This window comes from Cnephaeus nilssonii (genome assembly GCF_951640355.1).
Source record: "Cnephaeus nilssonii genome assembly, chromosome: 8".
In the NCBI taxonomy this organism is placed as follows: domain Eukaryota; kingdom Metazoa; phylum Chordata; class Mammalia; order Chiroptera; family Vespertilionidae; genus Cnephaeus; species Cnephaeus nilssonii.
The window spans coordinates 325,794-395,759 of record NC_137079.1 but is presented as its reverse complement, the minus strand read 5'-3'; the positions used below and the strand labels follow the sequence as shown (position 1 = coordinate 395,759).

Genomic DNA, 69,966 nt, shown 5'->3' with positions numbered 1-69,966 from the left:
CAGCAAGCCCCTTCCCTCCCCACAGTCCCCGCGACCTCTGTCCCACTTTCTCTTCCTACAGAATGGCCTATTCTGGGTGCCTCACATGCATGGAATCATGAAATGTCTGTCATTTTGTGTCTGGCTAATTTCACTTCCCGTACTGTTTTCCAGGCCCATCGAGTTTTGTAGCAAATGCTCGCTCTTCAGGAGGCATACTCTTTCAGTGCATGCATATGCTCCTTGTTAAAGAATCTCTTCGCCTGTTCACGGTGCCTGGGCTGCTGCCACCAGACGTTTCTAGGCTATTGTGAACGATGCTGCTGTGGGCATCGGCGGACAAGTATTGGTTTGATTTCCTGCTTTCAAATCTTTAAAATACATGGTGATTCCATTTCCGTTTCTGAGGAGCCACCAAGCTGTCTGCCACAGCAACTGCACATTCACCTTCCCCGTGGCCACACAGACTTCTGATGTCTCCACGGCCTCGCCACCTCTGGTTCTTTCCTGTTGTTTTTAATAGTCACCCTGCTGGGTCTTGGGCGATTCCTCACTGTGGCTTTGATTTGCATTTCCCTAACGATAGGTGATGTTTAGCATCTTTTCAGGAGCTCTTTGGCCATTTGTATGTCTTCTTTGGAGAAATGTCCAGTTGGGTCTCTTGCCCATTTTTGGATTGGGTTGGTTTATTTTGCTGAGCTGTAGGCGCTCCATATGTCCTGGATATCAATCCTTGATCAGATACATAACTTGCAAGTGTCTTCTCCGATGCTGGCTTCCCCTCCCCCCTCGGTAGTATTCGTGTTGCACGGAAGCTTCACATTGGGATGAAGTCCAGGGTGTGGTTTTTCTTGTGTGGCCTGTGCATTTGGGGTCACTGCCAACTCCAATGTCGTGACGACTTCCCCCTCGGTTTTCTTGTAAGAGTTTTATCATTTTAGCTCCAAAGTGTAGGTGTTTGAACCATTTTGCGTTAATTGTTCTCTGTTGTGTCAGAGAAGGGCTCGGTGTCATTCTTTTGCTGGTGAGTACCCAGTTTTCCTGGCCTTTCCCCATGGGGAAAAGACGACCGGCCAGACACCGGCAGTTTGCTCCTGGGCTGTCTGTTCCATGCCGATGGTCCGTGCGTCTGTCCTTACGCCCAGCCGCTCTTCATTACTGTAGCTTTGCAGCCAGGAAATGTGCGTCCTCCAGCTCTGTTCTTCTTCAAGGTTATTTGGTTATTCAGGGTCCCTTCAGATTCCATATGGATTTTAGGATGGACTTTTCTATTTCTGTAAAACAAAAATAACAGACAAAACAACCCGTTGTCTATGGAGAGGAATTGCACTCCATATAGGTCGCTTGGGTGTTAGCAATAGTAAGTCTTCCAAACCATGAGCGTGGGCTCTCTCCCCAAGTTTCTTTAATTTCTGGCAGCGACTTTTTTGTAGTTTTCAATGTGCAAGTCTTTTGTCTCCTTGGCTAATTTCATTCCTAAGATTTTTGTTGTTATTGTTTGTTTGTTTTAATATATTTTTATTGATTCCAGAGAGGACGAGAGAAGGAGAGATAGAAACATCAGTGATGGGAGAGAATCATTGATTGGCTGCCTCCTGATGCCCCACACTGGAGATCGAACCTGCAACCTGGGCATGTGCCCTTGACTGGGAATCGAACCACGACTTCCTGGTTCATAGGTCAAGGCTCAACCACTGAGCCACACCAGCTGGGCTGTTTTTTTAATTCATCAATGAAACTGTTTAAATGTCCACGTTGGGCATCCTGGCTGGTGTAGAGAAATGCGTGCTGAGCTGGTGTCCCGCACCCTCGCTTCATTATCGGCTCAGTGTCGGTTGTTGACCCTTTCGTGTAATCCTGTCAGCGTTCCTTCATGGGTTCTGATGCTCTGTCATAAGGGACAGAGTTCGTCATGTCTTCTGGGTGTATTTTGTTTTTATTTGTGTTAATTGTCCTTCCCCTAAAACCTGCAGTAGTGCTAATGGGACCACCGGCTTTCTGAGGTCGGTGTTTGCATTTCACAGCCCCGCAGTCTCACTTCTGAGCTGTCACTCTACTTCAGGGGCTCTTGCCGCCCTCTCGGAGGCTTCCCTCTGCAACACGTGTTGTCCTGTCAGGTGGCCAGGCCCCGGGTGAGTCAGGAGATGGAAACACGCGTGGACACTGGCTGTGCTGGCCATTTCCACGCTTTTATCTCCCTCCCCGCAGGCTTGCCATCACTTACTGTTTAATCTTCAGGGGGCTCCTTCTGTGTCTCTTTAGAAACCCTAATCCGAGAGAGAGGGGGGCGCTAACAGTGTCGAGTGAACTGGAAAGTCGGTCTGACCAGTCTCCTTCCTGGCCCGCAAGCTCCCGCGGGTAAGACCTGTCTCCCTTCTCCAGTGGTGCCTGGTGCAGTCCCGGTGGGGCATGGTAAGGTCAAATACTTGTTAAACTAGATGATACTGGGCAAAGAAGGATGAGTGAGAAAATACTGAGAAAAAAAAGGATTTAACCTAAAATATGTGTAGGGAGTCTGAACGTGAGAGTGTTGTGAGAATAATACATCTTTTGCTGAAAACATGAGATTAATGGTGAAAACCCTGTGGACACACCAGGGCTCTGAAAGATTTAAGAGGAACGGTTTGGCAGAGTAATATTAACTAATAAATACAGCTCTTGGCAGAGAAGACAAATCTGAGAGTGATATACGATTCAGTAAACAATAGAAATTGGCATGGATCTACAAAAGAGAAAAAACAATCATTTTTTTAAAAAATCTGGACTTTAAGTTTTGATAAGAAAAGCTGTACTAGCCCGGCCGGCATAGCTCAGTGGTTGAGCATCGACCTCCGAACCAGGAGGTCACAGTTCAATTCCCGGTCAGGGCATATGCCCAGGTTGCAGGCTCAATCCCCCGTATCGGGTGTGCAGGAGGCAGCCGGATCAGTGATTCTCTCTCATCACTGATGCTTCTCTCTCCCTCCCTCCCTCCCTCCCTCCCTCTCCCTTCCTCTCTGACATCAATAAAAACATGTTAAAAAGAAGAGAAGCTGCACTAGAGGGTGGGGTAGGAAGCAGACGGCGAGGGGAGCTTGTCCTCCCTCTGAACACCTCGGAGGGGGCGTGGGAGGTGGAGGCACCCAATGAGGCATCAGAGACACAGGAGCCGGGTAACAATCAGGCCACAGGTCCAGGCAAGTGACACCTGTGCGGGGTCATTGGTGCCCAGGGAGGGAGTGACGTTGCACAGGATGCTGCCGACACCCTTGGCAGATGGCGAGGGGGACCCCGCGGGTCCCCCAGTGGACAGAGCGCTGACGGATGCTCAGGCGCCGAGGCTGCAGCTCATCCGGACGGTCTGGCTGCCACGTTGGTGTTTTCTTTACAGAAATGCGGGGAGCGGGGAGGACCGCTCCCAAAGGACGCACCTCTCAGCAGAAAAAGATGAGCGTCCGCAGGCCATGGATCAGACGAGAGATTAGAGAATGGCAGGGCCGACTCCAAGTCTCACTTCAGAAAACGTGAAGCCCTTCATTAGAAAACACTGTGAGACATAATGTCAATACTTTTCACTATTTGTTTTAAAGCATGAAAGGCCATGAACACGGAATAGTACGCACCGTCACCGTTTCTGAGTGTCACTGGGTTACAGACGTAAGGATGGATAACGGGGAGTGACGAGGGGGTGAGCGCTGGTGACACCAGTCAGACAGAGACCCACTCATGAGGGAGCTGGGAAACTCTCTCAGCCTCGTGGCCTGAACCTGCACGTTGTCTATAAATCAGTACGTTAACTTGATACCAAGTCTTTCAATGTGTCGCCGTCCTACTGGATGAACTACCAGAACACCGCAGTGAGGTGCAGACATCGGCGTGCTCACCACACAGTCTGTTTTATCTGCCAGGGAGACAAGCACACTTACTCTGCATGAGAAGATCGCTGACTGTCATCGGGTATGTGTTAGTCATGGCATGCGGCTATTTCACACACCCTAACGACCAGCGGTAAAAACAAATGCCCACTCACCACGCCAGACTAAAGAGAACATTGGTGGTTTCACAGCCTAAGAAAGGTATACGCTATTGCAGCTACACAGTAGTCATTTTTCCAGACATGTCAGCCTTTTTTTTTTTTTAATATATTTTATTGATTTTTTTACAGAGAGGAAGGGAGAGGGAGAGAGAGCTAGAAACATCAATGAGAGAGAAACATCAATCAGCTGCCTCCTGCACACTCCCCACTGGGGGTGTGCCCACAACCAAGGTACACGCCCCTGACCGGAATCGAACCTGGGACCCTTGAGTCCGCAGGCCGACGCTCTGTCCACTGAGCCAAACCAGTCAGGGCTGGACATGTCAGCTTTTAAAGTCTTACTTTTTCAGATGTTTTTCTCATTCTAAACTAATAGCCGCGTTCAGATGTAATCGTGTGGGTAAACGCGTGCTCTTCTCCTTAAGGCTCCCGCTCCCCCAGCGACTGGGTTCCAGGCCCACAGATCTGCCCCCGCTCCCTGTGGGCACCCCTCCTGGCCTCCCTCCTCCATCGCCGGGTCTTTGCTCGGGGGCCACACCTGTAGCAGTGCCTGGGAAAGTCCTTCTTGGTCCACTTGAATTCCTGAGTCAGTCAGTCCAGCTCCCCACCCAGAGGCTGCGCCCCTCGGGACAGCGGGCAGGGCCGCGTGGCGGGACACACAGGCAGGGGCTGCCTTGGCTGCGTCAGGGCTTCCTTGTAAAACCTCGAACAATCCGGGAGTGCAGCTGACCCTCCGCTGGCCCTGCTTCCTCCCTCAGGGACACTGGCAGCAGTGGTTTCTGGAGATCTGCGAGCGGAAACAGACTGTTTTCGGGAGCGGATGGCGGAGCGTGTGCCACCAGCACCTGTGTGTTCTCACCTGGTGTCTGGAGAGCGAGGACAGGTGTGGCTCTACCTGCCTCTTCCGGACGCTGCTCCGCGTCTCCCTGTGCTCACGCGTTTACGTCCCCATCTGCTGCTCGGGCTGATGCAGGGAGGCTGACGGATCCGGCCACCTGCCTGCTCTAGTCAAGACTGCCTGCTGCCCCCGTGGCTGGGCATGCCGGCCCCGGTCAGTCCAGGCACCAGCCCCCCGCTCCCCCTCTGCTCTCCTTCTAGGAGCTCCCAGGACCTTAGATCTTGTCCAAAGCCGCTTGCATGTCCCATGAGACCCAGCTGTCCTCTGGTTCTCGGCCATTTCCTTCCCAACTCGGCTCCCATCATCTCCACCCCTTCCTTTCTCTGCCAGAATCTTCAAACGGCCACAGGGACCCCTGGAAATAAGTAACAGGGTGGCCACAAGGAGTCTTAAGGGACCCGATTTTCAGATGCTTAATTTTCCTAGAACTGATCTGCCCAGGAGACTCCTGGGTCTGGACCCACGTTGCATTTGTCAATGACCCCTCCCACTGGCCCCCTCCCAAGTCATACTACATCACACTGCACTGAGGACAGGTGTGATACCAGGACAGGTGTGATACCGGGAGGTCAAGTGTGATGCCAGGACAGGTGTGACAGCCCGGAGGACAGGTGTGACAGCCCAGAGGACAGGTGTGACGCCAGGAGGACAGGTGTGATGCCCGGAGGACAGGTGTGACACCTGGAGGACAGGTGTGACAATCTGGAGGACAGGTGTGATGCCCGGAGGACAGGTGTGACGCCAGGAGGACAGGTGTGACAACCAGGACAGGTTTGACACCAGGACAGGTGTGACACCAGGAGGACAGGTGTCATACCAGGAGGACAGGTGTGATACCGGGAGGTCAGGTGTGACGCCCGGAGGACAGGTGTGATACCGGGACAGGTGTGACGCCTGGAGGACAGGTGTGACAATCCGGAGGACAGGTGTGACACCAGGAGGACAGGTGTGACGCCTGGAGGACAGGTGTGACAGCCCGGAGGACAGGTGTGATACCGGGAGGACAGGTGTGACACCAGGACAGGTGTGACGCCCGGAGGACAGGTGTGACACCAGGAGGACAGGTGTGACAACCAGGAGGACAGGTGTGACGCCAGGAGGACAGGTGTGACACCAGGAGGACAGGTGTCATACCAGGAGGACAGGTGTGACAATCCGGAGGACAGTTGTGACAACCTGGAGGACAGGTGTGATACCAGGAGGTCAGGTGTGACGCCCGGAGGACAGGTGTGACAATCCGGAGGACAGGTGTGACAATCCGGAGGACAGGTGTGATACCGGGAGGTCAGGTGTGACAATCCGGAGGATACCAAGAGACAACTAGACAATTTATTTTAATTAAGGCACTATTAAGACAGGCATTTCAAGGAAAACTTAACTTTTATTTACAGTCATCACATACCAGATTTTGTGATATATATGGATTCAATCATGTTGCTAACAATAGAAAGAGCTCAATCCAGAAGAAATTCCCACTATGAGAACCTTGATGAAAGAGTCTGGTCAGTAAAAGACTGTGAAGGAAAAAGGATGCTCCATTGAGATACATTCTATGGGATGAAATGTTTCCAAAAGGAAAAAGAAGCAATCAATGTAAAATTCTAATTGGTAAAAATCTTGAGTATTTTTTAATGGATGATTGTGGATACTAAATCACCATGGTATTTAGAACCCAAGGGGTCCATTTAAAAGATCTGTCCCCACTTTATTGGAAAATGTCATGTACAACTTATCAGAACTTACCCCTTTTAATTTTAGATGTTAACTTAAAAATGTGTGTGGGAAGCACACGGCATTCTTTTAGGAGGTGTCTAGATTAAAAAACAGAGCTGTGTGGCCCATTGCAGTGCCCACGTGGGGCCTTCCAAGTACACACTGCCCTCAGGTACATGCCACGTTCAAGTACACGCCTCTCTCAGGTACATGCTGCCTTCAGGTACACGCCTCCCTCGGGTACACACTGCCTTCAGGTACATGCCTCTCTTGGGTACACACTGCCTTAAGGTACACACTGCCTTCAAGTACACGTCACCCTCGGGTACACACTGCCTTCAGGTACACAGTGACTTCAGGTACACGCCTCTCTCTGGTACACACTGCCTTCAGGTACACTCCTCCCTCGGGTACACACTGCCTTCAGGTACACTCCTCCCTCGGGTACACACTGCCTTCAGGTACACACTGCCTTCAAGTACACGCCACCCTCGGGTACACACTGCCTTCAGGTACACGCCAGCCTCGGTACACAGTGACTTCAGGTACACGCCTCCCTTGGGTACACACTGCCTTCAGGTACACACTGCCTTCAAGTACACGCCACCCTCGGGTACACACTGCCTTCAGGTACACGCCAGCCTCGGTACACAGTGACTTCAGGTACACACCTCTCTCGGGTACACGCTGCCTTCAGGTACACGCCTCCCTTGGGTACACACTGACTTCAGGTACACGCCTCCCTCGGGTGCACACTGCCTTCAGGTACACACCTCTCAGGTACACGCTGCCTTCAAGTACACACTGCCTTCAAGTACACGCCTCCCTCGGTACACACTGCCTTCAGGTACACACCTCCCTCGGGTACACACTGCCTTCAGGTACACACCTCTCTCAGGTACACGCTGCCTTCAGGTACACACTGCCTTCAAGTACACGCCACCCTCGGGTACACACTGCCTTCAGGTACATGCCAGCCTCGGTACACAGTGACTTCAGGTACACACCTCCCTCGGGTACACACTGCCTTCAGGTACACGCCAGCCTCGGTACACAGTGACTTCAGGTACACGCCTCCCTCGGGTACACACTGCCTTCAGGTACACGCCAGCCTCGGTACACAGTGACTTCAGGTACACGCCTCCCTCGGTACACACTGCCCTCAGGTACACGCCTCTCTCAGGTACACACTGCCTTCAGGTACACACCTCCCTCGGGTACACACTGCCTTCAGGTACACGCCTCTCTCAGGTACACACTGCCTTCAGGTACACTGCCTTCAGGTACACGCCTCCCTCGGGTACACACTGCCTTCAGGTACACGCCTCTCTCGGGTACACACTGCCTTCAGGTACACACCTCTCTCGGGTACACACTGCCTTCAGGTACACGCCTCCCTCGGGTACACACTGCCTTCAGGTACACGCCTCCCTCGGGTACACACTGCCTTCAGGTACACGCCTCTCTCCGGTACACGCTGCCGCTGTCCTCACCTGACCCCCTTCCCCTCCCTCCTCACCTCTATGGCCAGCTGGGCTCACTCCACTCTCAGAGGCAGACATCTCAAATGTCAACTGAGGAGACTGTGTTACCACGTGGTGCGCTGTGCCAGGAAGTCCCCTTCCCACCAAGGCCCCCGGAACCCGGTGCCACCAGGAGAGCCCAGGTGGAGCCCGCCTTTCCGGTCACACCGTGAGGGCGGGCTGGCGAGGCGTTCTGTTTTCCTTTTCCTTACTCCTCAGGCAGGATTGCTTTTCAGAGAAGCGGGGGGGGGGGGGAACATGATGTGAGTCACAAACCTGCTGTCCCCTGCACATGCCTTTGACTGGGAATCGAACCCATGACCCCTTGGTGTGTGTGACGCTTCCTGCTGGCGACACAGCTGTGCAGACACTGGCTCCCTGGGCGATCTCAGCACCTGGTGTGGCCCCCAAAGTCGCCATCGACCACCCCGTTCCCATCCGGTGCAGGTGCCCGGCCACCACCCTGCCCCATCAGCACCTCCCAGGGAAATGCCCCGGCGTAAAGCTGCCCCCAGGCTTCCGCTAAGAAAAAGGTGTTTCACTTAAAGCCTCCGGCCTTCTTCCGAAGGGCGACCATCCCGGCAGCGCTGCCGTCCCGGGCGGAGCCTCCAGGCCGCCTCCGGACCCGCTTTCGCATCCACAGGCCGCAGCCTGCCCGCTGGGCTCCCGCGAAGGGCACACGAGGATGTCCGCCCCGGGCACGGCCCGCTGCAAAGCCCGTCAAGGCCCACCCACCCCCGACGCGGCTCCTCATTAACGTCAAGACCGTCCGAGGGCCGGACCCGGGGGAAGCGGAGCGAGGCGGACGGAGCGGTCGGTCTGGTGACCAGCGTGGGGAGACGCCTGCTCGCACGGTCGCGGGCCTCCCTGCTGCGAAGAGAAGGAAGGGCCTGACTCTGAGCCCCCCGGGGGCGCCAAGGGGACGGCAGGGCCCTGTGCACCTGCGGGCGGGGGGGGGGGAGGCACCTGGAGGGGCCCGGGCGTCCACTGCGCTTCTCGGCCCGGGTGACTCCTCCGACCCCATCTCAGGGTCCGTCCCCAGGGCCCGGCGGACACCGGTGCGCGATCCTCCCACCTGGGGCGGCGTCCGCCGCGCATCCAGGGACAGTGCGAACCTGTCCGCTCCCAGCAGGGCGCGGCTGGGTGGCGGGCGCATCGCCGGGCCCACGGTCCGGCCGGCACCACCTTCACGCCGCGCTGCACGCCCGCCGCCACCGCCCCCCTCAGCCGGGCGGGGCTCGGGAGCATGCGCAGAGGCCGGAGACCGCGGTCCCCCGCAGGCAGGTGCACCTCAACCGTCAGCCGCCCTTGGCCAATCGGGAGTCGTGTTGTTGCCGAGGCCTCCCGCTCCGACGGGACTGTGGAAACGGGCAGCCAATCAGGAGTCTTGTTGTAGACGCGGAGCCCCGCCCCCGACAGGGCGCAGGGTGCCGGGCTAGGGTCATGGGGGGTGAGCGCGCCTGAGCTCCCAGCCCGCAGGGCCCGCGTCCGCTCGCCCCGCACCCGCCCTCCCGCCCGCCCTCCGGCGGCGGCGCAGCCCATGCGGCTGGGGGCGGAGGCCCGAGCGGACGCGGCTGGGCGTCTCCGGTGCGGCGGGCGGCCCGGGGCGGTGCGGGGGCGGCGGCGGGGCCGGGTGCGGCCCGGTGATTGGCCGCGGGCGGCGGCTGCGGGGCGGCCGGGCGGCCGGGCGGGAGGGGCCGCGGCGCAGTCGGCCCTCAGCCGCCGCGATGCTGCTGTCGCTGGTGCTGCACATGTACTCGCTGCGCTCCGTGCTGCCGGCCGCCGTGATGCTGGGCTCGGCGCCCACCTACCTGCTGGCCTGGGGCGCCTGGCGGCTGCTGTCGGCCTGCCTGCCCTCCCGCGTCTACCAGGCGGTGGACGACCGGCTCTACTGCGTCTACCAGAGCATGGTGCTCTTCTTCTTCGAGAACTACACGGGCGTGCAGGTGAGCTCGGCCCGCCGGGCCCAGGAGCGTTACTCCCGCCCGGGCTCCTCTCCGCGGCGGGGCCGGTTCGGGGGTCTCCCTTCGGGGTCTCACTGTGGGGTTTGGCCGGGGAGGCCCCGAGGTCACCAGGAAGCCGTGGCCCCTCCGAGCCGCCGCTGGGACCCGCCGTCCCCCTCCCCCCTCCTGGTCCCCCACCCCTCGTGGTGCACCGCGAAGGGGGTGCGGATGAACGTGGAAGTGGGGCGATAGGCTGAGTTTGGGGCGTTTGGTGTGAGAAGGGGGTGCTGTTTAAACTCCCGGGAAACAGGTTGCTACTGTTTGGACCAGAAGCGCAACTTTGTGTGCCTTGGGCCGCCGCGGGGAAGGCGGGGGAGATGGACACCCTGGTTCCCGCAGACCTGGCCTCCCCCGCCCAGTGTTGCCAACGTCGTCTCGGCTTCAGTGCGTGGCTGCCCTTTTTTTCTGTCTGGTTACTTTCTTTCTGTTTGTTGCTTTCTCTATAGAGATTGGGCTTGTAGATTAAATTTGTACAACAAACAAAAGTAGAAGGGCCTCTTTATTTAGTTCTTTGAAGTCTCATACAAAGGTAACAATTGTGAATTTTTATTTTATCTCCCAATGTGCAAAAAGAGTTTGATTCTTGGTTATTACTTACATTCAGTTACTCCCTTTTTTTTTTTTTTTTCTCTTTTCTTGGTTTGGCCTGGAGGGGAGGGGAGGGGATGGTTTTGACTTTTTGCCTTTGAGAGCCTCAGTGTCCACGCTGTTGTCAGTCACCCAGCTACTGTTTAGACTGCTTGAACGGCTGTGGATTCCCTGAGGACTTGAGTTTGCCCCAATTGTAGGTTGTTTTTTTTGGGGGGAAGGGCATTAGGAGGAGCCAGGGTCTCCATTTAAACCAGCATCTTGGTTTGCTAGGAGAGAAAGATCACTCTTCCAGAAAACTAGTTCCTGATAGTTGACTTTTAAAGGGGCCTGATGTAAAATTTTCACTGGAGCGCCCCTGTGCGCTTCACATTTACCTGAATGTGTGGTTTTTAAGAATTGAATTTCACATCAAATGACAGCTGGCCTGGACTCAGAGCATAGGACAAAGTCAATTACCTTTTAGAAAAATAATTCTGCCTGTACCTGGTTATTTTATTTTTGTTCAAAGAATGGAATATGTTCCATGCAATATAATGTACAATGTACATTGAAGTACTTTTTGTTTAGCAAGTTTCTTATTTTTAAAACGCAATTGTGATCTCTCTCCCATTTTTTTTTGGGGGGGGAGGCAACCAAAATTTTTGATGGCCTTGAAAAAAAAGTAAAAATAAAAATAAAAAGCAATGGTAAAATTTCACAGTGATTCTGAAATTGAGTATTTTACCCCATGCCTTGTTTAGTATAGACCTCCAATTTATTTTGGAGTTCTTAGCACATGGGTTTTTTTTTTTATTTAAATTTTGAATTATACTTCATGGCCATCAGACATCCTTTTATAAATGTGGGTCCCTTGATGAAGTTTTGTAGGAATCCTAGAACTCACTGCCCACTGGCCATGAAATGCAGGTTATGGACATTTAATAAAAATATAGGCCTGAGAGTTTTCTTGTCCATGCATTATTTTTTGGCAAGGAGTTATTTGTTGGTTAATAACAGAGAGCATGATATATTTTGGGGGGGAGGGGTCTTTTTGCCTGGAATCTGGGGTTCCTGGATAGAAAAGGCTCTCTTCCAATATTTCTAATTGTTTCTTTTAAGATTAAATCAATAGAGGGAAAATAGCTGTTTTTAAATATAAACCCAAAGGAAAAGGATAATGAGAATGGACATTCTGTCGCCTTATTTTTTACCTAATAGTTTTCCTCAGTGACTTTGTCATTGCAAAGTTTCTATTAAAATTTTAGCTTGCGCTCTGGCCCGTGTGGCTCAGTTGGCTGGAGATTGTCCCATGCACTGAAAGGTTGCCAGTTCGATTCCTGGCCAGGGCACATGCCCATATTGCAGGCTCATCGCCCAGGGGGGCGGGTCCAGGAGGCAGCTGATCAGTGTTTCCCTCTCACATTGATGTTTCTCTCTCTTCCTCTGTCTCTAAAAAGCAATAAAAAAATCTTTTTAAAAATTTTAGCTTGTTTTGCTAAGGGACTTTATTTTTTTACTTGAATTGTTCATCAGCTTTCATTGCAAGGCCAGTGATGATCCTCTTGTTTGTTCTGTATAAAAGAATGTTAACTCATTCTTTTTTAAGTTTTTGAATGAAAAGAAGTTCACCATTAAATTATATACATTACAGAAGTATTTTCAAATTAGATTCTTTAAAAATAGCATTTTAATGCTTTTAAATTATGAGTATAAAAAATAAATGCTTTGTAATAGTTGTGACAGTATTTTTTTATGCATGGAATTTGCTCTTTGCTTGTTTTTTAAAATATGTTTTCATTGATTATCTTAGAGAAAGGAAATGAGAAGGATAGAGAGATAGAAACATCTATCTGCTGCCTCCTGCACACCCCGTACTGGGTGTGCAATCGGGCATGTGCCCTGACTGGGGAATAAACCGGTGACCTCTTGGTTCATGGTTGACACTCAACCACTGAGCCACTCCGGCCAGGCAGCGTGGGGAATTCTTAAAGCTGAAAACAAGTGGGTCCATGGAGTTCATGATGTGTGCTTGGCAGGTAAACCTTCTCCCAGTGGAACTTGGCAGTCCACGGGACTTTAGACAGACAGGTTCTGTTCCTTCCTAATTTCACTACTGTATTTTCACATGCACGCATCTTTGAGACAGGAAAACATTCCAATCACGATTGCTAAAATTGCTGTTTCTGATTTATCTTTTTAGGTTCTCCTAATACTGAAACTCAACTGGATACCTTCATCATTTATTGCTTTGGGATTTTAAAAGTTTTATGTATCTCTCTTTTTATAAAATATATTTCTTTTTATTAATTTCAGAGAGGAAGGGAGGAGAGAGAGATAGACATCAATGATGAGAGAGAATCATTGATCGGCTGCCTCCTGCATGCCCCCTGCTGGGGATCGACCCCACAACCCAGGCATGTGCCCTTGGCTGGAATCAGACCTGGGACCCCTCAGTCTGCAGGCTAATCTATCCCCTGAGCCAAGCCAGCTAGGGCTGTATCTCTTGATTTGAGATCCACTGACAATTAGAACACACCTTTTTACTATTTGAGGGAGCTCTGATTTAAGTGAGTAATTATATTAAGTTCCTGTGATTGCCATAAGAAAGCAGCTCCAATGTAGTGGCTTAAAACAGTGGAAACTTACCTTCTCACAGTTTTGGAGCCAGGTGTCGAAATCGAGGTGTGTGGGCCTCACTCCCCAGAGGCTCTAAGGAGGATCCCGTCTCTTCCAGCTCCTTCTGCTGCTGGCATCCCCTGGCTGGCAGCCACATCCTCCCGTCTCTGCCTCGTGGTCATATGGCCGCCTCCTCTCTCTGCCTCAACTCTCCTCTGCCTCGTTTGTAAGGACACTTGTCATGAGGCCTAGGACCGTCCCCCCCCCCCCCCCCCCAGATAATCCAGAATGATCTCCCCAGCTCCCCTGATGGTATCGGTTGGAATTTACTTTAACATGTATTTTATTCTAATGGCTCTGTTTGCTAATTCTCTCTTCCCCAAATGCTAACTAACATAATACATTATAACAGTAGAATTTCAAATTTAATATAAATAAATTAGTTTTTCTACTGACCTACTTAGAGTGTAAAATAGTGGTAGGGATTCTGTGTACATAATCTGCCTCTCTCGTAAATTGGTCTACTTTTGTGGAGCTGAATACACTGAGAGTTGAGTCTTCTTTAAAAAAAAAAATCTTTATTGATTTCAGAGAGGAAGGGAGAGGGAGAGAGAGATAGCAACGTCAACGATGAGAGAGAATCATCAATCAGCTGCCTCCTGCATGCCCCACACTGGGGCTGGCGTCTGCAACCCGGGCCTGTGCCCTGACGGGAATCCAACCGTGACCTCCTGGTACATAGGTGCACACTCAATCATCGAGCCACTGGCTGGACATTTAATAAAAATATAGGCCTGACTCTTCTTAAATGGAATTAGAAGTTAATTTTCTCTTTAATATTTCCTAATTATTACTATGCGTTTTTTTGTTTGTTTGTTTGTTTTTTATAGCAAGGGTGGAGATTTATTGACGAACAAGGACAGACTCCCACATGGGGAAGGGGAAAGAGTCCCCATTACTATGGTTTCTTAAGCAGAGGTTGATATTAATAGACATTCAAAACTAAGTAATCACGTCTCACTAAAGACCCCTAGAACCCATTCTCCTTTCATTCATTCCTTCAATACTGGAGTGGGCACCTTGTTCCAGGGCCTCGCTGGACACTGCCTGATGCAGGGGTGACCAGCGTGGAAGGCCCTGCCCTTACAGAGCTCAGTCTAGGGGGCCAGGACATGGCAGGAAAAGGGCTGTGTTCTGTGCTCGGTGAGCCCCAGAGGTTGGAGGTGGGCCTGGGGGGCTTCCAAAAGCCAGTGCTGTTGGCCTGGAGCCCGAGAAGGAGCCAGTTGGGAAGGTCTGTGGTTGTCCTGGGCTCGGAGTTAGGGAGGGCAGATGCGCAGAGAGGGCAGAGCATCCGGGGCCTGTGAGAGGCAGCAGCAGGGCGCTGTGATTGGACAGGCGAGTGGAGTCCGAGTGCGACCTCGCTGTGCACTGTTCTGTTACGAAGGTCACGTCACTCTGCAAGGCAGCACCGTTCTTCCCACTTCGCAGATGCGAGAATCGAGGCACAAGCAGTTCACGATTTAGTGGTCAAGCCAGGATAGGGTCCAAGGCAGTCCAGCTTCGGGCCCAGTTTTCTGAGGATGCTGTGCGAGGTGGTGAGGTTACATTGGTTGCACTTATACTTGGAGGAAGGTGGACAGTCAAAATAGGAGGCAGCACGGAAATTGGGTGGAGGGTGTGCTTGTTCGCTCTGTGACAGACGGAGACCCTGCGTGGGCCATTCGAGCAGCTGCGGCCGTGGTGGAGAGCCGCGTGGACTCCCTTCCACAGGAGGACGTGCAGGTGTGTCCAGGAGAGACTGGCACCTGCGTGAGCACGCAGCCTCCTCAGGCCTGCCCTGGCCCCGGCTCTCCCCGCGTCGGTTTCACGCTACAACAGGCAGCTTTGGGCTGCTGTCTCTCTCTACTTCTTCAACTCGACACCCGGTCTTCCTTATCTGTCCTGGTCTCACCCCATCTCAATGTCAGGGTCACTTATACGTAACATTAGCATGTGTACTATCAGCACTCACATATCTTAATGTCCGTTTCCCTTCTACAAGATGGCAAGCCCTTGGAGGTGGCAGTGAAGGGGAGAACGGTTTGATTTGATGTTCTTTGTAGCCAAGGCCGCCCGGCCTGCAGGGAGTCTGGCCTTGCCAGTGGAGAGGCAGGGACTGCCCTTGCAGGATGGGGCCGACTGGCCTTGCTAGTGGACGGGCTTGGTCTAGCAGGGTCTACAGGTGCGCTGAGTCTGAGCGCATTCTTTACTAGGTAAGGCCGGGGAGGCGGACTCCGCCCTCAGAATCAGGTCAGAGGCCTTGTGAAGGGAGGTTCTGGGACAGCCTGGGACAGAGAACCCTTGTTTGCGTGCCAGGAGACACCGCGCTTGCTGTGGTTTGAACCTACGCAGTTCTCTCGGCTCGTTTCCTCTCTCTCTGTGGGAACTAGCAGTGAGCACCAAGGAAGCGAGCGTGGCGGGGGCGTTTCGGGGCTGTGGGTGTGTGCGAGTGGTTTTGGAAGGCAGCTCGACTCTGCTCCGGGTGGGAATCCAGGCGCATAAAGAAATGACGGGTGATACCTGGAAAGAGACCGTGCTGAGTGCTCACACATGCTAGGCACGAGCGTTTCCGCTTGACAAAATAGTCTCGCCCTCAGACAACACACTTCAGCAGCGCAGATGGAAGTCAGTTTAGAAGCAAAACTGTCTGGTGAGATAAGTTTCCGAATAAGCCGCTGCGCGTGCTTACCTGGGAGGGGTTGCTATGGCGGCAGGTGGGCCATCAGGCAACTGGTACCTGGGGTGCCGGCTCCCTGTGCTCTCAGGCCCCCTCTGCTCCTGTTCTCCATTGCATTTTTGTACAAGTTTTTTTTTATGTAAGTTGTTAATTTTTATCTCACCAGTTTCTTATCTCTTTTGGGGAGTAAAAAAAAAAAAAAAATCATATAAGCTTCTAATACATGTGAAGCCTTCTCATTGACATTTTTTATCCGGAGTTTTTGCAGAGGATAGTTTGTAACATTTGAAGGAGTTTGGGATCCCCGGGTGAGAAACCTGTGTGGTCCCTAGTTCCCTGCCCCACTGCGTGTCAGCTTGAGCAGGTCAGCTTCCCAGCTCCCGGCCCACGCTCATCCTGAGCTCAAGTACTCAGGTCTCGTGGTCGAGACACGCTGAGAGGGTGCAGGGGAGCCTGCCAGCTCCCTGATGGCCCATGTGGATGCCCAGGAAAACGCCGTGAAGAGGGCAATGCCGAGGACAGAGGGGCGCGTGGTCAGACCTCTGAGCTGGGAGGTCCCCTAGGTGCTGCGTGGTGGCTGCTTTTGCACATGGGTATTGGACCAGTGGCCATGTTTGCATCTTGTTGCAGAGGGATCATCACTTTCCTCATCAGTGGAATGTTTCAAACAGGGCAGAAAAAGACCACAGATTTTGTGTGCATTACGGTAGGAGACTTGTACTGGGTAACTAGAGACCTATTTCATTGGCATAAAAGCACATTGAAAAATGCATTTCAAATGATCCTATCTAATGAAAGAGTAATATGCAAATTGACCGTCACTCCACCACACAAGATGGCCACCCTCATGTGGACACAAGATGGCTGGCAAGGGAAGGCAGTTGTAGGTGATAAGGCCAGCAGGGAAGGGCAGTTGGGAGGAACCAGGCCTGCAGGGGAGGAAAGTTGGGGGGGGGGGGACCCAGGCCTATAGGAGAGGGCAGTTGGGGGGGATCCAGGCCTGCAGGGGAGGAAAGTTGGGGGGGACCCAGGCTGGCAGGGGAGGGCAGTTAGGGGCAGTTGGGCTGGCAGGGGAGTGGTTAGGGGGTGATCAGGCTGGCAGGCAGAAGCGGTTAGGGGCGATCAGGCAGGCAGGCAGGCGAGCAGTTGGAAGCCAGCAGTCCTGGATTGTGAGAGGGATGTCCAACTGTCAGTTTGGGATCGGGCCTAAATGGGCAGTCTGACATCCCTTGTGGGGTCCCAGATTGAAGAGGGTGCAGGCTGGGCCGAGGGACACACCCTTTCCACCCCCCCCCCCCCCCCGTGCACGAATTTCATGCACTGGGCCTCTGGTTATAAATGAACATGGAGTATACATTATATATGCAATCTTATTCAAACTGAAATTCTTTGTGGCTGCATGTCTACCTAATCAGAGACCTTTTTCAGCAAGGTAGACTAGAGAGCTATTGTTCTTATTCATTAATCACTTTCCCCAGTTTTGAATTTAAAAAATCGCTTTATTGGGTAATAGAGCCGTCATATTGTCTGGGTGGTTTCGATGTTCCAGGCAGCGGGTCTCATCTGTCTCACCACGCCTGTGAGTGGTCCTGGCAGTGCGTGCGTTCCCGGGCAGGAGCCGGTGTGGAGGGTGGGCCCTTGCTCAAGCTCCTAGTGAGGGATGGTCGAGGTTTCAAGGGGAGCCGCTGGCAGACAAGGCCCCAGGCCCACCAGTCGGCTGGCACCGGCACTGACCACATGGAGGCCAGGCCCTGCGACTTGACCTTCCTGTGTGGCAGCCTCTGAAGCTGCGGCTTCCCTTCTGGAATGAAAAGTGATTCCACTGAGCGAGCGCATCAGGCAGTCTGCGGGCCAGTGGGTGTTTCTCACCCTTGCTCTGCACTCTGAGTTGTTCCACGAGCGGTTTTGAGTAAGCAGTTTGTGTTCAATAAAAGTGGTCGTCTCACACAGTCAGGCCCAGCAGTCCCCCCACCACCCCACCCCGCTCCGGCAGACGCTTCCCCCTGACCCTAGTGCAGGCAGTGCTGCTCAGGGCGCCCCAGCAGGCGCCGACCTCCTGACCTCCTGCACCAGGCAGCTCCCAGCTGCAGAGCAGGCTCTTTCCCCATGCTCCTGCCAGCCAGGGTACGAGGGACAGACGCCCAGATGGCCACACCACAGCCTGCTTCATGCTCCTTCCTCCTCACCCTGAGGCAGGTGCCTGTGGAAAAGGAAACAAGTTTCAGTGGAGTGTTGGGAGCTGTGCCTGTGACTGGTGCAGTGCAGGGAGGAGACCCTTTCCTTCACCCTCGGGCTTACACGGGGCCTGCCCAGTGCATGGACAGGAGCCAGGTGCGCAGCAGGGCAGCCCTGCGCATTTCCCTGCTGTGAACATTGGGACGTGCCCTGGGCCTCCCAGGAAGGAGGTGGGAACCAAAAGGTCTGACACGCAGAGGTGTCGAAGGCCTCATCTTTTCATGAACATTCACCTTCATCTCATCTGAAAATCGCACGTCCCGGTACTGCTGTTCTGTGTGCACGGCTCTTAAAACAGCGCGCACTGCGCTTCCGTAGCGCGTGCTGTCTCCTTCCACGCACTGCACGCACCTGCCTCCTCCGCGAGGGAGGCGCTGGGAAGCAAGGTCCTGTGAGCCGTGTCAGTGCATGTCCAGCCGGTACGTGCTTGCTGTAGTTTGCTCACAAGAAATCATTGTGCTTCTTTCACTTTATGACCATTAACCTGGCCTACTCTTGAAACACATGCCATGTATGCCCTCTGAGACTCCGAGGAAAAATCTGGTTTGTGTGCATCGTGATTGGAAATAATCATGACATGTGTTCGTCAGTTTTTTGGCATTGTCCTATTTTGTATGTTATATAAGTACATGCTTTAAAATATCAAAGTAATTTTTCTTTTTGTTTTATCTTGTAGATATTGCTATATGGAGATTTGCCAAAAAACAAAGAAAATATAATATATTTAGCAAATCATCAATGCACAGGTTTGTATTTCATTTGCGTGAATCTTAGGTTTTTCTACAGAAAATACGTGGGCATTCAGAGCAATGTTGTTGTATATTTAAATGAAAATTTTTTGTTAAAACATGAATTTGGAATGCAGATGTTATGTGACCTTGTATTTGTGATTTCACCATGAATTCCCCTCATCTTGCCTCTTCCCTGCGATGAGTGTAAATGAGCCGTTTCCTCTCTCCCACTTCTTTGAACAGCACTCTGCGTGTCTGTGCCTTCTTCCCCTGTAGCTAATGTGTCTGGAAGGGCTGGTGGGTCGCGGTGAGTGTGCATTTATATTTTGACGGTTGGGCTGCAGAAAGGGGTTCAGTGTGTGAGGCACATGTCCTCAGCACGACGTTCGTGTCTGCCGTGCGCGGTTCCTTCTGCCTCTCGAGTGCAGGTTTACCCACAGCTTGCTCCTCCGACAGAGGCCTCCGAAGACGGGGTCTCAGGGAAGCACAGCGCAGACTTTCAGTTAGGCACTCTTAAGCTTTAATTCTGCCATAGTTGTGGATTCACAAGAATTATAAAAAATAGTGCTGAGGATTGCATGACCTCCTTCCCAAGCTCCCCAGGGATGACTTCTTAGAAATGGTGTACAGCACCAAAAGCAACACATGCACAGGGCTACAGCCCGTCGGCCTCCACATAGCTCCGTTCAGAAACGGCCCTCTTCCCTTCAAACCCGCGACTGCTTTCGAGGCACCTTCCTAAATTTCACCTTTCTCTAAAAGCGCAGTGCTCGGGAGCTGAGGGCGAAAGGCAAGCTGACACTGACGATGCCTCAACAGGAAGGCCTGTGTGCGGCTGCCCTCGCCTCCCCCTGCCCACTGCGACTCCACGACTTAGTGCTTTCATTCCTGTCTCTGCCATACACACGGCAAAGAGAGCGAAAGAAGTTGAAATGTATTGGCCTCAATTTAGCTTATTAGTGATTACACTCGGTTTTATAGGATGAGTTGACGCTACCAAGTGTTGACAGGAGATTTTGTGTTTTGTATATGTTTTTATTGATGTCTGGAAGGGAGAGGGAGAGAGAGAGAGAGAGACACACACATCAATGAGGAGAGAGAGTCATGGATTGGCTGCCTCCTGCACGCCCCACACTGGGGATGGAGCCCGCAACCTGGGCATGTGCTCTGACCGGGAATCGAACTGTGACCTCCTGGTTCATAGGTCGATGCTCAGCCACAGAGCCATGCCGGCCTGGCAACAGGAGTTTTAATGCCTCTGTGTGTTTTGTGAACGTTATCAACGTGACTGGCTGAGATTATTTGGTTTCATTACATTTGACTTAAGTGCCCACCCCTGTGGTCTGCTTCTAACTCTGGCCTAGAAAGGCACCTTGCTGTCCTGTATTCTGACTATTTCTCCCGACAAAAGTGGGCTCTTTACTACTAACAGTCTCTCTTCCTGGCCTGTTGCTGATGCCTATTTCTACCAGAGCTCCATGAGCCAAATAGAACGGATTGTGGGGTCTAGGGCAGACATGATGCCCAGATTCCCTCAGATTGAGCTAGTGGTGATGGTGATGGTGATGGTGATGCTGGTGGTGATGCTGGTGGTGATGCTGGTGGTGATGCTGGTGATGGTGGTGGTGGTGGTGATGCTGGTGGTGATGGTGGTGATGATAATTGTGGTGATGGTGGTGATGATAATTATGGTGACGGTGGTGATGGTGGTGATGATAATTATGGTGATGGTGGTGATGATAATTGTGGTGATGGTGGTGATGGTGGTGATGATAATTATGGTGACGGTGGTGATGGTGGTGATGATAATTATGGTGATGGTGGTGGTGGTGCTGACCACAAGCTCAGTGCTGGGTCTGAGCCAGGCAAGTGCGTCCTGTGTAGCAGCACTGGACTCTGCAGCGCTCGTGTGAAATAGGAACTGTTGTTAAATCGGAATGTACATGAGGAAACCCTGCTTTTTAAACAGACATATATATTTTTTGTTGATTTTTAGAGAGTGAGGAAGAGAGAGAGAAACACTGGTGCCCAGACCGGGAATCAGTCCAGCCTCCTTTTGGTGTGCGGGACAACACCCGACCATCTGAGCCACACCAGCTACAGCCAGGAACCCTTGCTTTCCTTGCGGCCTCTCCTCGCTGGCCCGGGGTCAGGGAAACAGTGGTGCAGCTGACTGGCTCACATAGAAGAAGTCGCGTGTGGCCACATTTCTGATGCCTTGATTACATGATGTCAGAGCTCCAAGTGCACATGACTGTAGAGGCGACGTGTTACCTCTCATAACTCGGCTTTGCCTAGTGCCTCCTGCCTGACCCTCATGGAGAATAAACAAACACAGTGAAAAAGGAAGTTGAGGAGCAGAATTGATGGCACAGCCCTGGTCGGTGTGGCTCAGTTAATTGGAGCGTCCCGTGCACCGAAGAGTCGTGGGTTCGATTCCCGGTCAGTGCACACACCCAGGGTGCAGGTTTGATCCCGGCGTGGAGTGAGTACTGAGGCAACCAATCGATGTTCCTCTCCCAAATCTGCTCTCTAAAAACCAATAAAAACATATCCCCCAATAACGGTTAAAAAATAAAAAATAGATGGCATGAAGCTGATGTCTTGTGACTACTTAAGTTCTTAAATTTCTCCACTACAATTTTCAAAAGATGAAGCGCATAACCCAGAACAGTTCTTTGCAAACATGACCTAAGTTTAAAATTGTACACTTTCTCTCAAAAGTGTTTGGAAGGTGCATCCTGGACCATAATATAACCACGCAGGTTTCAGTATAAAAAGGCACTGTAACGACTTCCCCAGACTTTGGAAATAGTTGTTGCGGGAAAAGATGCCAAGTCTTGTCTTCGGCCTGCACCCTGATGTGCTCCAGGTTGCACCCTCACTCAGTCCTCACGGCTCACTCCGTGGTGCACATGGAGGCACAGCTAGAACAAGCGAGGTGTTTGTTCCCGAGACACGATTAGGATAAAAGTGTTTGTCAGTGACTGCTTCCTGGGTGCGATGAGAGGAAGGGGACAGGAATTATGCACTGTGGAGAGGTGACACTGGAGAGAGCAGCGTAGGTGTCCCACGGACGCAGAGCCGGGGTCACTGCGGGGAAAGCCTTGGCATGGTCACACTGAAAGGGAACTATAATCAGACTTACACAGGTAATTGTAATTCTTCACTCACTGTGGAAGAGTTACTTGCAAATGTTAAAGAAAGATTAAAACGAGAGATTTATAGCCCTAGCCAGCTTGGCTCAGTGGATAGAGCATCGGCCTGTGGACTGAAGGGTCCCTGGTTGGATTCCGGTCAAGGGCACATGCCCAGGTTGTGGGCTAGATCCCTAGTAGAAGGCATGCAGGAGGCAGCCAATCAATGATTCTCTCTCATAGTTGATGTTTCTGTCTCTCTCCCTCTCCCTTCCTCTCTGAAATCAATAAAAAAAAAAAAAATTTTAAAAGAGAGAGAGAGAGAGAGATTTATAATAATTGATACAATTGTTTTCCAAAAAGACAACTTCAGTGTCCCAGCTGGCTGAGTGCTACCTGGGCTGTTCTGTCTGGAAGGGCCGTGGCCTGTGGCCTGCACAGTGGAGAGGTCACCCTGTAACTGGGGAAGGCCCTTTGGCTAGAACTTTCTGGTAACTCCTTGACTGACGCGCTTCTATTTCCTACAGCTTTTTGCTTTGTATTTGTTAAAACATGCCCCCTCTCGTTCGCTTCTTTGTGCACTTTCCCGGGACCCGATTCCTCTCGCAGAGCTCACCAGTTCTTTCCAGCCCGTTCGTGCACGCCAACAGTCCCCTCGCGTTTGCTGATCGTTTCAGTTTCAGGAGACAGGGCGGTTTGTAGCCTGTACTTTCAAGTCCAGCCCTGGGGTCTTGACCTTCACACTTGCCCTCTTCTGTCATTTCCTTTCCTCTGAGTCCATTTCCCACCTCTGCCCACTGCTCGTCCCTCGTCCCTCATCACTCGTCCCTGCCCCAGGCGAGTCCTTGCTCAGGATTTCTGTGAAAGATCAATTAACAGTTTCTTTCTTCCTGCAAATTTTTGTTGGTATAAACTCACTCAAGCCTCTTACTTTTGCTGTCACCCTTTGGTGGGACACCTACGCTGAACTCTCCAGTGTCACATACCACGTCTGTTAGTGAGAGCTGTCGGCAGCCTGGGCGTGTGTCTTGGGTTTTGCGCAGCTGCCGGCACAGCTGCACGCTGCTGAGGTCCTTGGTTTGGACGCTCCTGTAACCCAGTGTTTGCCTACAGCTCACTGGCACGGTGACCCTGCCTTTGTTGGCCGTATTAGCATATACAGAATTCCCACTGGCACTGGGCAGTTTCACTGAACCGTGTTTTTGCTTATCATTTTGTCATGTTTTCTAGACTCAGAATTAGAGAAGCTTACTTTATCCCTGCTTTTGGATTGCTATGGTGGTTTGTAACCTTTGCATTTTGTTCATGAAATAAAAGCCTTTCAAGAAATGCAAAACAAAACAAAAACTCTAACTCTAGCCGTTTGTCTCAGTGGATAGAGCGTTGGCCCACAGACTGAAGGGTCCTGAGTTCGATTCCGGTCAAGTGCATGTACTTCAGTGGGCTTGCCTCTCCATCGAGGCAACCAATCGATGTGTCTCTCCCTCTCTGTCTTTCCTCCTCCCTTCCACTCTCTAAAAATCAATAGAAAAATATCCTCGGGTGAGAATTAACAAAAATACAAAAAACAAAAAGCCCTAAACAACAAAAATTAGAAAATACAGAATTTATATATTTTTAAATATCTCCTGTTGATTTAAAGTAATATTAGAATTCAAATCTAACATTTTCTAAACAAATTCCTTAGAGAATGTGCTGAGGGGCGCTCCGGCTGTGTGTGTGTGTGGAGTGGGGGGGGGGGGGGTGCTGGCGCCCGTGACTGGCGCACTGATGGCCTGTCTCCGCAGTGGACTGGATCGTGGCGGACATCCTGGCCATCCGGCAGGGCGCCCTGGGGCACGTGCGCTACGTGCTGAAAGACGGCCTGAAGTGGCTCCCCTTGTACGGCTGTTACTTCTCTCAGGTAACGCTGCTTCCGTGCTTTTTAAAAGTGTATATGTAGCTTATAAAAATGTAGACTTAAAAATTAAATATACACTTAATATAAATGTACAGGTTGGGGGGTTATTTTTATGAGTTTAATAGCTTTTACTAAATTGAAATAATTTTATTTCAGATTTTCAATGGTGTGTATTTATATACATGTCTGATTACCTAGATAGTTTTATTAAATAGCAAAAATGCAAATGTACAGAAATCAGACAAATAGGGAAATTTAACATCATAGAATTTGATAGACAATTACCTTAAGAAACCAATAATAAAGGTGATTATGGCCCAGCCAGTGTGGGTCAGTGGTTGAGCGACAACCCATGAACCAAAGAATACTTACGAATAGATTCTGTAATGTTTTGGAATTCTAAAGGAATCAAAAGTCAAAGAACCTTTCAAAATAAAAAGACAACTGACACCCACTGTTCCCAATCTCAGTTTCCTTCATTTCCATTTTACTAGGATCCTTTCTCTTCCCTTCCTTGACCTTCTCAACCCAAGACAGGCTGTATTCGCAAGAAATAAAAATAAAAATCACAGTTTTATGAAATAGTTGAAGACCAGCCTTAAACATCCAGAGCCCTGGAAGGATGCTTAGCTGGGGCTTGGTAGGGTTCTGCCATGTAGTAGTGACCTGGGAATGTTTGCCCAGAGTACCTGGTGGTCTGGGTCCTGTTTTGAGAGCATGCAGATCCCGTGATAACGTGAGAAGCCGTTAGTCCATGCCCTTTACCAGCGCAGATCATCCTGAGCACGGTGGGCTTGTCCTCAGGTCTAAGCTGGTGGGGCTTCGGCCAGAGGCACTCTGTAGCCTGCGTCTGCCTGGCCAGCTGCAGAGGGACATGCCTGCTCTGTTCCCTGGAGAGGCCTGCGTGGCGTGGGCGTGCTCTCCGTGCCCAGGCTTGGCGGTGCCGTGCTGTGCTAGGGTCTGCCCTGCTGAGGGTCTGCCAGGACAGGTGCTGCCGCAGCTCCAGCAAAACATGCCGGGCACTTCCCCGCCCAGCGCTGTGTTCTGGGGGCATCAGGCCCCACTCCTGCTGTCCCACGGCCCACCCAGGCCTCCCTAGCAGCCGCCTTTCTAGGCGGGTGTTCCTCCCTCCTTGCCCTCCCTCAGGCTGTTCCTCAGCCTCACATCAGTGCCGGGGGCCCAGGATAGGCGTCACCAGGCCACCCTCCGCTGCCGCTTCCTCTCTCTCCATCCTGCCTTTCCTTTGGGCTCTTTCTGAAAACACCACGTTCTCTTATGCCCTTCTTGTGTCACACGTCCCTTCCCCTGCTCTGTCAGTGTCTTAGAGAAAGAGGCCTGGTCTTCGCTTCAGTATCTCGGGATGTTTTGAATTAAAATAGACTTCATTAAGCAAGTTCAGTGACAGGGAGGACACTGCGTGAAGAACAGACACGACATCGCTGGAGGCTGGGGAAGTTTCTCATTGTGCTGTGTGCCGGCCGTGGCTTTGGCCTCTAACAGGATGGGCTCTCGGCAGTCCTGTGTGTCTGGGTGAATGAACAGTGGCCCTTCGAGTGTCCTCTCTGCACTCCGAAGGCCAGTGCATACGTGGAAGGAGCCGCTCCCTGATGGAAGACCCCTGTTTCCTCCTGAGGCTGCCCCTGCTTGCTTCTCTGTCATTCCTGTCACTCAGACTGGGTCAGGACAGCACGAGTCCAGCCAGTCCGCTCACTGCAGACGAGTCCGACGTAGCACAGAGGGAAGCAGCATTAGAGGAGAGGCGAGCGCCGCCCTGATGCGGAGCTGGACTACGGTTCCCACGCGGTTCTGCGCAGCCAGCTCCTGCAGCCAGCACACAGCAGGAGCCTGTTTTCTCACGGCCCGGGGGAGAGGGTGCGGCGGGGGCGGTGCTGGCAGGCCTCTCCCTCCCAGCCTCTCCTCCCTGCGGCTGACACCTCCCCCGTGTCCCCTCTCCACTCCTTGGCAGGCCCTGTCCTGTTGCACGAGGGCCACCTGGGGACGCGTGACCTACATCTCCCTGGAGGCCCATCCCAAGCTGTCGCCTCGCAGGGCAGGGCTTCAACCAAGAATGTGGGGACACAGTTCCGTCGGCGGCAGTGCTGTGTATATGTCTTAGTCGGGCTAGTTTCTGACACCCCAAAGACCATAAACGTGGACATTTTAAGGACACTTTGTAGTGATTTCACAATTAGTGGAAAAATTGAGAACTAAGATGCATCTGTGATCGAGTTTTTTATCTTAAAAATACATTTTTTTTAAATAAAGCATTTTTATTTTAACTGGCAACAAAACTAAACGATAATGTACTTTGCAATATGCAGTTTTATTTGAATTGTGTTGCAGCATAGGAGAAGGCTCAGCTCATGTTCTTTAGGTGGGAATATTGGAACATGCTCAGTAGTGCACTTCCTGCCTGTCTGGTGCCGGCCGCTGGGTGTTGTGAAGTAACGCTCTCTGGCCTGTTGGCAGCACGGGGGCATCTACGTCAAGAGGAGCGCGAGGTTCAAGGAGAAGGAGATGCGCCGGAAGCTGCTGAGCTACGTGAGCGCCGGGACCCCGGTAAGTGCCTGCCGCCCCTCCGCTCGGTGCGCAGTTTAGGGACTTGATAAGATTTAAGAATCGTCTGCACGTCTGTTGTCCCGTGTGTCATGAGTAATGCAGGGCTTTGTTAAGGCCACAGAAGCCCTCCACATAGAGCAAGCACTTGGGGCCGTGAGGAGGTGGCTGCGGACGGATGGCGGCCTGTGCTGGGGCTCAGTTTGACCTGAGAGAGCAGGCAGGGAGGATGCGGTGTCTAGTCTATAAATAGCAGGCAGGCTGCCTGTCACCTTACACCTCAGCCTGCTCTGCCTGGGCCTCCATGTCAGCGCGGCCAGGCGGCTGATCTCTGTGTGTGAGGGCCGTGGGACTTCTTGTGTAGATCCAGTTATTTGAAAAGTCAAAAATAATGTCAGTATCTACAAACAGAGACGCACTCAGTGTCAGTATTATTTCGTAAAACGTGGCTCCCCGGCCCCCAAATAATCTCAGTGTTCACTTAGAAAGACGCTGACAGCTGCTGGCGCCTCTCCCTGCTCCCCCAGAACCCAGGACACAGTGCCCGTGCTTCCTCCAGTGCCCGGGGGGCCTGTGGCTCAGCACCTCTCCTCCAGGGTCAGGCTCCTTCCTCTCCTCCTCTGGGCTCCGTGTCCTCCCTCCAGCGCCTGTTGCGGAAGAGTTCTCCACAGCAGCTGGTGCGCTCGGCGGCAGGTGCTTCGTTCATGGATGCGCTCGTTGTTGCACACGGTGGGGCCGCTCTAGACGGTTCACTTGCAGGTAGTCCAGCGCGGTGCTGGTATTGTGGGGCGGGAGAGAGACTCCTTTAGCATTCGATATCCTAAATGAAAGCCTCCTATTTTTTGTGTTAATACATTTAAAAGCTTGGAATAATTTTGGATTTACCAAATCCAAGTGAAAAAAGGCGCCTCTGGAAAGGAAGAAAATATTGAAAACCACGTATCCTGTAAGGTGTCAATTTCCAAAATATATGGGACTCATGCAGCTCACTAGCAAGAAAACAAATCACCCGGAAATGGGCAAAGGACTTGACTGCCCCCAAAGAAGCCATAGGGGGGCAACATGACAAGGTTGCCCCTATTCACCAGGAAAATGCCCGTCCCGGCCACAGGCAGGTGTCACCTCACAGCTGGTGGAGTGGCTGCCATCAGGGAGCCGGGAGATGTGGAGAGAAGGGAGCCCTTAGATACTGTCGGTGGGAACATACATCGGCGGCGTCATTATGGGAAACAGAACGGAGGGCCCACCAGGGATTAAAGCTAGAGCTGCCATCTGATCCAGCACTTCTCCTTCTGCGTGTAGATCCAAAAATATGTATCTGACCACTCTCGAGGGGATATCTGCATCCCTATGTTCATTGCAGTAATATTCACAGCAACCAAGATACGGACGCAACCTGAGAGTCCATCAGTAGAGGAGTGGCTGAAGAAAATATGGGACCTGTGTATCAAGAGAGAAGGAAACCCTGTCATTTGCGACAGCATAGCAGGGGCAAGGTTTTTATCTATGAAGAGCTGTTGGTGAGGGTGCCTGATAAACAGCCAGCGGCAGGTGGTGCAGGTAGGACTGGGTGGGGTTGCTCTATGCACCCGCCCAGGTGGTGCAGGTAGGACTGGGTGGGAGTGCTGTATGCACACGCCCAGGTGGTGCAGGTAGGACTGGGTGGGAGTGCTGTATGCACACGCCCAGGTGGTGCAGGTAGGACTGGGTGGGAGTGCTGTATGCACACGCCCAGGTGGTGCAGGTAGGACTGGGTGGGCGTGCTGTTTGCACACGCCCAGGTGGTGCAGGTAGGACTGGGTGGGCGTGCTGTATGCACATGCCCAGGTGGTGCAGGTAGGACTGGGCGGTAGTGCTGTATGCACACGCCCAGGTGGTGCAGGTAGGACTGGGTGGGAGTGCTGTATGCACACGCCCAGGTGGTGCAGGTAGGACTGGGTGGGCGTGCTGTATGCACACGCCCAGGTGGTGCAGGTAGGACTGGTGGGAGTGCTGTATGCACACGCCCAGGTGGTGCAGGTAGGACTGGGCGGTAGTGCTGTATGCACAGGCCCAGGAGACTGAGCAGTCAGGTGTATCGGTCACCTCCGAGTCTCGCATGCGGCTGTGTCGTTCTGTCCCCAGGCAGTTGGTCGCTGCTCTGCTTCCTGTCACTGCAGGGGAGGTAAAGGGAGTCACACAGCTTGGGCTGTTTGGCGGGGGTGGGTGTTTGGCTTCTTCCACTTAGCATGTCTTTTTCGAGATTCATCCATGTGATCATGTGAAGTGTGGGTCAGTGTTTTTGTTTGTTCTCACTGCTGAGTAGGGTGTCATTGTGTGGAGGTGCCACCGCTTTTCTCAGTTTGGGACACTAAAATACCTAACTTCTGTCATGTCTGTGGGCTGCCTTTTCATATTCCTGACAGTGACTTGAAGAACAACAGTTTCGCCTGATCAGTGTGGCTCAGTGGTTGAGTGTTGACCTATGAACCAGGAGGTCACGGTTGGATTCCTGGTCAGGGCACATGCCCGAGTTGCAGGCTCGATCCCCAGTGGGGTGTGTAGGAGGCAGCCGATCAATGATTCACTCTCTCCTCCCTATCTCTCTCTCTCTCTCTCCATTCCTCTCTGAAATCAATCAATCAATACATATATGTATTTTAAAAAAGAACAAGTTTTTAGTTCCTCTAATTCATTGATTTTTCTCTTAAGATTTATGTTTTTTGTGCCCTATTTTAGAATTCTTTGCCAAACTCAAGATTATAAGCCTTTTTCCTGTTTTCTTTGGAAGTTTCATAATTTAGCTTTGCATTGAGGCTGACATCTAGTTGAGCTACCTTCTATGTGGGTGCATTTGAAAAGGGGGGGAGGGATGTCTTATTTTGTCCTTTGGCTGCCAAACATGTTGGTGTTGTTGCTGTAGCTCAGTTCTGAGGCTAAGCGTTCACCCTGTAGTTTCACTGTGTCTGTGCTGACTTCCCAAGCAGGTAAGTGACCGCCCAGACCGAGGGTTACTCAGCTCACATGATGTGGTGTCGTCCCTCCAGTGCCCTAATGTATGGGGGCTCAGAAAGCCAGCCACTAGCATGCAGCAAGGGAGCTCTGTCAAGTAGCACTGTGTACTTTTTGAAATGTGAACACTTACTACGTTTTATATTATGGGAATTTACATATTTATATGATTTTCCTCAAATAAGATGTCCTTAGGGACACAGATGTCTACAATTTATGCCTTTTTAAAGTCATTTTACAGAATTGGGAGGGGGGGCTCTTTTATTAATTACTAGAGGCCCGATGGACGAAATTCATGCCTGGGGGCGAGGGGTCCCCTCACTCAGCCTGCACCCTCTCCAATCCGGGACCCCTCGGGGGATGTTCGACTGCTGGTTTAGGCCCAATCCGGCCGTCAGTCATCTCTCTCACAATCCTGGACTGCTGGCTCCTAATCGCTCACCTGTCTGCTGGCCTGGTTGCTCCTAACTGACCCCCCCTCTGCTGGCCTGGTCACCCCTTACTGCCCCCCCCCGCCAGCCTGGTCGCCTCCAACTGCCCCCCTCTGCCGTCCCGGTCACCCCTAACTGCCCCCCCCACCAGCCTGGTCGCCCCCAACTGCCCCCCCTGCCGGCCTAATCGCCCCTAACTGCGCTCCTCCCCCTGGTCGCCCCTCACGGCCCCCCTGCTGGCCTGATCGCCCCATGCAGCCTGCTGTTCCGTCGTTTGGTCGTCCCTCACTAACCCCCCGTCCCGGCCTAGTCATAGGCAGTCATCTTGTGAGGATGTGACGGTCAATTTGCATACCACCGCTTTATTATATAGGATAAGATTACTTAACAGAGGCTTTGCATGAGTCAGCGTTTTGTGGCCGAGTTTTCATTTAGCAACTATGAACAGGTAATCAGAAATGGTAGGTTCTTGGTGACTGCCTTACAGTGAGTGCAGATTGTGTTTTGAATATGGTCTGTGTTAGATAAGACCGTTTGAATTTTGCATTTTGGTTGCTCTGCTTGAAAGGAAGGTCAGGTGTAAGTGCATGTGCTTGTTCCTGGCCATGGGAGACACTCTCTTAGCATCTGTGGGTTGGCCTTGGTAAGCTAACAGCAAACCTCGCCCTTTCTGCCCACAGATGTACCTTGTAATTTTCCCGGAGGGGACGAGGTACAACCCCGAGCTAACGAAGGTCATTTCAGCCAGTCAGATGTTTGCTGCTCAGGAAGGTAAGCGAACCTTTGCTGCTTTTGAAAAACGGTTTTAAAGATGATGACCTTTTACATCTTTGTTCCTAGAGAAGATATTTATGTTTTACAGCAGTTGAAATGAATGAGCATATTTTCCCTGAGTGGATGTGCATATAACCCTTAGGAAATGAAGGTTCTTTTCATTCACATGCCACCATCACACATCTGAGAGGTGCAGTTCAGAGGCTGGCCAACACCGTGTCGGTAACATCCGTGTGGGTGCCGGGGTTTAGGTGACATCCGTGTGGTTGCACGATGCACAGTGTGGGTTCTGTGGGACGTGACGGAAACGTTTCCACTCCGTGGTTGACAGGCCTGGATTGGGAGCCAAATGGTGACACTTACTGGTTATCTGGCTGCAGGCTGCCTGGTGTTACTGAGCCTCTTTCCTCATCTCTTAAAAAATATACACCTCATGGGACAGACCCAGGTCAGTCTGTGTGAGAACACACTAGAAGATGTGGGGCGTGTCTGCTGGAGAACGTGACATACATTGGGTCACGGGCTTGGAAGCTGCTTTGTGTCCCCAATAATGAGAATGTTCTTGACATCCACGCTTTAGAAAGTGGATAACTCGCCGAAATCGGTTTGGCTCAGTGGATAGAGCGTCGGCCTGCGGACTGAAGGGTCCCAGGTTCGATTCCGGTCAGGGGCATGTACCTTGGTTGCGGGCGCATCCCGAGTGGGGCGTGTGCAGGAGGCAGCTGATCGATGTTTCTCTCTCATCAATGTTTCTAGCTCTCTATCCCTCTCCCTTCCTCTCTGTAAAAAATCAATAAAATATATTTAAAAAAAAAAAAAAAGGAAGTGGATAACTCGTGTACCAGCAGCGATTTGACATAAGCAAATCGGGGTAAACATGAAGCAGCGGCTCTGCTGTTTTCTCTGGTGAATGAGCGAGGCACCCACACACGGGGCCCCCACGCTGTCCGTGGGGATGTCCTGAGCGAGCGCCTCCTGATGACCCTGAGCAGGCTCCTGCGCTGCCATCCCGAGAGCGGGCTGCCGGGACGCTCGTGACCAGGTGGTGGCTCCCCCACGCACTGGGGAACATCAGAATGCGGCTGGTGCAGCAGGAAATAAATTTTTAATTTTATTCATTTTTAGTTAATTCATTGTGATCTGCTGCGAATGCTCCCAAGAATGGAGTGACTGCAGACAGTAGCAGCTGTGTGTTTGCACCAGGTCAGCCTCAGGGCAGGGCTCCAGGGGCGAGAAGGCTGGCTCCTCTGCTCCGTTGGGTGAGCTGGAAGTGGGAGTGGGCGGGCTGGAAGGTCCCAGGTGACTGTTCTCTGTGTCAGGTGGGCAGGTCCCAGGTGACTTCCGCGCCCCACCTGGGCTGGCTGCATCAACTGGGCATAGCTAGACCCCTCCCTCTTCTATCCTCCTCACGGCGCTCATCAGGTACCACTCTTGCGCCAGGATACAGTCTGAGATGGATGTGACCACGAGCGGGGGCTGCGTTCCCAAACGTGTCTGAGTTCTGGAACCCAGACAGCGCCTTGGTTCCTTTTGCTCGGTCTCCTCCTTCCTTGTTAGACAGGAGTTACAGCGTCTGTCATGGGCTTCTGGGAGGCGCAGTGGCTTCGTGTTTGCAGACAGCACCTGTGGAGGGCGGCTGTCTGCGCCGTGCTGTTCGTTCACATAAGGCACTCAGCATCGCGGCCGGGCATCCTCGGGTGTCCTGGAGCCAACTCCTCGCAATGCCAAGGGAAGGCTGGGGCTTTCCTGGAGTCAAACACGACCGGGAGTTTTGACGGTGGGGGTTGGCACCCTGACTATGTTTTTCAGGGTTAACTGCATGTACAGTGTGTGTGATATGTGAGTGTGTAACCTGTTTGGGTAAAACAAACGTTTGCATGCAAATAGATTTGCTCACTGTGTTATATTTACTCAGAGTCATCATTTCAATCCAAGTTCCAGGCCCGGCATTGGCCGCCTCGGCCTAGGCAGCTTTCGCAGCAGGCTTCCGGCCTTTCTCCCAGCCTGGAGCCTGAGGCCCAGGTGTCCTGTGGCCACGGTTTCTGGTGAGAACCGTCCTCCTGGCGTGGGAGGCTGCCCGCCCGCTGTGTCCTCACGTGGCCTTCCCAGGGCACACACAGGCTCCTCTGTGCCTCCTCTCTTTAGGAGCACACAGCCCTGTTGGGTGAAGGCCCTGCAGTGCTGACCTCCCTGAATCTTAATTGCCTCCCAGAGGCCCATCTCCAGCTCAGGCCCCAGGGCCAGGGCCCAGAACCAACTGGGGTGGGGGGCATAGCTCAGCCCATGAGGCCTACGCTGTTTCTCTGTGTGTAATGAGATATAATACATATTTCTTAATCAGTCACTTCAAATCCAGTTCACCTTTATTATTTAATCTCATTAACTGAGATGGCTGTTTATATGCCTACTAAAAATTATTTATTTTTTTAAATCCACAGCAATTTTGTGATGTGTTTTAAAACAAGTACTTTTAAGTAATTTTTAAAATAGTGTAATAGCTATACACATTCTAGCTTCTTAGTCTAACAAGAACCCAGTCACCTATAATTGACCAGCTATTGGCCTTCCATTTTTCTGAGTTGTAGATCTTTCTCAAAGCTACCAAAAGGGAAGAAAAATTTGTATTACTGATGTAATGTCTAACTGCTCACTTTCCTCCTTTAAATTCTGAAACTGGGAACACCGTTGCGGTCTGTTAGAAGTCTGTTCTCTTGTGACTAGGAAGGTAATTATCCGTCCTTACTCGAGGAGATTGACTTGTGAGCAGTAGGTCTAGAAATAGTGTTTCCTGTTTTCCTGCCACTTCAGGCACCACTTAATGAGATTACATGAAAACAAAAACAAAAGACTTGTTTCTCCACCTGTTAATTTTTTGTCAAGAAAGTTGAAACTACTAATGCGTTAGTCTGATATGTTTTGCTACTAAACACCCTTAATTTTGCTCCTAAAATACCTTCATTTGATCTTGACTTAGCAAATAGAAAAACAATTGAGATTTTTAAAAAACTGACACTTGTTTACACATCTAAGTCATTATACCAGGCACCACTCTTCCTTCTCTGTCGACAGTGGTGTTGCTGGCTGAGCAGGTGTGGGTGGGGGTGTGGGTGTGGCTGATGTCTGTCTTAACCCTAAATATATCAAGGCCTGGTTATTGCTAATTCCTAGAAGTATTGCTTAAAAAAGATCAGGCACAAAATACGTTGATTCAGTATTTGGGTTGTTATTTAACATATGTTTGTGTTATAGTGTCTTGAATTCTTAACATTGTTTACTTCAAAGATTGTTATATCAATGATCTCTAAATTCCCTTACTTGAAACTAAATGGCCTCTAGTAGAATATAAAGAAGTTGTATAAATATATAAAAAGAAGGTGCTAGATAGTAAAATAGTATTAGACAAAAATAAAATAATACGGAGGGTTTCCCACAGCAGCTGGCGAGACCACACCCACTTCCTGAACCCTAGTGCTAGGACGTAGGGCTCACCACCGAGTCTGGGGTGGCACAAACCTAGAATTCTCAGGTTGGAGCCAATAAGCTGGTTTTCTCCTGTTGCTCGGCGCCCTGGAGAGGGACTGGACTGTGTTCATAAACACAGGAGGAGACAATGGTTTCCTCACCTCACACATGGACACCGCCCCTAGCCCACTCGAGCCTCACTCACTGGAGATGCTGGTTCAGGTAACAGGTGACCCCTGCCCAGCGGCCACTTCTCAGTGGTGAGCGTGGTGGCCGTTCCTTCTGAGACGCTTCCCTGCCAGCTGCCACCCAGTCTCCTGCGCTCCTCCTCCCTCGCTGGCCCTGCCTTTGGAGCTGGAAGGCAGAGCTGGAGCAGGAGGCGGCTCGGACCAGAAAGCCCGAGTCATTAGCTGCTCATAGTGCCCTGGGGGCTGGAGGGGGAGTGTTAGTGTCCGGTGCATATTAGTGGTAGGTATTTTTTTCTTTTTTAAAATATTTCTTATTGATTTCAGAGAGGAAGGGAGAATGAGAGAGAGAAACATCAATGATGAAAGAGAGTCATGGATCAGCTGCTCTCTGCACGTCCCTACTGGGGATCAAGCCTGCAACCTGGGCATGTGCCCTGACCAGGAATCAAACCGTGACCTCCTGGTTCCTAGGTCGACGCTCAACCACTGAGCTACACCTGCCAGGCAGTGGTGGGTGTTTCTTAATCATTTATCACAAAGCTGTTTTTTCCAAACCTTTATTACCATGCGTTTTTTGGAAATACTACTACTTTGTCTTTAGCTGTCTATTAAGTTGGACTCCTAATCACTGTTCTCGCTGAGCAACACGGGGGTTCCGTGGGACCTGGCCGTGTAGTCGGGAGAGCGTGCTCCTTGCTGCACACCTGCTGCCGAGGCAGAGCAACCTGTGAGGAGTGGGGGCCAGCGGCAAGGAAGGAAGAGCTGCCGGGGTAGCTGGCGAAGGAACGCTCCCTGGCGGGGCCACTAGTCAGACTTGTGCTTTAAGTTTGTGAGGAGAGTGAGCGGCTCTGCCAGGGCCACGTGGTGTGGGAACCTCTGCTGTTCCCACAGCCTCTGCATTGCCAGCATTCCTTCCGAGGGCCCCACTAGGCAGCTGCTCCTCCTCCGCTCCTCTGTGTGTGTGCTGGGCTGCCCTCCTCCTCCTCTGCGCGGGGCCCTCCCCCTCCTCCTGTCCTCCGAGCTGGGCGGCCCTCCCCCTCCCTCTCCCCCCTCCTCCTGTCCTCCGAGCTGGGTGGGCCTCCATGATGGGCTCCCTGGGTTGGGAGCGGAGGTCTGCTTTCCTGTCACCTCCTCTGAGAGCTGCTCCTGGTGACACTGTCCAGAACGTCTCACGCGGGAGAGCGCGGCCGTAGGAAGAGGAGGGAGCAGGGCTCTTAGCACTCGTAGGAGCACTGATGACACGTGGTTATTATTAAATCGCAATGTTTTCTCAGGTAAAGAAGGTTTTTTTAAAAAATACATGTTTATTGATTTCAGAGAGGAAGAGAGGGGGAGAGAGAGATAGAAGCATCAATGATGAGAGAGAATCATTGATTGGCTGCCTCCTGCATGCCCCCTACTGGGGTTCCAGCCCGCAACCTGGGCATGTGCCCTTGACCAGAATCGAACCCAGGACCTTTCCGTCTGCAGGCCAATGCTCTATCCACTGAGCCAAACCGACTAGGGCTGTAAAGAAGGTTTTTACAAAGAAGCTTTTAAAAAATGATGAAACATACCCGAGAGAATTAAAATCCTATGTTCATACACAACCTTACCTGTGCGTATATGTGCGGCATTCGCATGTACCTGGTGGTTGACATGCATGTGTGGAGCAGCATTTTGCACAGTAGCAAAGGGTGAAAGCCACCAGAGGCCTATAACGGTCAGCGGTGATGGGAACATGCTGTCCACACCACGCGATGCCATTCAGCTGTAGAGGAGCGGGCCCTGACGCGGCCACAGCAGGCAGCCTCGGGGTGTGAGTGCGTGAAGGACGCCAGTCACAGACATCCACACCATATGATTCCATCTGAGACATGCTCCAACAGGCAGAGCTATCGAGGCCGGAAGCAGGGGCGTGGCCGCTGGGAGCGGGGCGGCACTGCCTGCCTGGGCTCGGGCGTCTGGGTGAGGAAATGGCCTGGGGTTTGCTGGTGCTGATGGTTGCACAGCCCTTTGAATACGAAAAACCACTGAACTGTGGCTTTAAGGGTAAATTCTATAGTGTGCGCATTAGATCTCCATTTCCTAGAAAAGTACACCAAAAACTGGAGTCCCAGGCTGGTGCCTCCCACAACAGCCAGTCAGGTACTGGTGGGAATCCCGGGCTTGGAGCCTCGAATGGCCAGTCAGGGGCCCCCCGGCCTGCCGCCCAGTGAGGAGGTCACCATGTGGAGGGCCCCCCTCGGGCCCTGAGCTCCCAGGCCATGGGTCTCTCTCGCACAGGGGCTGGCTGTGACTTCAATATCGTCACGTGCTGGCACGTTCCAGTCCTCAAGTCCAGTGCGTGTGAGGGCGTGGCTTGTGTGGCTGGTCTGTCTCTCAGCCTTCCATGGCCGTGCAGGTCTGCGCGGGGTGTGTGCCTGAGTCGCAGCCATGCTGAGCCTGCTCTTTTCCAGGCCTGCCCGTGTTGAAGCATGTGCTCACGCCACGAGTGAAGGCCACGCACATTGCCTTCGATTCTATGAAGAACTACTTAGATGCCGTCTACGACGTCACTGTGGCCTTCGAAGGGACTGTGGATGACAAGGGGCAGCGGAAAGAGGCGCCGTCCATGATTGGTGAGTCTCTGTAGCCAGTCCTGTGTCCTGTATTTCTCCAGGATTCCACATTCGTCTGTAACGGTGTAAATGCCAGGAGTCCTGTAGACAAGCCCATTGTCATGAACTCAGCCTCTTTCCACCCAAAGTCCCCACAGGGGGCAGGGCCTGCTCATCTGTATGCATTTGCATGCAGTGTTTATGAAATAGTGTGGCCTTTTCCCAAACACACTAGGTTTTCAGGATGCTGAGCCGTGACTGTGTCAGGTGTGACAGGAGAAAATAGAATGTTCTGTGAGCAGATCTTCAGTTAAACAACTGAGACCCTTCTGCTGTTGGGGAAGTTTGCATGGAGCAGGCGAGGAGTGTGCAGGCCGGGTCCCCTTCTCAGTGTCCACTGCGCTGTGACAGGAGCCGAGAGCTGGGGTGGGCTTGTGCCTCGCCTTGGCCACCGTCTGGCGTGGCACCCACGTGCTCGTCCGAGCACCTCTTCGTGGGATCTCTTGGAAATGAAAAGAAAGCCCATGCTCACTGTATGTGCAAACGGCACAGAGGAGCAGGGAGGCCCCGGGGCGGGCGTGTGCGTGGGGAGAGGTGGGGGCTGCGTGGGGAGAGTTGGTCGCGGTGGGTCAGGAAACCTGACAGTCACCCCAAAGTCAGAGTGATGGCACTCACCTGTGCCTTCAACCAGGTACGGGGAATGTAGGAGGCTGAAGGGTTTTCATTTTAAATGGGACTTGGGGAACATATTACGCATCAAGCAGTTTAACCTTTTGCACTCGGATGTCGAGTGTGACAGTTATTGAATGTATCAATAATTTGAAATATAAAAAAATCCAAATAAATAAGTTTGTATGAAAAGAAACTCCAGTTTTTTATTCTACTGCAGCGCTTTGTAAAATCTGGGGTATTTAAAAAATTAAATCCCGAGTAGAATAAAGGAATCAAGAAAAAAGCAAGTGTGTGCAAAGGATTAAAATGAAAGCTATGCAGAGTGTACAATGGACCAGCTTGCTGTCCACCGGCCCCATGTCCACCGGTCCCTGTCCACCGGTCCCCGCACCCTTCCCATAGGCCTTTTTAACCATTCAAGGAGCCATTGACCTGTTTTTACATTTGAAAACATACATGCATTTAGTTCAACATGGTTGTCATTAGTTTATCAGACAGTGTTTAAAAATAGGATTAAACCTGTTTTTATTTTTATGGAAACCAAATAGAATCCCCACAATCACAATAACCTTCGTAAAGTGCAGCTTTCATTGGTCCCCTCGGGGGCCTGTGCCCCTGGGGGTGAGAACTCAGTGGCTGGGCAGAGTCCGCAGGATGAATACCCACCTCTTCCACCTGCCGTCTAAGGACCCATAGTCCAGCCTGCGGCGGGCTCTCCCTCCTCCTCCATGCAGTGCTGCCCCGGTTGGCACCCTTGGAGCAGAAGGCCGGTGTCGGTGAGTGGAAGGCCGGTGTAGGTGAGCGGAAGGCCTGTGTAGGTGAGCGGAAGGCCGGGTGTCGGTGAGTGGAAGGCTGGGTGTAGGTGAGCCCATCTCCCAGGGAGTCTTACCTGGAGCTGCTCTTGGCTCCCGCCAGGCACAGGCTGGCTCTGTCCCAGCAGGTGACAGGTGCCCGGAGGAAGCCTGGTGCCCAGCTGCCCCTCCCACCACTGCCACTCCTACGGGGCAGCTGGCTGTGCCTCTGTCTTCATTACAGACTGTCCCTGTGTGTGAGCAGTTGGCTCTCTGACTCGCACCCGTAGCCGTGGAGAAAACAAAGCCCATCCTTTCTGTCTGTTACGGTGGCTTTCTGCAGGAACTAGACTAGCCTGAGACTGGAAGGCAGGGCGGACACAGACGGAACTAGCGCCTGCTGCTGCCTTGGTGTGTGGTGTGGCCTGCAGGCTGGCAGGAGGGGGCCGTGCCTGGGAAGCGTGGGCACAGGCTGAGGGCAAAGTGCCAACCACATGCACAGTGAGAAAAAGGCAAGTTCAGGTGACGGGAGACCCTGTTTCCCCATCGGGTCGGCCGCCATCCCCGTCACAGGCCAGCGGTGCTGTCGGTGTCACTGCCTGTCACTCACCCGCTGCTTGGGTCCCGCGTACGGGGCCTAACCACAGGCCTGGCTGGGGGCCTCGGACCTCTGGGCCCCGCATAGCCTCCCTCCGGGGTGCAGACGTGCCCACGCTGGCTTGTGAGGAGCAGGTGGAGTGACGCACAGCGTGCCCTGTCCGCTAGGGAGTGTCGGCGCCTCCCCCCTCGCCCGTGTCTTGCTGGAGGCAGTGCCGGCCACAGCGCCTGGGCCCAGCATTCACTTCCCACGAGGGCAGCCCACCCGCAGCTGCCCCAGCGCTCAGATGTCAGGGAGATTCGGTGACGGGGAAACCGGTCTGCCTGTTTACGAACGCGAGTGGAAACCAGAGGGCGAGGGAGGAGGAGACGCTGGATAGCCCACACGGTGCACATGGGGCTGGGCTGCTCCCCGAGCTCCCGGCTCCTCACAGCGGCCCACGCCGCCGACCTGCCCAGCGTCCACGCGGGCGCAAATGAAAGATAGAGTCTGAGGAAGATTAGAACCAAGATAGTGAAAGATGTATCTTCCCTGTTGTAGTACTTTTGCATGTTTGCCATCAAAGCCAGTTCACTCCTGGAAGTCTATAAGAAATAAGACCACTAACGTGGCAAGGAAGGGGTGGGTGGGTCTAAGAGGGGAGAGGCTGTACCTCTGTACAGAGGGCTGAAGCCTCCAGTTGTGGGCTCTGGCGGCTCTGGGCTACGGGGTCTGTGTGCTGTGGGGCTGTGGGGCGGCTGTGGGCTGTGGGCTACGGGGGCTGTGGGCTGTGGGCTACGGGGTCTGTGTGCTGTGGGGCTGTGGGCTGTGGGCTACGGGGTCTGTGTGCTGTGGGGCTGTGGGGTGGCTGTGGGCTGTGGGCTACGGGGTCTGTGGGCTATGGGGGCTGTGGGGCGGCTGTGGGCTGTGGGCTATCGGGGCTGTGGGGCGGCTATGGGCTGTGGGCTACGGGGTCTGTGTGCTATGGGGGCTGTGGGGCGGCTATGGGCTGTGGGCTACGGGGTCTGTGTGCTATGGGGGCTGTGGGCTATGGGGGCTGTGGGGCGGCTGTGGGCTATGGGGGCTGTGGGGCAGCTGGGGGCTGGAGGCTACAAGGTCTGTGGGGTTGTGGGCTACGGGGTCTTTGGGCTACAGGGTCTGTGGGCTGTGGGGGCTGGGGCTGTGGGGCTGTGGGCTACGGGGCAGTGGGGGCTGTGGGCTATGGGGTGGGAGCCTACTGGTCAGAACCAGCGGGACCTCATATCAGCTGGAAATGAAAGGTCTCAGCCTCCCACTTGCTTCCCCCCAGGGAGCTTAGTCGTCCCTGAAGTCTCTAGGAGGATTGCCTTGTTCTTGAGGACTTCTTACGTGTGTTCCCAGGAGCTGGAGTTGTGTAAGGGCTGGGTGCCAGGCAGGGCCAGGAGAGCAGGCAGCCAAGCAGAAGCCAGAGAAGTCCTGGGGCTGGAACAGGGCCTCAGTGACAGAAGGGAGGCTGGGGTGCGGGCGGGGACCAGGGATCCGGGAAGAAGTGCCCGATGGGCCCAGTGCTTTGGCGAGCGAACCAGGCACACACACACACCCCTCCCCCCGTGTGGGCTCCCAGTCTGGTGGGAGCAGGGACTGGCCTCAGGTAGGTGACCCGTGGGTGTGATGGTGCCGGCATCAGGGGCCCCTCAGAGGGGCCGGCGCACCTGCAGCAAGTCCAGCTCCTTCCTGCCCCTGGGCTGGCGACAGGTCCCGCCGTCCCACGAGGTCCCGGGGTCGGCTGGCGGGGCTTAGAGCCACGGTCGCGGTGGGTGAAGTTGTGACCCTCCTTCAGCTGGAACCCCAGCTTCCACTTAGGGCCTTGAGCCGTTGGTTAAGGAATCTGTACTCTATTTTTAAACTTTTTTTGCTTCATTTTCATTATTTCGCATAACGATGAATTCTAGAATAAAAAATGAAATATTTTTGTTTTTTGTTAGAATTTCTCTGCAAAGATTGTCCAAAAATCCATATCCACGTTGCTCGCATAGATAAGAAGGACGTCCCGGAGGAGCGCACGCTCATGAGGAGGTGGCTTCACGAACGATTCGAGATAAAGGACAGGTGAGTGGCAGCGGCTCAGCCTTCAGCGCCCTGCCTCCCTGTGAGCCGGGCTCACTGTCCCAATTACAGGGGGAGGGCCGGGGTGGGGGTGCGGGGGGGGGGGGGGGGCGCCCGGAAACAAGACCTAACCAGCTCTGAGCGGCCCCTTGTGCAGGATGCCCCTGGGACGGGGCACAGTCTGTGTATGTAGTCCCTCCCCCGGCTCCTCATTGGCTGAATGCTATTTGGTCACCTACTTCCTATAGGTTGCCCAGGTCCTGCTGCCTCCCATTGGTTATTTAAAGAAATGGGCTGGGCCTTCTAGTCGCCTCCACCTCCCTTGGGGAGGATCTTCCTAGGACACTTGCTATCAGCCACTCTCTGCTCTGCCCACCCCCACAGCCTGTTTGCTCTGGGGAAATTCAGCAGCTGCCTGGCCACATGCTGTTTCTTTTCTGTGAAGATAAATCAGAGGCATATTTCTTACAACCGGATGTCAGCTCCCTAAACAGCTGGACCGGACGTGGTGTGTCCCCTGAGCACCTCCTGTGTCCGCTCAGGCGAGCGCGTCTGCGTCCCCCCCCCCCCCCGGACGGGGAGTCCCTGTGAAAGGCCCCTCCGTTTTCCTCTGCCGTGTCTCCAAACTACTCCGTGGTCGGGTGTCAGTGTCATAGGAAAGGCACGGCCGTGAGCCTCCCGGTCTGCCGCCCACGCCAGGGAGGCTGTCTGAGCCGCTGGAGTGATGCCCACATTCCCTGGAAAGGAGGGGCAGGGGCATTTCCCGACAGTTTCCGGGGCTGACCTTGTGCTTGTCCCTGCGAATACACAGGACAGACAAGAGCGTTGAGCGTGGCGAGAGTTACCTGGAAGGTACAGGTGTGTTTGGGCACCTCTGGGTGAGGCCTGGCGTAGAGAGGTCGGACAGGATGCCACCTCCTCGAGAACGGGTCTGGCCGCCGGGGACGGGGAGGACATTGGTGTCGGGTGCCACACGTTTCTAAAGTGAGGACCATAGAGCTCTTCTTTTGAAAAAGAAAAAAAAAAAAAAAAATATATATATATATATATATATATATATATATGTATATTCATTTATTGATTTCAGAGAGGAAGGGGGAGAGAGAGAAAAACATCAATGAGGAGAGAGAATTATTGATCAGCTGCCTCCTGCACGCTCCCTGCTGGGGATCGAGCCCATAATCGGGGCATGTGCCCTGACTGGGAATCAAACCTGGGACCCTTCAGTCCGCAGGGTTACGCTCTATCCACTGGGCCACACCAGCCAGGGTGGACTTCCCCTTTTTGTACTATTGTGTTGGGGATTTTTTATGTTGAATATGTCCCGCTATTAATACTTTGCATTTCTAAAATTAAAGATGCAGTTTTCCCTGTCGGCCGCTTTTATAATGCCATGGAGTGAGAGACTGTGTGTGGCTTCGGGTTCGGGGGGGGGGGGCCTGTAGGAGGAGGGAAGTTGGGGAGATGGAGAAAACTGAGGGCGTATCCCCCCAGGCCTGAGCCAGGGCCTGGCAACACTAAAGGCCTCAGGTTGTCAAACAGAAGCATCCCCACCATGACTGGAGGCCCTGGCGTGGAATACACACTGCTCGCCAAGCACGCCGGGCTCTTTTCAGAGTCGAGGGGCTGCGGGTAAACCCCGTCGCTGGTGCCCCCTTCATCTCTGCGAGCACCTGTGACTCCAGCCCAACCCGGGCCCGAGAGGGACTTGTGGACCGAAAGGTTGAAATGGCTGAAACTGAACGTAAAACTCTTCCGCCCTGGCCACAGGTTGCTGATCGAATTCTATGACTCGCCGGATCCGAACAGAAGGAACAGGTTTCCTGGGGAAAGTGTCAGTTCTAAACTTAGCCTCAGGAAGACGCTGCCGTCGCTGCTGGTCCTGAGCGGCCTGACCGCGGGCATGCTGGCCACCGAGGCCGGGAGGAAGCTGTACGTGAAGACATGGCTCTACGGGACCCTGCTCGGCTGCTTGTGGGTCAGTATCAAAGCGTAGGCTCCAGGCCAGGGCGCTGCGTGGTCGTGGCTGTTCGTGAGTGTAGTCAGAGTGTAAATAAAGCTTGTTGACTGAGTGTTGGGCACAATAGAATCTCTCCTGGGAGCTGGGGTGCAGGGGGTCTGGCAGATGCAGGGGCTCAGGAATCGGAGCTGGGCTCTGGGGACGCGGGCTCGCTGCTGCCCTGGGCACTGTCCGGAGCCGGGCCAGCTCAGAGCGGGGCTGTAGGGCTCGTCACTGTGTCCCTCGGTGGCTGCACGCGTGAGCATTCGCAGTATGTGTCACTGACGGTGTTATTTCCAGTTTTTACAACTTGACTGGTCCACACTCGGATCATAAAGTATTGAGAACCTTGCAGCTCGGTGACATTGTTCTTCCTGCGCAACTTCCTCCAAGTCCGTGAAAGAAAGTGGATGGAAGGACTGAGGGAGAGCAGGACGGGCCAGCCACGCCCTCTCGTGAGCACCTACTTCCTGCGCTGGTTTCACGTTATAGTTGCAAAGTAACGCCTTTCTGATGCTTGTTGGGACAGCCTACTGTGCACGCCTCCCACCGTGCAGAGTAGTGGACAGCGTGCGAGCCAGGCCGGTCACGTGGTGCAGGACTCGCACTGCCCAGCTCTTGCAACTGGCAGCACCTGTGCCATACGCACCTGAAGCCTTAAGGCCCTTTCCTTTCTGTGGGGCCCGCGCCCCAGCGTTCGCGGTGCTGGAGCTCCCTGCTGCTGGCTTACCTGCCTGTGCCTTCTCCCGTCACTCTGGGTTTAGAGTATTGACCCCCAAATCGCTTTGTTACCCCGTGGCGGTCCTCTGTGTGGCCAGCCAGGTGCTCATGGCTCACACGGGGGCGCCAGGGAGCGTGTGTGGGAGCGTCCCCCCTCCAGCCCTGCTGGGGGCATCGCTGTGCGGCCAGGGCCTGCGCGGTCCCATCAGGACGTCTGGCCTCGAGCCAGTGAGGTCGGGGCGTCACCCACGGACCTGCGTGGGCACGTCAGCCTCCGGAGTGTGACGGGGCGCAGTCCGCTGTCCCCTCGACCACGAGCTGCGTGTCAGGGACCTGGTCTCACAGGGTCCGTGTGAAGACCTGCTCTGTTCCTGTGTCGTCGAACGTGATGCCTGCTGGTCCCTAAGGCGGCGGTCCTGCTCCTGCTGGTGGGTTTGCCCGTGGCCGTCCATCGTGAGGGACCACTGACCACAGTGATCGCGGCGAGTCCTGCCTGATTCTCCAGGATGGGGGAGCCGCCTCGGGCCGCCCCGCGGAAGAGCGGCCGTGGGCCTCACCTGTACAGCAGGGGAACACGCCTTCACGCAGTGCCACGGGAACGCTGGCCTGGGCGTGACGGTGTCCGTGAGACCTGAGTGTTCTCAGACCAAATTGCCACTTTCTCTGGCCTGTGAAGTGGAGCTCAGCTGCCTTCGGTGCGTGCTTTTAAAGTGTTAACGTTAGACCTGCTCTGACCAGGGCAGACTGCTGTAGGCTGTGTAACTGTTTGCAAGGTGATGGCTATGCTCTGAATCTAAGTTCTAAGAAGCTATTTACAATTGAAGAATTGCATTGATTGTGATGGATTTTTAGAAGGCCAAGTGAGCTGCGCGAGCTCACGTAAACACCGTGTTTTTATGACTTACATTCTTCTCACAAAGGGCCTGTAAAACATTTGTTAAAAAATTTGTATCAAAATGTTTGAAAGTTGAAGTTTCTTTTTAACATGTGCGGAAATGACCTGAATTATTTTTCCTAAAGCGAAGAGCCGCCTCGCCGTGTAACCCTCCTCACATGGTGTCGCTTGCTTTGGTTCCTTTGCTGATTTGCCCTCGGTTCCCTGTGCATGCTTTTATGTTCTCCAGAGATGGGCGTGTTTGGGTGAAAGTAAAAGAATAAATAAACCTTCCACCGTCTCTCATGTCTGTGCTGTTGAACATTCCGCGCCCCAAAAAGTCCCCCCGTCTTCTGTTCCCTGAAACAGGCTTCCTGCTGACCCTGCACCCTGAATGCATAAACTGTATTTGTTAAAGGATCGAGCACATTTAAGGAAAAGACGTGGAAACACTCCATTGAAGCAGTGTATGAGGTAGGTCATATGAACTCCATTGCGCGGCCACCTTCCTCACTGATGTCTCACTGAGCGTGCCGAAGCCTGAGCAGCGGGGGTGGCCGGTTCCCGTCCGATCCCGGGAGTCCACAGCAGGGACTCGAGTCCTGTTTCCTTCCCGGGGTCTTGAGGGTGTGAGTGTTACTCGCTCCTCGGCAGTGTCACATGGCTCAAGAGTCTCGTCAATAAGGTGGTCTAATCGGATGAGCCCTTCAAAAACTACCAGCGAAACGTGTAGAAAACTTGCCTGTCGCATATGGACAACACAAAGTGCCTGCCAGACACCCGGACTCACCCCTGGGAAGGCGAGGGTCTGTCCTTGAGGACACAGGTCGTGTGGTCCAGGTGCAGGTCGGCCTTGGCAGGGGCTGTTAGACTTGGGGTGCTGGGCTGGCGGGGGTCGTTCAGGCTACAGGCCAGAGGTCACGTGCACGAAGCTCCGTTAGGGGAGCTTGAGGCTGCGGCACGTCTGGGCCACGTCACTGACAGCACCGTCTCCAAGCCCTCCCCCTCCCCGTTCTCACCTGTGGGGGGAGGGGCGGCGGGGGCCCCGGGCCAGGCCGCTGGGCTCAGTTCCCAAGCTCTGGGCCTCAGTTTCCCTGATTGTAAAGGCGATGAAGAGTGGCACCTACCCCATAGGGCCGTGGGGAGCAAGGGGTGCGCCCTGAGTGGAGCTGCCCCGTCCCAGAGGCCCCATGTCCATTCGGCCCCTCCTCCAGGAACCCCACCCATGCCGTCATTGTACGTCCGCGCAAATCCTTGTCCATGTGGCCGCCAGCGGGCTCCGCGGGACACCAGCGCTGTCGCTGTGTGCTTAGGTGCCCGGTCTGTCGGTCTCACTTGGACGTGATGCTGTGCCATGGAATGAATTCTATTTCATTGCTTTAAATACATTTTTATTGTTGGTAGTATTACTGACATCTCCCATTCCCCCCCCCCCCCCCCCTCCCAGCTCCCACCACCTTCCAGGTCTTCACCGCCTGTTGCCAGGCCTGTGGGCGGTGCACATCGGTCTGTAGTCCTTCGGTTCATCTTCTCCAGTAAAGGATTCAGGTCAGAACCAGCCCAGGGCGCGGCCCTCCTGGGTCTGTCTCTGGCCTCTGGCGCGTCCTGCTCGGTGCTCTTGGCAGTACGGTGTCTGTGTGTTGCCGACCCCCCAGGTGGCACTCACTCCCTGGTCGGTTTATCCTGAGGGTGGCTCCAGTCAAACATAAAACCCGCGATGGGGCCTCATCTGGGCGTGGGCTCGAGGCCGTGCCGTGCGCCAGAGGCCAGTCCGCGGGTCGGGAGACGGGGGTCGGGGCGCCAGTTACAGGACGGTGGGTTGCTTCCACCTGGACCGCAGGGTTCCCCACACTCTGCGTTTCCCGGGCACCTCCCAGTCCCGGGCCCGATGCACAGGGACCCCTCAGACACCCTTCCCCCTCCGCCAGGAAGTCCTCTTCATGGTCCTCTCCTGCTGTTACCGTGGGCTTCCGACAGCCCCTGGCCCCCAGCGCGGGCCTCTGAGACGTGTGAGTGACACCTGCCTTCTCACCTGCGCTGTCCGGGTGGCCTCAGTCCCAGGGCCCCGGGGCCCTTGCGTTGTGGAACGTGCTGTAGGTGTCAGCTGCGCACCAGGCTTTAAGGGTTAGTCCACAAAGGAGGTGCAGCAGTTTATTCCTCTTGCTCGTGAGGACGTCTGTGATAATAGGGATCCATTCTGCTCAGTGAAACGTTGGCATGAACCCACCTGCTCACGGGCTCTAAGGTGGCTGCTGGCGAATGTCACTGGCATTGTGCCTGGCAGTGCTGGCGTGGGCAGCGTTGGGTTACGGTTGTGTGTTTGGAAAGACGTGCAGGTTATGTTATTACAGTCGCTTTGTCGCCTCAGTGTCACCATCAGTGCAGCTGCAAGCCTGCTTCTGCCCAGCCCTGCGTATTTGTGCTGCACAGACCTGGTCTCCCAGGTGACAGGGCGGGTACCGTCCCAGCACGTGTGGGACACGTATGGTGCACACAACACGGCTAGCCTCACTCAGGAGGTGCAAACCTAAGGCTGAACCTGTACTGTTAGCGGAATCCTCGCAACCCCGGGCTAACCCTCCCCGGGAGGGTTCCTCGTCAGTTGTTTTAACTGGACGGTCCGAAGTCCGGTTATTTGAAAACAATCAGCTTTTAGTAGTATTTAGTCCACATTTAACACGTGTTCGGAAAGTTATGAGCTGATAGGATCATCTGGAACTGCTGGTGGAGGCAGGACCGCACGACAGGAAACACCACCTGGAGCTGACTCCGCCCTGGCGTGCTGGCTGCACCGGCTCACCGCGGCCGGCCTGGCGCAGCTCTGCGGGCTCGTAGTTTTTGTCTTGTCTTGGTGTTTCCACGTTTACAGACAGGAAGCCAGGCGCTGGCTATTGGTTTAGTCGTCTTATCTGAAGGGGCTCCATATCGTCACAGCCACCAGCTCCTGTGCCCCACCCCACACCCCTCGTCACGTGGGAAGGGCACCGTGCAGTCTTGCCGTTGCAAACTCGGGGAACCCCAGCACACGCTTCGGGTGAATCTGAACGAGTGCAATCGTCGGGGCGTGGGACTGACTCCAAGTAGAAATTTTGGACAATATCTGCCATTGCATCTGCTAATGACGAAGTAAACCGTAGCTACTTGAGTCCCCACAGAACCACCGGGGGTTGGGTTCTGTGCCTCAGAAGACACATGGAAAGCAAGAGGTGTGACCCAGGACGCCCACAGAGAACGGGGCAGCCCCGGGCTGTTACGAGGACCGGCGTCTGGTCATGCTGCCGGCCCTTGGGGCTGGGACTGGCGGTGACACCGCAGATACTTCTCCAAAGTGGCTCCATGCAGCGATGCCCTGGGAACCGGGGAGTTGGAGGGGTCGGCTCACCTGGCTGCGTGGCAGGTGGGGGAAGAGGACTGTGACCACAGGGCAAGATACGATTTGGCTCGGGTGTCAGGTGGAGACGAGGTGAGAACCTGGTCTCTGGGACCTCGGCAGCTTGAACTCCAGTCACCAGGCCCTGATGTGGTTGTTGTAAGTACAGCGTGAAACAATATGGCAGATAAGCTTGGTGCCATGTGGGTGAGGTGTGTGTGTATACATACAAATCTATGTGAAAATACGGAACTTACGTCCTGGCTGTGTGGCTCAGTTGGACATCATCCCAAGCACCGAAAGGTTGCCAGTTTGATTCCTTGTCAAGGGCACATGCCTGGGTTTCGGGCTCAATCACCGGTGGGAGGCAGCCAATGGATGTTTCTCTCATCAGTGTTTCTCTCCCTCTCCCTTCCTCTCTCTAAAATATCACTGTTCTTTGAAAAATGATAATAGTAATTTACCATCGATGGTAAGGATTTCTCAGACGATACGGAATGCCTCTCTCCACATCTTTAATGATGAGTCCAGGATCTGGGCGACCTCTCTGAAGGCTTTGATGCAAGTGACCTCTCCCGTGTTCCTTAACGTCCATACATGCCCAGGTACCACTCCTCACACCGTATAGAAACCATCATGTGCATACTCACGCGTGCTCACCGTCTGCTAGGCCAGGGCGGCACCGCATCTTTGATGAAAGTGCTTTACAGACAGTTCTCAAAGCATCAGCCACGTCCCTGTTCACGGACAAGCTCCCTAAAGAACAGCAGTGAGTGGTGCTTCAACCCTCACGCCCACGTCAGGAGGCTGGGAGGAGGTGGGAGTCCCCGTGTCCTAGCACGAATGTTAAATTTCCTCGTCCCACACAGCTGGGCCGTCAGAGAGGCCTGGCCTTGGCTCTTAAGGCCCAGAGAGGGAGGAAACAAGTGTGGGGGCCTGACCAAGACCCCGCCTCTGCTGGGGGAGGCCGGCTTTCCCGGTCCCCGCCCCTGTCTGCGGGTCCTTGTTGGGCTTGGGGAGGGAGGACCCTGGAGCTCCCCCGCAGGAGGGGGCAGGCACCCTGGAACAGCTGTTCCAATTCCAAAGCCCTGCTCCACCGCCATCGCCCCCCCCCCATGCCCCCTGCCCCCCCCCCCCCGCCGTCTCCAGGCCACGCCCAGGGGAAAGCTGGCCCTTCAATTCCCAGGGGAGCCCGGCTGGTGTGGCCCAGTGGTTGGTTGAGCCAGGAGGTCAGGGTTCGCCTCCCGGTGAGGGCACATGCCTGGTTGCAGGCTCGATGATCCCCAGTGTGATGCATGCAGGAGGCAGCCGATCCATGGTTCTCTCTCATCATTGATGTTTCTCTCTGAAATCAATAAAAACATTTTTTTAAAAAAAGAAAAATTCCAGGGTTTAAAGGATGAAAGAAGCCCTTTCCTCGTGAAACCACCCCCTGTAAGAGGAGAGGTCTGTTAACAGACAGGAGGGGGGGGCCAAGGGCCATAAACGGAGACGGAGGCGGCCTGGCCTGGCGTGGTGAGCACGCAGATGTGTTACAGAATCGCACGCCTGGAACCTATGTAACTTCATTAACCAATGTCACCCCAACAAATCCAACTAAAAGGAAAAGAAGGAGGCGGGCGGGAGCAACAGCTTTAGCTTCAGAGTCACATGGTTCCTTGAAGCCTGTCCCCAGGTCGCCCGTGGGCCGTGGAGTGTCCTTCGACTTTGGGGTGAAAAGCAGGGACTTGGAGTCCGGCCTGTGAACAGGACAGTGAGCCTCTGCCACCCCCTGGTGGCCGCTCCCCCAGGACGCGCTGCAGCAGGGGACCTGCCTGGTGAGGTCACAGGAGGACACAGGCATCCACGCCCTGACGGCTCCCAGAGACGCCGGGCCGAGGGCATTGCGGCACGCGGGTCGCTGCTGTCCCGCAGGACGGCCTCCTCGGGAAACACCGCCCACCACTGCCCACGCTCCCCGCGCTCAGAGCCCTGCCCTGCCTCTGGCAGCCTGTCTGCCAGGCGGTGCTGAGCCCGTGGCTGGTGGCTCTGCCCCGGCCGAGGAGCAGCCCGGACTGGCCGGGACCCCAGGGGCCACTTCCCCCCATTTGCAGAGCTCTGCCCCGGTGACACCGGCAGCCACACGCCAGCGGGGACAGGAGAAGCGCCCGTGGCTGGAGCTGCACGGGAGCCACAGCAGCAGCAGCAGACCTGTCTCGCTGGGGTGCCCAGGCCAGCCCGGCGTCCAGGTTCATTTCATCCCCACGGCTTCCTGAGGTAGGTGTCGCTGCTCCGCTTGACAGCTGGGACCGCTGCGTCCCTGACCTGGGAGAAGATGCGCCCGGGCTGCCGAGCTGGTCCCAGAGGAGATGCCACTCACTGCCTGGACCTAGGAACCAGGAGGTCAGGGTTCGAGTCCTGGTCGGAGCACATGCCCGGGTGGCAGGCTCCATCCCCAGTGTGGGGCGTGCAGGAGGCAGCCGATTGATTCTCATCATGGATGTTTCTCTCTCCCTCTCCCTGCCTCTTTCTGAAATCAATAAATATGTAAAAAACATACTTTTACAAAGGAGTACAAATTACTTAAAAACAAACACAAAGCAGCCCCACTGAGCTGCGAATCTGGATTGCTCACCGCGCAGGTGGCCGACGTGAGCACTGTGGCAGGTGCGGAGCCGGCCACGCCCCCTGCAGGCTCCTGGTGCAGACCCCGCTCCCTCCTTGTCCCTCCTGACCACCCCGTGTCCTGGGGGACCGTGGCTTGGACAGCCGGGCTCATCGTCCAGCCCAACCCGACGCCCGAGGGGCCAGGCCACAGCATCCGCGTTCCTCGGTGCGCCTTGGCTGTGGCCTCCATGGGCCTGGGGTGCCCTCCTGGGCCAGCTCCTGCTGTGGTGGGTTTGCATGTGTAAGGGACGGAGCGAGCGAGCGAGCAGCTGGCTCTGTATTTACCGCAGGTGACACCCCGGCGAAGCGCTGCCTCGCGTGGGCGGCACGCCCCGCTCTCTCCGGCCGAGGCGTGTCCGCATTGGTAGTGAGGAGGAGTTGGGGCACAGCTGGGGCTTGAGGCAGTGAAGGCCAGGGGAGCCCTGAGGGTCTCCTCCATGACCCCGAACCCACCTGGTGCCCAGCCAGCCCAGCCTCATCTCAGCCTCTGTTCTCAGAGGGTCAGCGGGCCTCAGGTCGTGCACACCCACTGCTGACAGAGGCCCTCTCCCCCGGGCCCCATGGTCCAGGGGCAGCAGAGTCTTCGGTCGAGAGAATGGACGGGGGCCCTTCCCCCACAGCGTCCAGTGCCTGAGCCTGGCCCCGGAATCCTGGGCTGGTTGCAGTCCTAACCCCACTGAGATGTGGGTGAGGGAGGGAAGGGGGTCCGTGGGTCCCCACCTCTGGGTGTTAAATCTCCCAGGCCCCCCTCCAGAGACTGAGTCAGTGGGTCTGAGAGGGACCCAGAAACTCCTGTGCACCAGGAGGCCACAGTTCGATTCCGGGTCAGGCACACGCCTGGGTTGTGGGCTCGATCCCCAGTGTGGGGCGTGCAGGAGGCAGCTAATCCATATGCTCTCTCATCATGGCTGTTTCTCCTCTCCCTCTCCCTTCCTCTCTGAAATCAATAAAAATATTTCTTAAAAACATAAAAAAGAGAGGGGCCAGCGCTGTCTCTGCTCCGATGAGGCCACGGGGAGGCCCTCTGTGAACCAGGAGGGCCCACAGCCCAGGGGCCGGCCGATGCCTCATCCCCACTTCCAGTCTCAGGCCCGGCCCTGGCGTTGCCGCAGCAGCGTGAGCTGTGCCTGCGCAGGAGGCGGTGCCTCCCCCGGGCGGGCCGTCCCCGGCAGGGCTGGCCCCAAAGGCTCCATAGCTGCCGGGACACCAGGCCGTGCCGAGGGTTTGCTGTTGAAATTTAGTGTCCGTTTCGCGGCAGAGCCGAGAGAGCAGGGTGAGCTCTGAGGGCCGAGGGAGAGCCCCGGCTCGGGCGGGACCATTCCCACGCGGTCACCGTTCCGCCAGGCCTCCGCTTCCTGTTTTCCTGGGACCCGCTTCCTGCGGCTCCGAGGGGGGACGGCAGAGGATGTGGGAGTCAGTGCGCCTGGCCAGCTCGGGCTCGGCCCCTGATGCGCCAGGAGCCAGGGCAGCGAGCCCGGAGAGTCCGAGGGACAGAGGGGCCGGCTCTCCGCCTGCAGATGAGCCTGCGGCGGCGGCACCGACAGATTCAAGACCAGCCTCGTCCACACGGGCCCAGCCCCCAGGGAGAGAGCACATGCGTGGAGGGAAGGGAGTGGGGAGCCGGGCGCACCTGGCCTTGGGGCGTCAGTGGCGTGAGCTATTCCCAAGTTTGAGGGGCTCGGGTTGGGGTTCCCATTTTACGCCCACTTTCACCCTCTGGGGGACCTGGCGACGGTTCTCACCGTGGGCGCCGGCTCCTGGGACACTAACGCTGGCTCCACACTTGCCCACTCGCCCCCGGCAGTCCTGTGTGTGGCTCTTTGCCTCGTCCTTCTGAGCATCTCCGCCCGTGCAACCTCCCTTCTCCTGTCTCCTCTGAGCTGCCCAGCCAACGGGGCCGTGGCTCCTCCAGGGTTGAGGGTCACAGCCGGGTGCACACCGTCTGACAGGCAGCAGACGGGCGGTTAGCTGAGGCCCCTCAGGGCCAGGACAGCGCTGGGATCAGACCTGCAGCGGCGAAGTGCTAGGCGCTGGGTTTACACGTAAAGGCCAACAGAACAGCCGGGCCGCGTGGCTCAGTGGTTGAGCGGCGAGGGGCGAGGGGCGAGGGGTGAGGGGCAGTTTCGGGGCCTCCCAGAGCACCCGCCTTCGGGCTGCCAGACCCCGAGACCCGGAGGAAACAGCCCGACCCCTGACCGCAGCTGGATAAAGCTTACGATTGTCATCTGAAGACCGTGTCCCTCATTCAGAGCCGTCTGGGACATCGATGTAAACGTCTCTGTGAACGGGAAACTCTCGTCTTTAGGCTAAAAGAGGAACCTTTTTCTTTTTGGCTTGTTTTTTTCATTAAAAAATAAAAACCCACAAAAAATGTTTCCCCAAATGTGAACAAGCAAATGAACGAGAGGAAATTTACAGCTGTGGGCGTGGTGCCACCTCGGCCTCCCCCGGGACAGGCGGCGGGAGCCCACGGCCCTGGCTCATCCAGGACGCCCCTCCCCCACCGGCCAGGTCACAGGCCACAGCCGCCGAGGGTGGTTCCCACCGACACCTGGGGCTGGGTGACTGCTTTCCTCCCACGTGGGAAACCGCGTGCAAGGGGAGGACCACAGCGTGGAATCTCCTGATAGGGCATTTCCTAGTCACGCCCGGGGCGCGGCCCCCCGCAGGTGTGACGCAGCTGACACAGGAAAGAGCGTCCAACGGACCTAGGGTTTCCTGGCGGCCACGGCTCCGGGCGGAGGGCGCTGGTCTCGCAGGGGCTGCCCACGCGGCCGGGGCTGGGGCTCGGGGATGGATGGGCCTCGGTCAGTCTGTCCTGCATCCTGGGCTCTTCGCACGCGGCACCACCTGAGTGGGACCTTCTGTCTCAGCCCGAGGGTGTGCTCACTCGTAAAGTGAGGGAGGCGGCCGGCAAGGCTCGGGTAGAGGGTCGACCTATGAACCCAGAGGTCAGGGTTCGATTCCCGGTCAGGGCACATGCTGGGGTTGTGGGCTCCATCCCCAGTGTGGGGCGTGCAGCAGGCAGCCGATCCATGATTCTCTCTCATCATTGATGTTTCTATCTCTCTCCTCTACCTTCCTCTCTGACATCAATAAAATATATTTTAAAAAAAGACTCAAGTCAAACATTCTTGTAGTCAATGCCCAACGGTTTGTTGGGCAGCCGAGTGGGGGAGAGCCATGAAAAGGAGCATCCGTGTGCAGCACGGGGGGGGGGGGGGGGGGTGATTGTGAGTAATGAGAGCAAGTGGCAGGAAGGGGCAGGAAGGCCAGTGTTTCCTCGTAGGATGGGGCTGGCATGCCGGCCTAGTCCCCTTGCCCCCCCCATTTGTCTGCGGCTCCACCATGTGGCCGGGAAGTTGCAAAGCAGGACCAGGAGGGCCCGAAGCTGTGGGGTCAGAGGCTGTAGGACGGAAGCTTCTAGAGCCTTCAGGTGCAAAACCTGCAGAAAAGCCAGTCTAGCTTTTGCGCGTTGGAAGCTGCGTTTCGGTGCCATTGGGGGGCCCTGACGGGGTGAGCTGAGTCCCCAGCGGGTGGTGCTGAGGGGGCTCTACCTGCATGAAGCGACGTATAAACGCAAGCCCAAGTGTGCAGCTGCTTAGTCACCATTCACTTATTTATTATTTACTTATTTAAATATATTTTTATTGATTTCAGAGAGGAAGGGAGAGGGAGAGAGAGAGAAACATCCATGATGAGAGAGAATCATGGATCGGCTGCCTCCTGCACGCCCCCTACTGGGGATGGAGCCTGCAACCTGGGCGTGTGCCCTGACCGGGAATCGAACTGTAACCTCCTGGCTACCGAAGTTGTGATCAAGAAACAATGGTTTCTTTCTTAAAAACTACATGAGCTCATGGACCTAAAGCCAGGACAGAGCGGAGGGGCGGGGGGGGGGGGGGGGGGGGGCGCGATACACAGTACCCGTGAGCAGATTTCTCTGTGGGGCGGCCGGGGTGGGTGCGGGCGGGGGCGGGGGCCGGGCACGCCGCTCTGGGTGAGGGTGGCCGGGCCGGATCGATCCCTGGGTCTGGGCTACGCACTGCTCTATGACGGGCAGCTTCACCGAGTAGTTCCCCGCTGGCCTGGTGAGGGCAGATGGGGTCCCCCACAAGGGAGGAGTGGGGCTGTGGGGACTCTCCCTCCTCATCCTGCCCTGCCCTGGCTGAGCCTCTAGGACCCCCACACAGGGCCGGGTTTGGGGGTCACCCTCCACTCCTGCCTGGGCCTCTGGGCTCACCGGTGACCTCCACACTGCACGCCGGCCTGGCCTGGACACCCCTTAGCCCTTCCCTCTCCGCCTGTGATCTTGGACTCGGCCCCCAGGCTCCTGGCTGCTGGGTCACTCTGGGGTGGAGGGTGGGGCAGCCCTTGTCCCCTGCAGCCAGGTGGCAGCCAGGGCAGCGGGGGGGGGGGGGGGTGCGTGTGGGGGCGCGGGACGGGGGGAGCGAGCCCTGCGTGTCCCAGGGCCCGGCCGGCAGGAAGCTTGCTCCGCGAGGCAGCCCACGCTTCCTTTTCCTTAATGACCGCCCGTCGCTCCCACTCGGTGTCCGCGTGCCAGACCGCAGCCCCCTTTCCTGCTGTTTACCCTCAGGTGTTTGTGAGCTGGTCCCGCTCAGTGACATTCGCAGACTCAGCCGCCCAGCCTTTCCCAGGAAGATGGCGGGACGGCCCCCTGGCCCAGAGCCGGAGGTCGGAGGTCGATGCAGAGAGAGGGGGTGTCCTGCCGGCCTGGCACTCGCCTGGCTGCAACCCCTCTCTCAGGCGTCCTCCCCTGGTGAGCAGGGCACAGGAACCAGCAGCCGACACACTGTTCAGCACAGACTTGGTGGTGTTTTAAAAATGTATTTTTATTGATTTCAGAGAGGAAGGGAGAGAGAGAGAAACATTAATCATGAGAGAATCATGGATCGGCTGCCTCCTGCGCGCCCCCCACGGGGAATCGAGCCCACAACCGGGGCCTGTGCCCTGACGGGAATCAAACCATGACTCCCGTTCACAGGCTGATGCTCAGCCCCTGAGCCACCGTCTGGGCAGGCCTGGGTGTTTTAGGGGGAGTTCTCTTGCAGGTGTTACCCCCCATCCACCTCGGTCCTCCGGCCGGACCTGCCCGGTTACCCTCCCTGCCCTGTCCTCGCCCAGGGCCTGTGATGCGGGGTGACTGTCAGGGGGTCTGGGGCTGGCTGTGTCCCCCGTGCCCGCGCCTCCATGCTGGGACTGCGGGACCTGGCGGGAGGGTGACCCCGAGGGAGGCACGTGGTCTCGGCAGCCTTGCCCCCCCCCCCACTCTCCCCTCGGCGGGACGGTGGTCTGGGGGCATGTGGGGGTCCCAGGCTGCCGTCTGCCCCCAGGCTTGTAGAGTCCCCAGTGCCAGGCTCAGTCCTGGTGAGTCACGTCTCTCCGCTCGCCCGGTGACACTGGTTCCGGGAGCAGATGGGCCTGGACCCTTCTGTCTGGTTCCCTCTGAGACGTGTGAGGACCAGCCGCTGGGGACCTTCCCACATCGTGTGCATCAGGCCCGGCCGGCGTGGCTCAGGGGTTGATTGAGCATCGACCTATGAACCAGGAGGTCATGGTTTGATTCCCGGTCAGGACACAGGCCGGGATGTGGGCTCCATCCCCAGGGTGGGGCGTGCAGGAGGCAGCCGATCCATGATTCTCTCTCATCATGGATGTTTCTCTCTCTCCCTCTCTCTTCCTCTGAAATCCATACAAATCCTATCTAATAAAAGAGTAATATGCAAATTGACCATCACTCCAACACACAAGATGGCTGCCCCCATGTGGACACAAGATGGCCACTACAAGATGGCCAGCAGGGGAGGGCAGTTGGGAGGGACCAGGCCTGCAAGGGAGGGCAGTTGGGGGTGACCAGGCTGGCAGAGGAGGGAAGTTGGGGGGGACTAGGCCTGCAGGGGAGAGCAGTTGGGGGGACCAGGCCTGCAGGGGAGGAAAGTTGGGGGGGACCAGGCCTGCAGGGGAGGGCAGTTGGGGGGGACCCAGGCCTGCAGGGGAGAGAAGTTGGGGAGGACCAGGCCTGCAGGGGAGGGCAGTTGGGAGGGACCAGGCCTGCAGGGGAGGGCAGTTAGGGATGACCAGGCCTGCAGGGGAGGGCAGTTAGGGGCAATCAGGCTGGCAGGGAAGCAGTTAGGCATCAATCAGGCTGGCAGGGTAGTGGTTAGGGAGTGATCAGGCTGGCAGGCAGAAGCGGTTAGGGGCAATCAGGAAGGCAGGCAAGTGAGCAGTTGGGAGCCAGCAGTCCTGGATTGTGAGAGGGATGTCCGACTGCCTGTTTAGGCCCGATCCTACCAGTCGGACATCCCTTTAGGGGTCCCAGATTAGAGAGGGTGCAGGCTGGGCTGAGGGACAGCCCCCGCTGTGCACGAATTTCGTGCACCGGGCCTCTAGTCTATTATAAAAGGTTAGTATGTGATGGTGACAACATAGAGCAGATTGCCTGGCGATGGGGCACCCTTTTCTCCCTTTGAAAGAACAGAAGTCGGAAGAGCGTCACAGGGCCTTCTCTGACGGTGTAGATTTCTTTAAAAGGTCTCATCGCAATAAAACACACACGACGCGGCATCCACCCCAGCTAGTGTGGTGGGCTGTGCAGGGCGTGCAGGCCAGCACGTGGCTCCGCCTCCGTGGCTGGGTCCCGAAGAAACCCCGCCACACCACTGGAGGGGTGCTGGTCGCCCCTCTGCTCTCCACTGGAGTTCACACACCCCGCCCCCTGCCCTGCCCATGCCCGGCGGGCCCACGCGATGGGCTTCCACTCTTGTCCCTTTTCCAGGGCACGAGGACCTGACTGAGCTCCAAACACTTTGCGAAGCCAGCGGCCACCGCGCTGCCCCGCCGGCTTTGCTGGGGACACAGGCGGGCACAGGGAGGGCCGGGAGGGGCCAGGAGGTCTGAGCCTCGCCTGCCCGGCGCTGTGCCCGCTGTTCCTCCTGTGCCCCTGCCGCTGTTCAGCAAGGGCACACGCAGCTTCGTTCCCCAGGTGCCCAGCTTCCTGACTGCCAGCCCAGCCAGGTGCTCCCGCAGGCGCCGGCCCTGGGCCGGGCTTTGTGAGGGAACTGGGCCAAGGTCCCAGGCCCCGGGGCCTTTAAACCGGGGACGCGAGGCAGTGGACCCTGAGAGCCACCCCCCTGTGGGATGAGACCAGTGGGTTAGAGAGCCGGGCACACAGGTTGTGGGGGATGTCCTGGGGCGAAGCAGGCAGCCGGCGACTGGGGGGGCGGGGGCGGGGAGAGGAGCTGAAACCCACCCAGACGGGCCTTTCCTGACCCGGGGAGGGGGAGGCCTCGGCCGGCGTTGGAGCAGGTGCCGCAGTGGGCGTAGAGGACGCGGAGGAGGTGAAGTGTGGGCGCTGTCCTCTGGGTGGGTGGGTGAAGCTCACGTCCATCTGTCTGGCAGGGACCCCGAGGCCCGAGGCCCGGCTGGCAGCACTGGGCCAGCTCGGAGCCTCCGACGGGCCTGGGCGTCACACCCCTTGGTCGCTGGCCCGGCTGGAGCTGGGTGCAGAGGAGGCTGGAGCCGGTCAGAGACACGGGGCAGCCAGGTTTCCCTCTGACCCCCGCATCCCCGCCCCGGGTGCCCCTCCGGAGGGCGGGCGGGCTGCAGGGCGTCCCACTCTCCCAGGCCTGGAGGCTCTGCTCCGAGTGTGGCAGCTGGCACCGCCCAGCGAGGGCGGAAGGAGGCCTGCAGGCCATCTGTCCTTCCCTCCCGCGGCCGCAGAGATGGACAGTGTGGTCCTACAGGGACATCCGTCCCTCGGGCCCTCAGCCTCCAGGAGGACGAGGAGAGGCTGCCTGCAGATTCTCGCTAAAGACAACACATTTCCCCGGCACTTTCCTGGCAAGACCTTGGGTATTTTCCTTGGCCTGGCACCAGCCCATGGCTCAGCTCGCCTGGAGGGGGAGGGAGCGAAGCTGTTAGCAATTCTCAGAGAAAAGAGGCAAGAGGCGGGGGTGGAGGGAGCTCAAGCAAAACCCCAGGGCAAGGCATCTGATGGGGAGGCCTGGTCCAGGCCCTGCCATGCCTCCTGGTCCCAATGCTTGCGCCCCTGCCCCCCAGGCCTCCTCCACGGTCCCCCCTGCCCCCCAGGCCTCCTCCCCTATCCCCCAGGCCTCCTCCCCGGCCCCCCTGCCCCCCAGGCCTCCTCCCCTGCCCCCCAGGCCTCCTCCCTGGCCCCCCTGCCCCCCTGCCCCCCTGTCCCCCAGGCCTCTTCCCTGGCCCCCCTGCCCCCCTGCCCCCCAGGCCTCCTCCCCTGTCCCCCAGGCCTCCTCCCCGGCCCCCCTGCCCCCCAGGCCTCCTCCCTGGCCTCCCTGTGGATTGGCTGGGACCAGCACTGTCCCCTGTGGGGCTGCAGCCACCAGCTGATTGGTCGATCCCATGTGTTTGCAGGCTTGTTTCAAAGAGCTGATCCTGAGCCGCTGGGGTGAGTGTCCTGAGTGAAGGCTCTCTGTGTTGCTTCTCCAATCGACTTTGTTTTCTTGGAGCAGCTTTAGGTTCACAGCAACGTGCAGGGGAAGGAGCAGAGGTCTCCCACATCCTGGGCCGGCCGCCATCACAGGGCCACACGGAGCCGTGTTCCTCCCCCACACCCTCTGGGCGCCACCCGCTCGCCCCTCCCCCACCCCATGGCAGCCCCTGTCCCTGTCCCTGTCCCCATGGTTCTGTCTTTTCCAGGACGTCACACGGGGTGTGGCCTTTTCAGATGGGCCTCTGTCCCTTAGTCACATGCACTCAGGTTCCTCGATGGCGTTTCGCTCGAGAACTAACTTCCTGAGCTGATCAGCGTCCCGGGGCCTGGACCGGAGGCAGCGCGTCCCCTGCTGAAGGGGGTCCGGTTGCTTCCACGGCCTGGTCATTATGGGGGAAGCTGCCATGAACGTCCAGGTGCCGGGCTTTGTTTTTTTAAACATATTTGTATTGACTTCAGAGAGGAAGGCAGAGGGAGAGAGAAACATCCATGACGAGAGAGAACCACTCATCAGCTGCCTCCTGCACGCCCCCTACTGGGGATCGAGCCCACAACCCAGGCATGTGCCCTGACCGGGAATCGAACCCTGACCTCCTGGGTCACAGGTCAACACTTAACCACTGGGCCACGCCGGCGGGCCATGTGCAGGTTTTTCTGTGGACACGGCTTTTCAGCCCTTGGAGTAAATACTGAGTGCAGGATGGCGGGCTTGAAGGGTAAGGGTAGGTTCGACTTGTCCGAGACGGCTCAGCTTCTCCCGAGGTGGCTGCACCCCGCTGTCCCCCGTCCTCGCCAGCGCTGGGTGCTGCCACGCTCCAGGTTCGGGTGGTCCTGACGGGTGCGGCGCCGCCGCGTGGCTGTGGGTTTGCGTTTCCCCGCGGACACGTGATGGGGAGTGTCTGCTCACGCTGCTGTGCCCCGAGGCCTCTCCTCCCCCTGCAGCCCTGAGACCCGGCCTCACTCCCCGCCTGGCCCTGGGATGTCGGAGACAGTTCCTGAGGGCAGAGCCCGCGCTCCCACCCGGTCGGAGCTTGGCCCGAGGAGCCTGGCACAGCGGGGGACGCGCCGCGTCTGCTGTGGGACACGTCCTCCTGAGCCTTGAGCTCCTCATCTGTGGGATGGGGAGAGGTTTTCCAAGTGGCAGATGGGCCAGCACACAGTCTACATCCACGTACACGCAGCACAGGCCCGGGCACGTGGAAACGCGTACAGGAGGTCAGCCGGTGGTGATGGTTGGTTACTCCATTTGCATCGTGGGAAGACCTGGTCCCAGGACCCAGAGGAGAGCTGAGCCAGGACAGGGCCACGGAGAGGTGATGCCCGCCCCCCACCGGGTGCCTCTGGCTTTTTCTGAAATGGGTGCCTGGGGGTTTGGGAGCGAAATGTGGAAAAGGAAAGTGAAAAGAACCTGACCCCACCACGGTGGCCGCCGATACACTCCAACTCCCACAGCGAGTTTGGCTGGAAAAACACGGTCACCGTGCACAGGGTAAATTTAGACGCAGAGAAGTTACCGCACGCTGGGCCTTCGCCCAGGAGCCACGCTGGACCGCGGCAAAGGGGTCAGCGTGGAAGCCGAGGTCCCGGGCCCTGGCCCCGGCCTGGCCTCCTTCCTCACCGGCTCACGCAGACAATGACCGGCCCTGGACCGGGCCCAGCGAGACCTTGTTTAGCGCGCTTCCTGCCCGCTCCACCGGCACAAACAGCTATTCTGGGTTTGGGCTGCTCTCCAAGGTGGGTTCCATGACGGTAAACAAGCTTTTCTGGGGGAGTGAAACTTTAACCGGGCACCTCGCAAAACACGTTAAAAGGATTATTTGGAGAAACGATTAAGTGGAGCGGGAGAGAGGCGCATGTGGTTATGAAAACGTTCTCTGCTGCTGTTTACGCTTGGCACGGGAGAGTGGTTGGACCCGTTTCCGGCCAATCATGAACGGTTCCCAGAGATCGGGGACTCTCTTCTGGAGACGAGCGGTAATTGCCCATCTTTTTTTGAGGATAAAAATGGAAAGTGAAAAGTTCAAGGAATCAATTAGCTGCTCGACTTTGCTGAGAAATTCAGCAGAATGTGCAAAGTAAAGCCACAGACTGAAGAGCGAGGGACGCGGGGATGGCTCCCCTGTCCCCCGTAAATCTGCTCGGTGCGGCCGGATCTCGACTTGGACACAATTCTCATGAGAACACAGTGTTCTCCACAGAGCCCCGCGCTCCCCGTGGGAACCGCGGGCTCGCAGGGCACCCGGGGTCACGCTGTGGTTTATTTGTTAAAATTCTCTCAGTCAATGGATCACGGCCCGCTGACGGTGGGCAGGCCTCCCCGAGGACGAAGGAAAACACGGAGAGGCACGTCGGAGCCTGAACCAGACCAGAACCGTAGCCTTTTCTTTCTTTTTTCCCGAAGGAAGCTCCGTGCCCGCTGCTCCTGAAAGACCGCCGCCCGGGCAGTCCGCTATCTGCGGGGAAACGCGGGGGCACCGCCCTGCCAGGCCTGTGGCGCGTCCCGCCGTCCGGGCCACGCGGGTGTGCATGTGGAAGTCCCAGAGCGGCCACCTGAGCACCCCCCTCCCCCCAGGCTGAGGCTGAAAAGGCTGAGGATGGAGCCTCCAATAGGAGGCTGGGCCCCTGGCTGACGCGGGGCGTGAGCGCCACCTGCTGGCGCCCGGGCAGGGAGCCCCGCGCACGCGGGCAACAGCAGCTTTGAGGGCATGGGGAGGGGATGAGGGAGACCACGTTAGCCTCAGCTCTGAAGGCAAAGGGCCCTCGGGGCCCGAGGCAGAGCCCGAGAGTGGTTTCACCGAGAGGCAGGCCTTGCCCCTGAGCGCTTGCTGTCAGGGCGACCTGGGTCTCTCCCCAGGACCCGCTGTTTGCAACTTGGAATCACGAATTAAGTGGGAGAAGAAGGGAACAGGCCATGCTTTTCAAACCCAAGTCGGGGTGAAGCCGGTTAAGCTTTGGGCGGTGGTTGTCAAACATCAAGGACAGAATCCTGAGGCTGCTATAACCTCACCCAGCTCAGCCGGGACGGTGTCCTCCGAGCTCCATGGTTTAGAGCAATCCCACCGCTTCCTGGCTGCTGGGAAAGTATTGACCCCTAAGTTCCTCTTATTTTGAATATGTTTTTATTGATTTTTAGAGAGAGAGGGAGAGGGAGGGGGAGAGAGACCGAAACAGTGATGAGAGAGAATCATTGCTCGGCTGCCTCCTGCACCCCCCTCCCCATCCCCCCGACAGGGAATCAAGCCCACACCCCTTAGCGCCCCCAGCCGGCTGAAACGCTCCGTCTTTTAAAGTGAGTGAGAGACAGACATGACACCCTCAGGCATCCCGGTGCGGTGTAGGCGTGCTGGTGTTCTTCTAATCGCAGTGAACGAACACCCGAAGAGCAAACACCCGTGTTGCTCATTCTGTTCCCGCTCCCCCCCCACCCCGTGCCGATGGGTAAACACGGCAGAGCCCTCCGCCCCCCCCCCCCCCCCCCCCCCCCCGTGGGCTGGAAGCCTGCCCACCGCGAACTCCAGCTGGAGGATCGCGTTCCACCGAGGCTCAGACCCATTTATAATGGGAACCTGGCGGCCGGGCGGTAACCACGGCTCTGCCACACGCATGTTTCTGTGTGGTCGGTCACGGGTTTCTCCATCGTAGTTTTCCACAGGAGAGTCCTCCCGAGAGTTCATTTGAGCCGGCATCGCCGCGTGGCCTGCCCGGGACTTCAAGCTGAGATTGTCTGTGACTTTGACGGCCAGGACCCGCAGGGACATGCGTCAGACCGACTCTGACAGATGGGTGGTGGTGGTGGGGGGGCGCGTTCAGGAGCCCCCACGGTCTCCCCGGTTTGTAACCACGGAACATGCCCCTGCTCGCTGTCTCGGCGGCTGCGAGAAGGAGAGAAGTGCGTGCTGCTCACAGGTCTTGGGGCGACAGCCACCCTGTGGGGCCTGGGACCCTGGTTTGGGCCCTAACCCCTCACATCAGGGCTGTCGGCCACTCGAAATGCTGTGGGACGTGGAATCCAATAGATTTCGTTATTTTTTTATGGAGACTGTTATAGATGTCCCCCATTTCCCTCCTGCCCTCCCTCTCCTCAGCCACCCCCCCTACCCCCGTCTGGGTCCATGCCTCTGGGTCCATGCCTCTGCACATGTGCATAAACGCTCTTTGGTAATCTCCGGCCCCCCTTGCCCCCCGCCCCGCCATGTCTGTCCTTCCCTGCATTCATCCCTCTGGTCCTATTTGTCCGTCAGTTTATTTGGTTCATTAGCTTCCGCACATGAGTGAGGTCTGTGCTGTCTGTCTTTCTCTATTTTGAAGACAGCCACCAGACCAAGCTGAAAGGAAAGTCCTCTCTTGGTGCGGAAAGACCTCCGTGCCGTCAGCATTCCGTGGAGAAGGGACCCGCGGACTCGGGGGGAAGGTACCATCCTCCCGCCTGGCACGGCAGCCGCACCACGGGAACCCAAGCCGACCGCCGCCGCCACGTGGCAGGCTCCGCGCAGCGTGATCCGATGGGGCCGGTGTGGCCGTAGTGCCTCCAGAGGCCGCCCAGGCCCCTCCAAGCCCGTTCCCCAGGCCCGGGTGGCCTGTCAGCGCCCCCTCTCTGCGTCAGCACCCCCCTCTCTGCTAGGCCCTGGCAGCCTGTCAGCGCCCCCTCTCTGCTAGGCCCTGGCGGCCTGTCAGCGCCCCCTCTCTGCTCTGCTGGCAGCTGAGAGGGTGCAGCGCGAAGGGACTGGGAGGCTGACCTGGGGAGTTGGGTTCCCCCTCTGGGCCCCCACGTGGCGCCCTGCTCAAGGGACTTCCTTTCTGGACCTCCGCTCAGGCTGGTGCTGCTGGGCGGTGCCCACCGGCCTCCCTGCAGGCTGAGGGGACACGGGTGGGGACCCCGCCCAGCCCCTGCGGTGGGAACTGCAGACCCCCCGCAGGGGGAAGGGCCCTGGGTGGTCAGGGCCCTCAGAGCCCCTTCCCTGCGTCCTGTGTAGGGGAGGGAGGAGCGGGGTCGGGGAGGGGGACCTCAATCAAACCCAGAAACGCAGCCGGGCGGGCGCGACGCAGACACTGGGAAATGCCCGGGGACAGCTGCCCGGACCGACACACGTGAGGTCCGAGTTAGCCGCTGACTGGAGGGGGCAGGAGAGGCTGTGCACTCACTGGCCTGTGCTGATTGTAGACACAGCGGGGAGAACACGGACCTGCTGCTCTGCTGGTTGACGGTCACTGGTTGACTCTTGCTGTGCCCGGAGCAGGGAGGGACCTGCAGGCGGTGGTGTGGGCCGACGCTCTGCCCCCTGAGCCGCCTGGCCAGGCCGTTTGGAAGCCCAGGCTGGTCTGCGGGCCCCTCAACAGCAAGACCCTGCCTGCCTCGGCCTCTCTGTCGGTGGCTGCTCAGTGCTCTGCACCTGCTACTGAATGAGGGGTGACTGCTGGCCTGGCCTGTTCGAGGGCGGGCAGGCAGGTGTGACAGAGCCAGCAGCCCCCATCGCCCCCCCCCCCCCCCGCCCCGGGACACGCAGGCCTTGTATCGGGGCGGCCCTGCCGGGGCTGGATTGTGCCCGGAGCTCCATGGTGCAGCCCTCACCCCTGACGTGATGGTATTTGGAGGGGGCTCCGGGAAGTGGTTCGATTTGGCTGAGGTCACGCGTGTGGGTCGAAGGATGGGATTAGCGCCCTTATAAGGTGAGACCCCAGGCCTGGCCGGTGTGGCTCAGTTGATAGGAGCTGTACAGCAAAGGGTCATGGGTTTGATCCCCAGTCAGGGCACAGTCAGGGTTCGGCCCCTGGTCGGGACACGTACAGGAGGCAGCCGATCGATACTTCTCTCACATCGATGTTTCTCTCTCTCCCGTCCTCTCTCTCTCAAATCAGTAAACGTAGCCTCGGGTGAGAATTGAGGAAAACAAGAGAGACACGGAGAGCTCCGTTCCTCTCCCCATCCCGGGAGGACACGGGAGAAGGAGCCTCCCCGGAGCCGAACCCCTGGCCCCTCGGTCCTGGCTCCGCCTCCAGCGCCGTGAGAAACCAATGCGGCTGTCTCGCCCGTCTTCGGTATTCTGTGACGGCACGGTGCAGGGCTCAGCTCGGCTTTCAAACCTCAGTGTCCATGTCCCACAGCTTTTCACCCCACGGAACCCCAGGCCGCAGTACAAGAAGGGTCTCTGCCCTTTGGGACACACGGAGGGGCCCGGAGAGCATCGTGCCCGTCAGAGAAGACAAGCATCACAGGATCTCACTCACGTGGAATCGAATGAACAACATAAACTGAAGAACAAGTAGATCCAGAGACATGGACGCAGGGAACAGAGTGCAAATCGCAGGGGGAAGGCGGGGAGGGTGGGTGAGTGGGTGGGTGGGAAGGTACCAACCAGAGACCTCCAGGCCATGGTCCCACAGCCGGTGGGGAGGCCTGGGGGCGGGCTAGAGGGGCGCGCGGGGGAGGGGACCTCTGTAATACTTCCCACAATAAATATCGGGGAGATTGGCAGCCCACTCCAGCCTCTGAGGGGCTCACTCACATTGAGGAAGAGGGCACCAGAGGGCAGAGAGCTTGGGGTACACGCCTGGGCGGGGCACGGGGGATTGAGGAAGGCCCCCAGGAGGCGGTGGTTGAGTGGAGCTGGAGGACGGAGGACGAAAGGGGGGCGCAGGGTCTGTAGGCCTCAGGGAGAGAGCCGGGTTCCTGCTGGGGAGGGGGGAGGGGAGGAGCCGTGTCCCACAGTGGGTCAGTGGGAGGCGCCAGGAGGGTGGTTCTGTCGCAAACTCTCCTTCCTGTCCATCCACCGGCCTTTGCAGCAGAGGCTCTCAGCCCCGCCTTCAGGAATTGGCTGTGTGGTTGGCAACACAACGCAACACAAAACACAACACCACACCACGCAATGCAATGCAACGCAATACCACGCCACGCAACACAACACACAACACACCACGCCACGCAACGCAACACAACACCACACAATGCAACGCAACACCACGCCACGCAACACAACACACAACACACCACACCACACAACACAATGCAATGCAACACCACACCACGCCATGCAACGCAACACACCACCACGCAATGCAACACAACACACTACACCACACAACACAATGCAACACAGCACACTACACCATGCAACGCAACACCACACAACACAACACAACACAATGCCATGCAACACCACGCAACGCAACACAATGCAACACAACACAACACCATGCAACGCAACGCAACACCACACAACACCATGCAATGCAACACAACGCCACACCACACATAACACAATTAGCTGGTGTTATGCGTTTGCACCTGCTCATAGCCTGTGAGCTGTGCACGTTACTCGACACGGCCCCATGGGGTCCTGGGTATCGTCCCTGAACACAGAGGGGTTTGGAAAAGGTCAAAAGGGTCCCCAGCCCCCAGCCCCTCCCGTGTGTGTGTGTGTGTGTGTGTGTGTGTGTGTGTGTGTGGACTGTCTTCCGCTCGGCAGGTCGTGATGGGACGTCCTCAGGGAAGGATTTGCAGAAACGAGGGAAACACTGACCTGCTCTCCAGGGAAGAGCTAGGAAGAGGGGGAGCACGAGGGAGCGGGGCCTTCGTTCCTTCTCGCTGATCGAGCTTCCATCACAGGATGTCCGTCTCCGTCACCGGAGGGAGCCTCGCGGGAGGTGAGGGAATGGCGCAGAGGCCCAGGAGCTGAAGAGTGTCCTCGGGCCCTGACGCGGACGAGGGAGCCTCCGAGTGACGCTGCCTCCTCAGGGAGCCGATGATCCGCGTACATTTCTCATCCTCTTCCAGGAGGGCGAGGATCGTACTCGATCCTCATAAAGGAATGCGGTTAGGACACTTTGTTAGGCCGGCTGGCTGGCGTGGCTCAGGGTTGAGCATTGACCTATGAACCAGGAGGTCACGGGTTGATTCCCGGTCAGGACTCAATGCCCAGTAGTGGGTGTGCAGGAGGCAGCCAGCTGATGTTTCTCTCTCATCGGTGCTTCTATCTCTTTATCTCTCTCTCTCTTCCTCTCTCTCTAAAAACCAATAAAAACGTATTTAAAATGAAAGAATGCTTCTTGAGAAGGAGCAATGTCAATCGCTCTCCAGGAGACGCCGGCTGTCACAAGACCCAGAAGAAACCAGGACTGTGTGTCCCCTGGGCTCCCGAGAAGCCCCCCCAAAACACGCCCACGCAGGGCCCTGCAGTTCACCGCAGAAGCAGGCCGCCTGCAGGGAGCCTCGTCCTCCTCCCGCTGCGCTGGCGTCTCCTGCACCGTGTGGCACGCGGTGCCCACAGCGGACCTCAGACAACGCTGCCGCTCCCTCGTCTTCCAGCTGGCCGAGGGGGCCGGCGCTCCCAGGATGCAGGTGTCAGAAGTGGGATCCCTCCTCTTCTGGCACCCAGGGACCAGCTTGATTTCCCGCCTGCGGCCCCTCCGACCGTGATGGGGTCGCAGGGAGAAGCTGGTCTCGGTCGGCAGCCTCCCCTCCCAGCTGCGCCCTGGGCCTGGGATCGGGTGATGTTGGCCACGGTGATAGGAAAGGGCTCCGTGGCCGGCTGAGGGGAGACGGGTGCGGGCTGCCTTTTCCAGGGTCTGCGGAGCGGCCCCCCCTTCTGGGTCCAAGGAGGGGGCCCTTTCCGCCGAGGCACTGAACCCCTGTGCTCCCCTCGCTGCTCACCTGCCCCTCTTTCTCGCACCCCGGACACAGCCCCCACTCCTCCCTGGCGGATGGCTTCTGGGCTTTGTCATCATTGTCGCTGTTGAAAGAGACGTAACTCGAGGTTTGCAAGGGGTCCCCTCAACACTCGGCACCTTCCTCTGAGGATGGGGCTCCTGGGTGGCTCAGCCCCACCCAGGGGAGCAAACAGCGGGCTGGTCTCCTCCAAGGCCACGTGGATCTTGGACACCCTGTTTTCAGGGCAAGCTTCACCAGCAGCCAGTGGTGGTGACTGGGGCAGGCGCCCCCTCACCCCCAGCCGCCTGGCTTTCCAGCCCAGGATCTGGGGGCCCCACTGCAGGCCGGGGGGTCTCCCAGGCTTGTTAGCGCAGAACCATCCCCGGGGCATGTGCCTGGGCTCTTGGGCCTCTCCCTGCTCGAGCAGGGGCCAGGGGAGAAGTCTCTTCCTCTGCTGCGTGCCCCCCGCAATGCCACAGGACTCCCCACGACATCCTTCCCGATGCTGTGGACTTGGGGCCAGCGAGGCCCTGCCTGGGGAAGAAGTAGAAAAGGACACGGGGCTGTGTTCTGCCAAGTCCGCCGCCTCTGGGGCTCGCGGAGTTCCGGGTTCTGGAGTTTAGAGTAAAAATCTACAATTTGGGATCCAAGACAGGACTGTTGTTAGAGCATCTGGACTGGCTACGTGGGGGCAGTTGACATTGGCTCCAGCTTCCATAAGCTGCCAATGTTTCTAAACTTAAAAATGGAGCGACAATGTCCGAACTTTTGGAGGGTGGCTCAATTGAGCACTCTAGATGTGTGTGTGTGCGCGTGTGTGCGTGTATGTATGCGTGTGTGTGTGTGTGCGCACATGTTGTGTATAGGAATGTTTGGTAGAAATGCTAACTTTACCTTCGAATACCTGGATCAAATCCTCAGAACTCAGCTATCAGCGGGGTGGATGGGTCCCAGGCTGGGTGGTGGGGGGTGGGGCGGGGGGGGGGGAGAAGGACTAATGTCAACAACAAGCAGAGGTCAGACAGCCCTCGAACCCCAACCCAGGAGTTTCCATGAGCCGCACTTCCTCTGTGCACAAACATCTTAATCACATTGTTGTCGGGTAATGTATTTTGATCAGAAGTGTTGACTGGGCAGTAACTCCTCTCCCAGTGCGTTCCAGCAGCCTCCCACGCTGTTTCCAGTTTCCTGTTGGACTGGACCGCATGCCCGGGTTCAGGGCACTCACTGTAAACAGCATGAAGCCTGAAGTTGCTCGGGGAGCTTTGAGGGGCCAGGAGAGTCCAGGAGGGGCCGGGGGTGGGGGGGCGGGCAGCCAGACCCCTGAGGCTTCTCTCCCAGAACTGGGTCGGGGACGAGGGTGGGAAGTGGCCAAGCCTCACGCAGGGGACTGGAGGCCGATTCCTCCATGACAGGGTTGGCTGTGCAGCGGGCACGATCTCACCGTTCGTTCCTACCCTTCCTTCCGGAACCTGACCAGCCGCAGAGGGAGACGCTGTCACCGTTGACGATGAGCACCCAGGGCCGAGGAAGGATGAAGGCCCTGATCGCGCGGCCCTAAGGCGCGATTCGGCGAGGCAGTGTCCCCGGGGCCGCGCGCTTCTCTGGGTCTCGGTGGCGGCCCGGCTGGCATGCCGTAGGCACTCAGTAAACGTTTGTCAGGGAGCTCGCGACGAGGGGCAGCACTGCCGAGGCGCCTGTGACTATAGTCCACGGGCCACCTTCTGGCGAGGATGACCCCTGACCTGTGGGGGCCGGGGTTCGGGCAGCTCCTGCAGAGGGAAGGACCTCGGGTGGCTCTGAGGCCCTCTGGCCGTCTGAGCTGTGCTGACCCTCGGCCTGGCTCCTGCTCCCCACCCCTCGGTCAACATGCTGAGGAAGACACACTCTCACGGTGGGAAACTGGCGGAAGCTGGGCGGGGACACCTTTTGGGAGGGTGTTGGGCATGTGTTTTTGAATTGGAGCGAGCAAACATGGGGAGCAAAGGGGGGGAGTTTCCCTCCCACCCCCGGCCGTGCTCATAGGCTCAGCGAGGCCTCCTGAGACCCAGGCAGTCCAAGCGGCGCTCAGGCTTCCAGCCCA

The 69,966-nt window shown here is 56.3% G+C and overlaps 1 protein-coding gene across 1 annotated transcript; it reads left to right on the top strand.

Moving 5' to 3' along the window:
• Window positions 1-9,726: 9,726 nt before the first annotated feature.
• Window positions 9,727-45,032, top strand: AGPAT5 (1-acylglycerol-3-phosphate O-acyltransferase 5). The gene is made up of 8 exons (XM_079779064.1): window positions 9,727-10,074; window positions 18,945-19,014; window positions 23,924-24,039; window positions 26,506-26,595; window positions 30,695-30,785; window positions 36,877-37,038; window positions 41,022-41,145; window positions 42,913-45,032. The coding sequence occupies exons 1-8, from the start codon at window positions 9,856-9,858 to the stop codon at window positions 43,136-43,138; spliced, it is 1,098 nt and encodes a 365-aa protein (XP_079635190.1). The 5' UTR covers window positions 9,727-9,855; the 3' UTR covers window positions 43,139-45,032.
• The last annotated feature ends 24,934 nt before the right edge of the window (window positions 45,033-69,966 follow it).

Excerpts from the sequence above, each read along its gene's own strand:
- AGPAT5 (XM_079779064.1), top strand. The coding sequence starts at position 9,856 with ATGCTGCTGTCGCTGGTGCTGCACATGTACTCGCTGCGCTCCGTGCTG. Across the intron at positions 10,075-18,944 it reads AGAACTACACGGGCGTGCAG|ATATTGCTATATGGAGATTT; the intron begins GTGAGCTCGGCC and ends TTTATCTTGTAG. Across the intron at positions 19,015-23,923 it reads AGCAAATCATCAATGCACAG|TGGACTGGATCGTGGCGGAC; the intron begins GTTTGTATTTCA and ends CTGTCTCCGCAG.